The 60,948-nt window shown below is 35.4% G+C and overlaps 2 protein-coding genes across 8 annotated transcripts; one reads left to right on the top strand and one right to left on the bottom strand.

Moving 5' to 3' along the window:
- Window positions 1-26,301: 26,301 nt before the first annotated feature.
- On the top strand, window positions 26,302-33,250 carry LOC18430507 (Pectin lyase-like superfamily protein). 2 transcript variants are annotated; one of them, XM_088860279.1, is made up of 7 exons: window positions 26,302-27,046; window positions 29,640-29,771; window positions 29,923-30,087; window positions 30,221-30,274; window positions 30,980-31,187; window positions 31,654-31,844; window positions 32,558-33,250. In XM_088860279.1, the coding sequence occupies exons 1-7, from the start codon at window positions 26,591-26,593 to the stop codon at window positions 32,948-32,950; spliced, it is 1,599 nt and encodes a 532-aa protein (XP_088716405.1). In that variant the 5' UTR covers window positions 26,302-26,590; the 3' UTR covers window positions 32,951-33,250. The 2 variants fall into 2 exon arrangements, with proteins under 2 accessions (XP_088716405.1, XP_088716406.1); XM_088860280.1 differs by lacking the exons at window positions 31,654-31,844; window positions 32,558-33,250 and adding an exon at window positions 31,325-31,619 and having other exon boundaries at window positions 26,308-27,046.
- Window positions 30,841-57,454, bottom strand: PDF1B (peptide deformylase 1B). 6 transcript variants are annotated; one of them, XR_016050848.1, is made up of 9 exons: window positions 57,048-57,454; window positions 56,444-56,582; window positions 54,493-54,685; window positions 44,437-44,537; window positions 44,123-44,233; window positions 42,569-42,631; window positions 41,790-41,913; window positions 41,560-41,657; window positions 30,841-31,138 (listed from the first exon to the last, which is right to left on the bottom strand). XR_016050848.1 is itself a non-coding variant. In XM_006840659.4 (7 exons), exons 1-6 carry the CDS (start codon window positions 57,259-57,261, stop codon window positions 41,812-41,814), a joined length of 822 nt encoding a protein of 273 aa, XP_006840722.1. In that variant the 5' UTR covers window positions 57,262-57,454; the 3' UTR covers window positions 41,187-41,657; window positions 41,790-41,811. The 6 variants fall into 6 exon arrangements, 1 of the variants encoding a protein (XP_006840722.1); XR_016050849.1 differs by having other exon boundaries at window positions 42,569-43,034; XR_966545.3 differs by lacking the exon at window positions 44,437-44,537.
- Between the last annotated feature and the right edge of the window lie 3,494 nt (window positions 57,455-60,948).

Genomic DNA, 60,948 nt, shown 5'->3' on the forward strand with positions numbered 1-60,948 from the left:
GTTATGTGCAATTGGCGAGCCTTTGTAGTGGTCAAGAATGAGAACTATGATAACTGGCATTAGTTCTTGAGTTTGAATGAGTTGTTCCATGAGAATTCCAATATACTTGTACCGGCCATTATATCTGATCGACCGAAGGGTTGCAACAAGCAACCCAACAAAAGTCTCCCACTCGCAACCCCCTGTACTGGATACATCATTTAACAAAAAAATTTCAAGAAGCAAACTCATCAATGCTGACTTCTGAGAATGCTATTCTTTAAGGTTTCCCCTAAATTGACTATATCGGAGTTCGAAAGTAAAATGCTGAGATACAGACTGCTGACCTAGATTCATAAAAGCAAATTCTGCAACATCCCCACCAAATTATGGGCCAATGTCCATTTCCCAGGGGCTATAAACGAACATCTAACCTCAAACTTCATTGAGTTTTTTGAAAACTGAATATTACTTGCTCGGAACAACCCATCATTGCATTGTGTGAATACCTCACAGTAAAGCTGATGAGTAGATTCTCAAAAAGAATGTAAGAAGCAAGTAGGTGGAGTACAATCTTCACAAAAGTAGATAGATATGTGAAAGTAGAAGGCAAGGTTTCTACAGAATGTAATATTGGCAGTGGATAGGTATTATGAGATCCATTTTGCAGGCAAGAAATTCGATGTCGATATAGCTAGATGGCCATGCAATTGTAGGTTATGGTAAATTAGTGGGTTACTGCATAGTCACACCATCACTGCTATAAACCACATGTACCTTAAGGTCATAGTGTTCTGCAGTACTTACTTCCCATTGGATTTTTTCAAGAGTGTATACATAGTTTTCTTTGAGCCTATACCACCGGATGCCATGGAATTGTCTGTTATGTTTAATAGGGCAGTGTTGCTACCAAGGATGCAACACCCTGTTGGTCGGCCTAAGAAGAAACATAGATGGACGGAGGTCGAAGGCACCAAGATATGCATGTGCAAGCACCGCGGCAACAAGGAACATAATAGGAGGACCTGTAAGTTACTCATAGGCAGTCAAAGGACTGAGACATCTTCCAAGTTCGTGGACCATTCATAGCATCCAACAAATGTTGTTGCAACTATAAAATTTGACAAATGCATACCAATGGTCCATTGATATATTATCTTTATTGACATGAGAGCTTTCTCATCTTAGTATTTTCTCTACCTTTCTTTTAATTTATTTTTCGAATAGAAGTGTCCGGACCCACTGCCGTAGTACGGAATTTGAGAAGTAAGAAACTAACTGCTGCTTCGCGGTTAATTTATTCATCAAAACTGGTTACTCTCGATCCTTTTCTCAAATCACATAAATTGATCTTATTCAATATTCGTGAGTGACATTACAAGGATTGAGTTATCCAAATACAATCTAGTAACCTAATCCTTGTGGTTCTAGAAGTCTGCCTAAAAATCAAGGAAGAAAAATAGCAGAAACATAAAGAACATTGCGATGGCATGAGCTGATCAACACTCCAATTGAAATTTCATTGCTTTCAAGATCAATCTCCTTTAAAAGGTTTTTTTTTCCTAAAGCAAATAAAAGTTGTTTGCCTTAGCTGGATGTTTCTTATTAAATATGTTTTGTTGTGTTCATATCAAATTTTCAATCCATATATTAGTGCCTCTCTTAGAAAAAATTACACAAGAATACAATTTTTTTTTTTTTTTTTAGCGCAAATAAGAACTTCTATAGCCTATCAGTTGCCCTTGGACAAAAAAAAATTGGATTTTCAACATCCAAAAATATTTGAAATGTTGAATGTTGAAAATCTAAAATTGTTATTGTTCTCCCATTGGTCCTAGGGCACAGCAGTTGCCTTGGGACTAGAAAAAACTTCGGATTTTAAACATCTAGAAAATTTTGAATTTTTTTCAAATTTTGAAAAAATCTAAATTGTTACTATCTTCTCATTAGTTCTAAGGAGCAAGAGAAGTTTTGGATTTTCAACATCCAAAATTTTTAAAAAATTTGAATTTTTTAACTCCTAAAATATTATTTTCTCATTGGCCTATGATTTTCAACATGCAAGAGATTTCGGATGTTGAAAATCCAAAATAGTTATTGTTTTCACATTGGTTCAAGGCACAGCTCGGGACTCAAACAAAGTTATTTTTAGATTTCTTGGATTTTGAGAATCGAAATTAGTTATGCTTTTCATTTTGCCCTAAGATGCATCAGATCAGAAAAGGTTTCAGATTTTCAACATAAGAAAATTCTAAAATTTTGCTTTTTTTAAATTTTGGAATTTTTGGATTTTGGAATTTTTGGATTTTTAAAATATGAAATTATTTATGTTTTAGATTTGCACTAATTCTGATTTTAGATCTCCAAGTTATCAGATTTGCACTATTTTTTATATTAGATTCTATCTAAATTTCAGTCAAAGGCCATCCCATTTATTTAAGGAGCATAAGTATTGCCACGGTAACATTTTTCTAAATAATTCACAGAAACTTAGGATAGAAACCATCCATTTTGCTATAATTGAACAAATTCTATTTTGTAAAAGTAAAAGAAGTAATGCTCTGTTTAAATCCCTTGAAAAAATTGTTGCGAGAAACTATTTCCTATAAAATACTTTCTTGCAAACAATACTTTGCAATACTTCATGTAAAATGGGTTTTTCCTGTTTGTATAGCATCTTGATGCACCCGGGAAGATGTATTTCTAAGGGAAGAAATATGTGTTGTGGCAGGTCGTGTTGATGCCTCTAGGTTGCCGAGGTTTAAAAGAGGCGGTGGACACAGTGTCAGAATCCCATCGAACCGAGGTCTAGATCCTAGGATGCACACACGAAGCACCAGGAAAAGGTTTCAAAATGGTTTTGGCCTAGTGAACTATGGGTAGGCCAAGGTCTGGTTGGGGTTCCTAACTAATGAAAATGATGAGAAATAGGTTAGGATAAGATGTTTACCCACGTAAGCCATAAGCTGCCAATGAAAGGCACGGCGAGTGTCTTGTTATGGGTGGGTTGCTTTCGAGGCTAGGAAACTCGTGACTTGAACCCTGGAATTAGGGTTTTTAGAAAATCATTTGATTTTTTTAATTGATATGTGTGAGAACGATCAACTTGCGGACTTAGGATGCAAAAAAACAAATAATTTTATTATTTTCTATTTTTTTTTTACTTAGAAATTTTTAAAGAATAGAAAACTCATAAACCAGGAGGGCAAAGGCTATTGGAAAAAATTTCTAGTCGTCTCTTATGATGAGCGACACGGACCGAGTCATGCACAAACCCTAACGACAATGTTCAAGTCTTGCAAGACTCTAGCCTTTCGTTTATATCTGACCTCTTTTTTGTTGTTTTTGAAAAATCAAACGACAAAGATCTAGGGAACTTTTAAAAGATTGAATCGGTGTGAAATCTCGGCTCAATTTGCCTTATGGTGGGCACCAAACTATTTGCGCAACAAATCTGACAAGGCCTCCAATGAGATCTCCTCGATGTGCACAAATAGTTAATTTTTTTTAAGTCAATAGAGAAAGTGGGATCGGTCAAACTACAGGTCTAAAACAAGTTCAGATCTAGACAAATCTGGCATCTTTTAGAGCCATCGGCAATGCTGGCTGAGTCTTTACAGCATATTTGATCGTTAAAAGCTAGATCTGTGAACTAAACTAAGAAAACTTGAATTGGAAGCTTCGGGGATGTGGAAATTTGTTAGGAATATGATATGTTTTCTTAGATCTAAGATCTAGCATTTTTTAACGCCTAAGGGAAAATTAGGGTTTCAGATCTATGGAAAAATATGGGAATTAGGGTTTTTAAACCAGGCAGGTTTTGTCATAATATTTTCTTAGGTTTTGACTTTCGTAACTTCTAGGGTCCCTTTGGATAGGAGGAAATTACGAATCTTGGGTATTTGAAATCCAATAAAATCTATTGATTTTCAGCATCAAGGATTTTTGTTATGGATTCTTCAAATCTCTCGCTTGCATAAACTGTACAAAATTCATGGATTCCTCACCATCATTTCCAAGTCCATTGTTTGATAACAAAATTTGATGTAGATTCTCTCTCTAAAACTTTAATATACTTTCTCTCTCTAAAACTCAAAATTTGAGATAATTTATCTCTAAAAATTTTGAGATAGTTTCTCTCTCTAAAATTTTTTAAGACTTTCTCTCTCTAAAATTTAATATTATTACTATGTCTTACATTTTAAGATTATTTCTCAATGTAACAGTTAAAATTGGAGATAGTTTCTCTCCTCAAAAATTTGAGATAAAAACTATCTAAAATTTTTAGGTACTTTCTCTATCTAAAATTTGATATAGTTTCTCTCTAAAACATAAAATATGTGAGTTTCTATTTTGAGATAGTTCCTCTCTTTAAATAAATTTAGGTAGTTTCTCTCTCTAAAATTTGATATAATTTTTATCTCTAAAATTTGATGCAGATTCTCTCTTTGAAACTTTAACATACTTTCTCTCTCTAAAACTTAAAATTTTCAAGTACTTTCTCTCTCTACAAATTTTCAAGTATTTTCCCTCTAAAACCTAAAATTTGAAATATTTTTTCTCTCTAATAATTTTCAAGTATTTTCTCTCTCTAAAATTTGATACAGTTTTTCTCTCTTAAACTTAAAATTTGAGATAGTTTCTATCTCTAAATAATTTGAGATAGTTTATCTCTCTAAAAAACTTTAGGTACTTTTCTCTTTCTAAAAAACTTTAAGGTACATTCTCTCTCTAAAAATTAAAATTTGAGATTATTTCTCTCTAATTTTTTTTGAGAAAGTTTCTCTTTAATAATTTTTAGCTTTTTTCTCTTTTTAGAATTTCCATGCTTACCAAATATGTCCGATGTTTCGGGTCGAAAGGGCCAACGAGTGAAATCCATGAAGCTTGATCCACCACGTCATCCACTGGATCCGTCCAGGGGTGGATCCACCATGTCATCCACATGTTACCAAATGTGTCCTATTTCTCTTTTTCATATTTCACTACCATGTCATCCACTGGATCCTGATCTACCGATACATCCTTGTATTGAATGTCAAATAACCCGATTCCACTATTGCTGCATAGCCAATGTTTGGGCTTACAAATGCATATTGTTCAGAAAATCACTTACTTTGTAGTTTAAAAAAAAAAATTTGACGTAGCTCTATACGTATTTAATACTAACATAGTAATATATGTATTTTAAATATTAAAATAATATAAATACATACAAATAACCAAAATAATATTAATATATGGCTATGGATAGCTTACCATGCAGTCTCCGCCTCTAAGCTCTAAATCTCAATATATAATGAGGTTTATAGCCAATGCCCTTTTGCTCCCTCAACTTGATAATGTCCATCAATATGTCTATCATGTCGATGCCATAGTTATGGACCTTTTGATAGGTCACTCCGCAATACCAAGCCCCGTACTTCTCAAAAAGCAGCTATCTATCATGTGGTCGTACCGTTCTCGCCACTCCTCAATCCTCTCAGTGCTCACAACCCTCCAGTCTGGTTATTTCCCATATCTACTCTTCTTCCTTCCAAGTCGAATGGGATTCAGCGGTATGAACTGACTTTGTCCAAATTGCTGGCACATACAATCTGCATATACAACTTCGCAATATCGTTGAGTATGAGTTTCGTGGTGCATATCCGGATAGTGAATGTATATGTACATAACGTCGTCAAGGATATCACCAGACTTAAAATGGGTTCCAGATTCCTTATACAAAATTGGAATGCCACATAAATAACAAATAGAAATACAACAAATAGCTATAATAACAAGGAATTAAACACATATGTAAAGCACAAAACATTTAAACCAACCTCATGAAATGTGAGGTTATCAAAATCCTGCCTCAAAATAGGAACTAATTATGAGGGTTGCCTTTAGACTTTGGAAGGCCCATCTTAACTCCCCAGGCTACCATGGTTCAACACTCTGAGGAATGGGCTATGCATGCATAATGTGCTTGTAAGACCAACATTGCACAACAACATGCATATATTGAATAAGAAAACAATATGACTTGGTACGAGATAATGAAAATTTATAAGATAAAGCAGTACCCCTAGGCATACCTACTTGTCTATCCAAAATCCTCAAAGAATTGTAAATATGTCATCGGCAATGAATCACCAAAAACTATAATGCTGCTGAGGAAGAGGAAGTACGCATGTGTGTGCCTTACGATCTGCTGAGGGCTTGGTTGGCTGAATGCTTGCTTAAATAAGTGTGCTTGCCAGAGAACAAGTTGGACTCATTGGGAACTTCTCCCAATTGGGAACTTCTCCCAATTGGGAGAGTGTGTAGTTATAAGGCAATGGCATGTGATGGGTTTGCCATCCACCAATAATCCTAGGATCTCGTGAAGGTTGAACAATGTTGGGATCATCTCACCAATATCTTCATTATAGTCTATATTGCCCGGCTCGATATATGTGAGAGAACCCAATCCACAGTGGCGCGCTATATCCCTCTACCCCCAAGTTAGCTCCCGTGATCTCGATTAATGAGTTTTCACATCAATTTTGATACTTCTTCCTCTGATAGAATGATAAGAGAACATGTAAGAATAAAAGCAACACTTGTAAAAAAAAAGTATCATTTGTAAATTTGATTCAAAACAACAAGATCATATGGATATACCAATGTAACAAGAGAAAGAATGTATACATACCCATCAATTCCAAATCTAGAAGGAAGCATGCCGTGTTAGTAGATTGGGTTCCTCTGGACCACCAGGGTAGCCCCTTCCTTGCAATGGACCTACCATGATCATGAAACAAAAAAAATTTATCATTTGCACTTAAAAAAATCATATATAATGAATATATTAACCAAAACCATATTGAATATTTGTATCAAACGCAATAGATCTTACAACCCTAGGGATAAAGTATAAAAAATAAGTGAGTGAGAAAATTTTGAGGGACCCAAAATAATTTTGGGGACACACATGAGAATTTCTGAATTTTTCGATGAAAATACCACTTTTAAATACTCTAAGCACACTAACTTAGTGGTAAAACTATAAATAACAATAATTTACTAATGGGCTCATCTGTTCTAACTCTCCCGCACAAATGCTGAACCCAGATTTATGGGACACAAAATACATCAAAATAATACGCTGGTGTGTACGAGTGAAAAAACATGCAATAAAGCAAATAAAATAAAATAAATTATTAGCACCGAGATTTACATGATTCACCTTTGCATACGACGTCTACAGGAGAAAGAGATCAGTTCCACTATTAAAAATAATAGTTACAAAGTTTCTTCTAAGATGCAAGCTTTCTTAGACTCTCCGACTTCTTCTAAAGACGTTCTCTCTAGGTTTTTCTCTTCTCTGAGGTTCTCTTTCTCTCTCATAGGCTTTCTCTCTATCTGAAGTTTTATCTCTCTCCGAGGCTTTCTCTCTAGGTGGCACCCACAAAAAAACTAATTCTTTCTTTTTCTCTCCTCTCTCTTCTATCTATCACTTGCTCTCCCATATTTCCTTAAAATCACGTAGTTGTTATCCTATTTTATGTAGAAATAGATCAATATCCTCTTTCCCTCTCTAAAGAGCTAATAAAGAATATTTCATAACAACTAATTTACATGAGTAGTTATCCACTCATAACAACCAAATATAGGTTATTATAACTTAATATCCCCTTTAATGAGATATTATCACTGGTGCCCCTCCCTCATGGGACAAGGCACCTAATAATTTACCCCTCCAGCCCTAGGAGGGAGGTTTCCTTTCGCAGAACAACCAGGTGCTCATATGGCACCCATGTCAGCAATAATCACCGAATTTATGCGTGCACCACCGCCACCATCTGATGATTTGACTGATGAGCAAACTCAAGCCTACAAAAGATAGATTCAGGATGACTACATTTGTAAAGGTCATATCCTCAATGCTTTAGCGGATCCCATATACGATATGTATGCATCGGTGGCCGCGGTGAGAGAACTATGGATGCTTTTTGAAACCAAATACCTCACTGAAGAATCAGGTAACAAAAGGCTTCTAATTTCTAATTTTCTACACTTTAAATTCATAAAAAAACAAGCCATTTCTTTCTCAAGTATATGAGTTGCAACTTGTAATCAATGAATTTAAAGGTGTAGAATTTTATTAGATGAATATTTTCTAGTAGGCTCTATTATTCATAAACTACCCCCATATTGGAAAAAATATAAAAAAAAAATGAAACATAAGAAAATAGACATTGATTTGGTTCAATTTAAAATATCTCTTCAAATTGAAGAGAAGAATAGACTTTGGGAAAAGAAAGATGAAACTATCATTTCATACTAAGGCTAACCTTGTTGAGCAAAAATCAAGTGATTCATACAACAAATCTTTCTTTCTTAAGGTCCATAATGAAATTATAAGGACTAAAAATTTAATACCAAAAAAAATAAAAGAAAAGCATCATATTATGTATATGAAAAACTGAGACATTATTCAAGAGAATGTCGATATTGAAAAGGGCTCAAAAGGCCTAGAGACCAAGTAAACATGACCATTGATGAAAATTTTATAGTAAGGATCACATAAGTAAACATGAACGATAAAGATAATGAATGGTGGGTTGATACCATCACTACCATTCATGTGTCTAACAATCGATACATGTTTAAGACCATTGAACTAGTTGAGTGATAATAATCCAATTCAACTTGGAACCCAAGCTATGGAAAAAATGCTTGGAAAGGCAGCAGTGGAACTAAAGTTTAGTTTAGACAAGGTTCTTACTTTAAAAAATATGTATTATGTACCGGATATGAAAAGAAACCTTGTTTCGGGATGTATCTTGAACAAGAAAGACGTTAAAATGGTCATTGGGTATGATGAATTATTATGACAAAAAATGGTGTATCTGTTTGCAAGGGATACTCTTATGATGGGATGTTTAAATTTGATTTATTTAATAGAAGAAATAAATCTTTTACTTAGAGTGTGACTTCTTGTAATGTGTAGCATGGTAGATTAAGACATCTTAATTATGCTTCTATTAAAGCTTTGGTTAAATTGAGATTAATTTCTAGCTATGATGATTTATCTAAAGAAAAATGTGATGTGCACAATGGAAAATAACTAGAAATTAGGACTTATACATAATAATATATGTGATTTAAATAAGGAAAAATTTTATATAGAACCGAGGCTCTAAACAATCAAATTCGAGCCTACATCAAAAATTCCACTAAAAGAGGTTGTTTTGATACACAAATATCCTCAAATTGATCATCTCGACATCAAGATGCATGGACATGAGAAAAAAAAGGATTTCAAGTTTTGGAAATAGCTTATTTTGTAACGCATTTTTGGACCGCCAATTTTCAAGATTTTGAAGTTTTCATAGATCTCTCGATTTACACTATTTTTGAAGTTTTAAACTTTATAAATAAAGATGGAAATATATTTTAAGGCTATCAAAAAGATTTTTAATATTGAAACCACGTTTCTCGACGCTATTTGAAGGTAGGCTCTAATTTGATTGTTTAGAGCCTAGGCTCTATACAAACCGCACTCTTTAAATAATATTCTAACTAAAGGTGGTAAAAGAAATTTCATTACATTTATTAATGATTTTTCAAGATACACTTATATTTATTTACTTAGACATAAAGATGAGGCCTTTGAAAAATTTAAAGTTTCAAAGCTTTAGTGGAAAATCAATTTAGTAAGAAAATTAAAATTATAAGAAGTGATAGGGGTGCAGAGTATTTATAAGATAATTTTAATGAAAATTATTCATCAAGTCATTGCTTATTATACTCCTCAACAAAATGGACTAGCAGAAAGAAAAAATAGAACTTTAGTAGAACTGGTGAATACAATACTTATTTCATCTTCTTTACTATTTAATTTATGGTGTGAAGCTTTATTGTCAACATGTTCTATTTTGAATAGAATTCCACATAAAAAAAGTAATATGACCCATTATGAACTTTGGTTCAATAAAAAATCTTCTTTGAATTTTTTTAAAGTTTGGGGTTGGCTTGCATATGTTAGGCTTCCAAATCCTAAAAGAAACAAATTAGGTCATAGAGCCTCTAAATATATATTTGTGGGATATTCACAGCAAATCATGTAGATTTTTGGATCTAAATTCTAACACAATAAAAGAATCTAAAGATGCTGAATTTTTTGAAAATCTTACTTGTAAAAGTGAAGTGGATAAAACAACTTGCATTTCAAATGAAAATAATTATGAGAACGATCAAAATGTTGATGAAGAACATATAGAAAATAATGATAATGAGAAAATAAAACCAAGAAGAAATAAAAGAATAAGCAGTGATCCATTTTACAACTTTGAACCTGATTTTTACATTTATCTAGTTGAGGCTAATCAAAATCAGATATTAAATTCATTACCTGGTCTCAAATGTGGAGGAAGATCCAACTTTATTAGTGAAGCCTTGCCATTGTAAGATGTAATTTTTGGAGAGAAGCTATAAATAATGAAATGGATTCCATGATGGAAAGTAAAACTTGGAAATTAGTAGATTTTTCACCTAGTTCTAAACTTACAAGTTGTAAATAGACGTTTAAACAAAAAAAGAATTATGATAGTTCTATTAATAAATATAAAACAAGATTAGTTGCTAAAAAATTTAAACAAAAAGAATGTATTGATTATTTTGACACATATAATTAGATTGCTCTTAGCAATAGCTCTATCAACCATCTTGTCATATATTAAATGGATATAAAAACTGCTTTCTTAAATGGTTACTTAGACGAAGAAATATATATGGAATAACTTGAAAGTTTTTTTATTCTAGGTCATGAGAACAAAGTTTGTTAATTAGTTAAATCTCTTTGTGGGCTTAAACAAGCACCTAAACAATGGCATAAACAAATTTGACAATGGGTTAATATCATATGGTTTTAAAAGAAATGAGGCTGATAAATGTGTATATAATAAGAAATTAAATTTTTTGTGTCATAATTTGCCTATATGTAGATAACCTGTTTATCTTTGGCAATAATCTAGAAATTGTGGAGAAAACTAAAAGATTCTTCACATCTAACTTTACTGTAAAGGGCTTAGAAGAAGCTGATGTGATACTTGGTATTAAAATAGTGAGAGAAAAAGAGAATTAATTTTGACTCAATCTCACTACATTGAGAAAAGGCTTAAAAAGTTTGAGCATACTGATAGTAAGTGAGTCTCTACCCCTATAGGTCCTCATATTAAATTAAAGTAAAATAATGAGAGATGCATATCTCAAATTGACTATGTTAGGGTAATTCATAGTTTAATATATGCAATGGCCAACACGAGGCCTGACATTGCATATGCGGTGGGTAAACTTAACAGATATACAAGTTGTCCAAGTAAAGAGCATTGGGATGCGATATCTCGAGTAATAAGATACTTACAATGAACTATCAGTTATAGCATAAAATAGGTGGGTTATCTCGAAATGTTTAAAATGTATAGTGATGCTAATTAGAACAAAGAAATCTAAGATCCACTATCAACACTTGTGGGTGTTGCGATACTAACATATATGTCACGCTCTACTATGGAGTCCAAAATTATTGTTTTAGACTCTACCGATAAAGAGGGAGAATGGCAAAAGAAAATGTTATATAACATTCTCATATGGCCAAAACTAATACATACGATCACAATATATTGTGATAATCAAGCTATTATTGTGAGAGCTTGTAATGACGTGCATAATGAAAAATCTACACATATTGCGAGAAGCCATAACTCCATTAAAATATTAATTGGAGATAGAGTAATTAGTGTGGAACATATAAGATCAAAGGAAAATTTGGCTGATCCTTTAACAAAAAGCCTTATAAGGGATGACATTAGTAAGATGTCAAAATGAATGGGGGCTAGAGTCCATTATGTAATCATTTATAGTGGAAACGCAACCTATTCTTTTATAGCCTCAAAGTTCTAAGTTCAATGTAGTAAAAACAAACTGTATGTATGATTAATTTGGTCACTAGATGACAAAATTTTGTAAGCACCATATTCTCAAAAAATCCACACGGTGAATAAGTCTAGTGATGACCTGTATGTTAATAAGATGAGTTATGTTCTTAATGTTGTATACAGACTATATATCTAAGTCAAAGTGTTTTAAATACGAGAACACTCTTGATAGACGCACATATTTAAATGTGGAAGTGAGGCTACTTCCTATGAAATGGGACTCATCTCTAAAGCACTTATGAAATCAGGATATAAGCACAAGGCCTAAAATGTGCTCCCAACTAAAATAATATCATAGTTAAATATTGTTTGTGAGTTATACTATCGATCTGTTAGATAAGCAACGTGGTTTAAAGTTAGAAGCTACCATGGTACTTGAAGAACTTTGTAGTCTACACTCTAAGTGAAAGTTCAAATCGAATGATACTTTCATGGTATACAAATAATATATTTTCTATTTTTTTTGTTATTTTGAAATGGTGGAGGAAAATGTTAGTATTTTTTGTTTTGAAAATTACTTGTATGAATTTCAAAATAACATCATTGGTTTTTGTGTTTTTCCTAAGATGTATTTTGTAGAGAGAGAAAACTATGAGTTTTTTGAAGATGGGAGAGTTAATTGAGTAGTATTTAAAAGTAAGCATTCACATACCGTACACTTTTAGTATAAGGTGAGAGAGATGGTGCATGTGTGAAACACACAAAACGTGCGATAAGCATGTACACGTTTGTGTGCATGTGTGTGTGTCAGAGCGAGGGTGAGGGTGTAGGTATGGGCACAAGGGTGCTTGATGACACACTTTGCACTTCGTTTGTTGCTCTATAATATGGGGCCTCCTTCTCTTACGAGATTAAAACTTTAATAAGGCTTTTTGCAACTCTCTCTACATACCTTTCTCTGTATTTTCAGGGAGCATAATAATGGGCTAATCTCTCTCTACTTGTTTTTCTCTCTTTCTCTCTCTAAAACATCAAGACTCTGATGTCTAGTGTGTGGGTTCCAAGCTCATGTGCCTAGAGCCTTGGAACATCAAAAGAGACCTCTTTGTTTTTCTATATCCCGAGGACGAAATACCCTTCTTTTGCACATCAAATACTGTATAGAAGGAGGGCAAATATTGTCTTCAGATAGCACTCATGCGTGCTCGAAAACAAGAAGGAATCAAGCCTTTGTTTTTTCAAATTTGTACTACTTTTTTCTCCTATTTCACCCAACAATTTTCCAACACCTTTGTGGTCCCTTATTAAGTCCCAAAACTTGCATCATCTGAGTAACTTAAAGAAGTGGCATCAAATTTAGTTTTAAACAATCTTGAGGTAAGGAACCCATTTGGCCTTTCTCTTTTGTATAATTGTATTAATCTTAGCCACCTCACTGAAGTTAGTGATAATTGCTATCTTGAGATACCATTACGAATAATGTTAAGCAACCATTGCACTACAAGAGATGATATTAGGCTTCAGATCACCTTTTTCCATCATTACTCCTAAAGTTCTTCTATTTTTTCGTTCCATAGACCCCATATAACAACCACTATCAAAGATCTCCACATCACCTTACCAATCTTGGATATCTTAAGTGATAGCTGTATGGGTGGAAATGGGTCGGGCCTAGGTGGGGCCAACCTTGGTGCCCTTGTCTCTATAGGGCCAGCCCAGGCCCGGCCCTAGCCCGATTAGGGTCGGGTAAGGCCAGGCAAAAAACAAATGAAGAACATAAAAATGACTAAAAAAATAGGGTTGTCCCTGCACTGGCCCAAACCTAGCTCTTGGGAAAAAGTTTGTGGTCAGACCCTACTTTTTAAGGGCCAAGTTGACTGGCCCATTGCTAGCCCTAAGCCATTGTTGGGTTAGCTGCGACAAACCCACATAAAGATATATATATATATATATATATATATATATATATATATATATATAGAGAGAGAGAGAGAGAGAGAGAGAGAGAAAAGATTAGAATTTTTAAAGCCAAGGAAAAAAAGTCTTGACGATAATACTTTTTGTCAAATAAACAGACCTTATGGCCAAATTGCAATTTGGCTTGGGAATCCAACGAGGCTTTAAAATTTGTTACCTGAGATTAAGAAACTAACATCGGATCAAATTATATATTAATTGCCTAATTCAAATCAGTCAATTGCCTCATTAGGCTTAGGGAAAGGTTCAAGAAAATGTAGAAATATTGGGAATAATGGTTGCACCCTTTCTAGTTTTTAATGCAAAACCCTTTGTTTTTCGAGGAATCTAATGCCTTGATCATAAAAAGATTGAGCCCCTCCTAAAACCAAAGGTGGTTATTAAAATCTCATAAGAGGAGGAACCCTTAGAACAACAATTCTCAAATCTTGCAGTTGGCGCCCCTCCTTTGGCTGCTACCTCCTCAGTCCCCAAGCCGACCAAGGGACCTGAACTACGAACTTAGAGTGTCACTCCCTAGTCCATTGACTCTTTTAGGTTAGCCAATATTGTGGTAGTACCAAATAAAGATGGAAGAATAAGAGTATGCAGCGACTATAGGGATATCAATAAAGCCACTCCTAAGGACGATTTCCCTCTCCTGAATATAGATGTCGTAGTAAAAAACACTGTCGAGTAGCAGATGTTATCCTTCATGGATGGTTTTTCTGGATATAATCAGATCCTCATTGCAAAAAAAGACCAAAAGAAGACATCCCTCATCATGCAATAGGGAATTACTGCTATAGAGTCATGCCTTTTAGACTCAAAAATACTGGGGCAATGTAACAAAGGGCTATGACTGTTATATTCAATGATTTAATGTAGAAACCACACCTTATATATATTGATAGCATAACAATTTGTAAAGGTCTGGTTTCAATCCATATGATATCAATATTTTATCTCTTTACCATATAGTTATGATAGTACATACACAGATTGTATTTATAACATAATGCAGTATATTGAACGTGATTATAAAGGAGATTTCAGTATTTGTTTAAAAACCATTTCAAACAATTAATTGACACAGCACGAGAGAGGAGACAACATAAACAATGCTGCACCTTCAAATGAACCCCATTTCACAAAGGGTAGCATGAGCTCTATAGTGTCGAAATTTATTGACTTCTGCCAAACAAGACCCCTAGAGCCTCGAGTGCGGCCCCTGAAGTTCACTTTGCAGGAACTTGCTTACATCACTATTTCAAGATCTCTTCATGACTGTCCATCTCAGATCGAGCAGATTTAGGGCGTTTTTGAGAGCTCATAAACCATTTTCTAGCGTAAAAATTGATTTGTAGGTGAATTAGAGTGGTTTTAGACATAGTTACCTCCCGCTCCGGAATCTCGCTCCGGCATTCCTGAGCTGGGATCTCGCTCGGTGCCCATTCCCATGTTTTTGAGATCTCGCTTTAATTTTTAAGATTCTCGATCCTATTCACAACAGAGCTCACTCCCGATACTACACAGAACATGTTCCTTAAATTGTATAATCTCGTTCCTGAATAAATTAGTTCCCTGCTCCCAAAATTTTAGGAGCGCGATCCCTACATATCCGGAACTCCATCCCTATTTTCCCAAGACATCCTAAAAGAAACTTCTTAAATAAAATTAATTTTAAAAACAAAATAATTATATTTTAAGCCAAATTTTCATAAAAGTGGAGTTCTGCGATGGGAGCATGGACTAATCATGCACAGAATGCGATCCTTCCATGAATGGAGTTTGATCCTTTCCAAATAGGAATACGGTCATTCTTAGATGGGGGCGCGATCCTGTTGTTGATGGGAGCACAATCCTAATGAATATGGGAACACGATCCCATTTGACATGGAAAGTGTTCCCATTAAATAGGGATCTCGATCCCAATGTATTGGGAACGTGTGTCATGTTCATAAGGGATCTTGATCTGTTACTTTTACCCTCATCGGAACTTACTGCCTGAGCTCTGGAGCTTTAGGCAGACGCCGCTCCTGCTCTCGGTAACTATGGTTTTAGATCCTCAATCAAATATAAAATGCAATTTTGATGTGCAGCTAAAGTTATGTTTGCCTTGGTGAAGCATGGAATCACCAGAATCGCACCTTAATTCTTTAGCCATATGCAGTATTTAGAACATCATCTTGACCAAGGTACTCGAACTTTGGCCGAGGCAAGTTACTCAATCATATGTCACGGTTAAAAAAAAGGGGTTTTATATAAAATAGCATACCTTGTGAGTATTGAGTATCTAAGCTTGGGGCATCTTAAAATAAGGCTTATTATTTTTCTTAAAATAGACGTGACTCTGAGAGGATTATAAATGTAGTTGTTAGCAAGTGGCCCAACCTCAATTTTTCTAATTGCCCACTAGCTAATACTATAGTGTTAGCCAAATGGCTCAAACTGAATCAAGGTTGATACAATGATCATGATTGTATTTTGCATTTAAACTTTAAATTTTTTTTCTACAAATCCAAATCACTTGAAATTTTGAATGTTTATTCTTTGAAAGTGGAAAAAATTAATAAAAATATCAAAAAAATAATTTGTAAAAAACACATTGACCAAAATACCCTCAAGAGTAAAAAAGTCACTTAGATGTTGTATGAATAAAGTTGCGGATATAAATATGTATAAGAAATCATTACATTGTACTCGTACTCAACCTCTCCCATAGGCCTAGGCCAAGTAACTTAGCTCACCTCGGCCAAATCCAGAGACGGAGGATATGTGTTAGTTGAAATCGTGTAGCCCACCCCATTTGTGGCAGAAGCCCAAGAAAATATTGATTTAGCCCGATTCAAACCAATATAAGTAATAATAGTTGGTCTCTCTCTGGGTTAATTGTCACATTATTTCGTGCTACTATTGCTGCCTGCATCTATTAAATTATGACTGCTTCAATAGCACACGTGAACAGTCCTAAGAAAGTCCCTTATCCACTGTTTTTCTTTGCAAAGTCCAAGCTACTTCACAGGTGTAACTGCACAGGCTGGTGGCCCCGACCAGCTAAACTCGGGCCTGGGCCATCAAATGTGGTCTGCAAGGCCGGGATGTTCCTATTCGACTTAGACCACATGCATACAAAGGAAGAGCCCGCTCCTAGGCCAAACATAGGAACAAGCCCGGCCCAGCTCAATCTTATATGGGTGGCTTGGATGCAAAGACAAGAGTTGCTTAGGAAAAGTTTATATAGAGCCGAGGCTCTAAACAATCAAATTAGAGTCCACCTCAAAAATTTCACTAGAAGAGGTGTTTTGATGCACGAATATCTTCAAATTGATCATCTCGACATCAAGATGCATGGACATGAAAAAAATTTGGATTTTAAGTTTTGAAAATGTGCATCTTGTAACATATTTTTGGACCCCCAATTATCAAGATTTCCAAGTTTTTACAGATCCGCCCAATGTACACTATTTATAAAGCTTTAAATTTTATAATTAAAGATGAAATCACATTTTTAATATTTCAAGTTATCACAAAGATTTACAGTATTGAAATCACATTTTTCAACACTATTTAAAGGCATGCTTTATTTTGATTGTTTAGGGCCCCAGCTCTATACAAACCGCATCCTAGATTTAATCCTACTATATCCCAAATGGCTGAGGTGTATGTGACTCTAGCCCATGCCACGTGTGACAAGGATAGTATATTGGTGGCTAGGATTGTTAGCTTCAGGAAAAACATGTACACGAAATTTAGAGAGAGAAAAAGAGAGTAAGCCTTGTGTTGGCCTCTAGAGAGAGAGAGAGAGAGAGAGCAGGGGAAAGCAGTCTGGCCCATGAATTTTTCACCCCTAAAACAAACAAAAAGATTCAGAGACATTGGACATAAAGTCCCGCAACAGTAGATCACATGCAAAACTTGGACAGTATATCTCCTTGGCTGAAATGAAAAGACACAAAATTCCATGTGAATTCTGTTATATTCCTTGAAAGGGTTGCTAGAATGATCCATCCTTCACATTAATCTGCTTCTCCAAATAATTTAGCTGTGAGAATAACTAAAATTAAAGGTATTTTAAGTGCCCAAAATCCTAAATAATGAGCTTTAATGGAAATCGATCCAGGTAATTGGCTTATGTGAGTAAGGGTGGCAATGGGCTCGGCTTGGACCGGGCCAAGCCAGGCCGAAAACAAATGAAGCAGAACTAAACAAAAAAAAAAAAAAAAATCAATAAACAAGGAAAAAAATATGAAAAATACGGTGGAAAAAGAACTCAATTTCTTTTTGAAAAAAAAGGAACTCAGTTGTCTACATTTGTGTGCTTGTGCTCACTAGGCCCTCTTCTACTTCAGGGTCACGAGCGGCACGAAACCCCATCACTTTGTGATAGAAATAAGTATGATTATTTTTGGAAAGCAAACAAACAAACAAACAAATTAAATGAACAAGCAATGTTTGGTTCTTGGGTCCATTAGGAGCTTATTTGCTTTATTATGTGGTCCCAAGTCTATGGACTTTATGTTCTAAAACCCCCAATGCCAAACAATTTCAACCCCATGTTCTAAATTCTAAATTATCTCATATTTTGGGGTCATATAAATATGCTAAAAATATGATTTTTTAAATGTGTGGTTGCATTATACTGCTATACAACCGTTGCATGAAATCATTCATTTGTTCTAAATTATCTCATATTTTAAAATATTCAAGTACAAACAAATGTTTTTTAAAGTGTTTTTTATTTATTAAAGTTTCCAAATATTTTAGTGCTTCTCTTTAGCGTGTAAATTAAATGAAAGGAGCCTATCCCAATTTTTGGGGCTTTCCCTCACTCGAGATTTAATGAGCACATCCTTTTCGCCTAGCAGGAAAGATTGTGCAAAAATAAAATAAAATAAAAAGGGGTTTTTTTTTTTAAATAAATAAATAAATAAAGATGGTGTAAAATGGACGCTTTAGGGTTTGGGAGTTCTCAAATTTTTTAAATTGAAATTCAATTTGTGTATTGTTGTAGACTTTCAAATCTAATTGGATAAGCATTGTATATTTTACATTTTTGTTAGATAGATCTCTATAATCCGAGGATTGCAATCTCTTGTATCTTCTACCAATACCCTACGGGTAATACAATGCATTGAAAAATGGTTCGAGCATAAAGTGATCCAAAATTTTACATGATATCATAGCATGGTTGCCATTGATCTTGGAAGCTACAAATTCCTTCCTCTTTATGAATACTGCATCCTGTGAATCATGAGTTCTTCACATTCTGTTTTATTTTTTTTGGAAGAAAAAAACTGCATATTGTCATCAAGTATTGAGATTAACGGATTTGTTTAACCCCAAATTTTGTATATTATGTCATCATTAGCTGATGGACAATATATTCAAAAACAAAAGAAAAAAAATGTGTTCTAAAATGGCCAGATACTAGCCACATGTACCTATATTATCCAACTCCAAAAAAATGATTTTTATCCATGAACTTATTCATTGGGCTAAGAGGATTTATGTGAAATTTGCGATCAAACAAATCTCCTTGAGGCTTCCAACATGAGCGAGGGTATACCAATATAGCAATCTCGTCTAGGGTGGCAGCAGGTCGGAGTCACCCGACTCGATGAGGTCCAATGAGGACCCTGAGGTCCAATGAGGACCCTGACCTAGATGCAGATCAGGTCAGGTCCAGTCATTTGGACCCAAACCTGAGCTCCCCAATCTAACTCTTGGACCTAGACCAAGATCTAGACCCGGACGTAGTACGATGAGTCCCAGCCCGATTGCCACCCCTAATGTGGTTTTCCCATCTAAACATGTCAATATAGATTATCTTTCGCTTTGACGTATAATTGTAGTAGTTGGATACATGGTTATTTTCTAGGCGCAGCTAGAAATTTCATGAATCAGTGATTTAAAAAACGGATCAGTGAATTGGATCGGGCACCCCAAAAACTGGTCCAGATTGGTGGATCAGTCAGATTCAGCCTTAAAAAAATTCAAAAGCAATATTAAAAATCCTTAAAAATGTTGTTTTTCAGTATTGCAATAAGAAATGGGGATATACTATATTATTGACTTTCATTATTTTGCATCGATATGTGAATCTTGAGATGTTATTTTCCTATGTGAACTATTATTGACCATTAAATCTATGTCAGCATCATGGATGAAGTAAATAATCATACATGGACTATGATAAAGCATAAATTTTGTAAAATACGGCCGAAAATCAAAACGAAAGACGAGGTTGTTTTTCATATTGGTCACGTTGTCTTCACTCATTGAATTGGCGAGACAATTCATTGACTCAATTTGGAAACGAATCATCCATATTAGTGGCTAGCTGATAATGCCCAAATCCCTGAGTAAAAATTTCAATAATCTAGCAAATTTTTCTAATAATCAGTCTTTTAATATTTGTGGAAAAAGTTTGCTTTTTCAAAAACTGCAAAAACTCTAAAATTAAGCACATTTTTTACTGTGGAAAAATGTCGTTTTACTGAGCACCAATTTTACTTTAGAAAAACACCAGTTTACTGTAGCAAATCGCCAACTTTCTTTTAGACCTGAACGATTTTCTATATTTTGACAGAATCGGCACGGGATAACCGATTTCTAAGTTAGACCGAGCGATTCCGTGCCAACCCAGTGTTTTTAAATCACTGCTATGAATTATGTTATGCGATGTTATTTTGGTAACAGTCCCCTACTTTTTTTCAACCAAACTTACGTATTTGGCCACGAAATTCATGAAAATTCACTCTTGAATGTTGGAATGTCGTATGGTATGCAGTATGGACAAAAAATGCCCTTTTAACTTTGGCAAATAACCAAAAAAAATTTCCAAAGCTTTTATTGAAGGCTTTTTGGAAAAAAATTCAAAAATTTATACTCCAGAAAGAGGTGATATAAGCTGTTGTCTTTTTGCCTATACCTTTTGTGCTGCCCAAAACAGCTCCGAATTTGAATTATTTAGGGGAAAAAAAGGAGTGAGTGAGTGCGTGTTTGTTTTTGGATGGATAGTACCCAAACGAACAAGCCCGTGACCGTTGCATGTGAAGAGCAGTTATATCAATGCGCTTGACTTGCATTACATTTAGACCCCCCCCCCCCCCTTCACATGTATTTTTGGCTTTTGTGACTCATGCCAAAACAAAAAACTTTCAAACAAATAATATTCAAATCTGAGTTTACTTAATAAAGTAGTACAACATAAAAGTGAATGAAGCGAGTATAGCCTCTCTCTTCCTAGAATTACATAAACACACCCTACCTAGTCATGAGGTTAGTTTTACAATTATTGAAGGGATTGTATACCATGAAGTTATTTATTTTGGGCAAGCTTTCTTTACTTTTCTTAATGTATTAAACCTATATACTTCTCCCTATCCAACTGACCATTCTAAATGGACGGCTAAGATGGCCTCAATCTCAATGTCATGCCCCTACACTATTTTTATTTTTTATTTTTTTTACAAAATATCTTGACACTAAATTTTGGGCATCTACTCCTCTCGTAAACTCTCACTTGTAAAAATATAAAAATAATATTCTCAATAAAATAAAATGATCAAAATGTTTCTAAAAGTTTTAAAGGTATTTTGGTTATTTTTATTTATAAAATATATTTATTTACTATTTTTTTAAGTGCACCCCATTGATATGATGGCACATACCAAGTCTTATATTCATATAATTTGTAGTTAAAAATAAAATACTCTAAGGGATCGGATCTAGATCAAACTGCCAGCGACTCATTTGATCTAAATAAGATGGCTGGATAGGGGGGAAGTATGTATCTTCTATACAGTGGGGGAAGTATAAAAATATTTTTCATTTATTTTTGGTACAGGGAGGTCACAATCACTTTTAGCCATTGAATGTAAAATTAAATAGATGAAAGTGCATCACAATATTTGAAAATTTTTATTTTAGACTTTGTACCTAAATAACGACACATCCTTAACTACCCGATTTCAAATCTAAAGGTCAATTATGATTGTGACATCTTGTATCAAAAGTAAACGGTCTCATTACATATTTGTATTATTTAAAGGTAATAATTAAAAAGTAAATAGATAATTAATATAAAGGGGCGGTTTCTATGCAACCCTTAAACAATCCAATTAAGACACACCTCCAAATTTTGTCATAACAAGCACTTTTGGAGCAAACAATTCTTAAGATTATCTAAAAATCTATTTTTATATCTAATTATAAACTTTTAAACTCCAAAAATGGCTAAAATCAAGGAGATCTATAAATATATGAAAATCTTGAAAAATAGATAGTCTAGATAATATGTTGCAAGATGTACTATTTTTTAAACTCAAAATCTTATATGTTCATATGAGCTAGTGGGCTAATTCCAGCTTTATATATATATATATATATATATATATATATATATATATATATATATATATATATATATATATATATATGGAGGATAATACAAAACGGCTATAAGAAAAGATAAACAATGATTTCACCTACCCTCATCACTGTTCAAAGTTCATCCACGGTCATGATTGTTTGATAGTATTTCATTTTTTTAAAAAAAATCAGAATGACCTGAAATTTGGAGCGCATATTCATCAAAAATATATTAATCTATGAAAAATATCAAAAAAATATTTTACATGAAAAATATTGAGCAAAATACCCCCCAAATGTTTTAGGGGTATTTTAGTCAATTTTATTTCATGAATTATTTTTTTATATTTTAATTAGGTGCACCTCACTAAGATGTACACACGCTCCAAAGTTTTTAGATTTTAATTTATAGAAAAAACATGAAAAATAAAATACTATCGAACAATCGTGACCGTGCGTACGCGAAATCACTATTCATTTTTGCCTATAGGCGTTGGGAAGATTTTTCATATATATATATATATATATATATATATATATATATATATATATATATATAAGTAATGATCCTATGAGACCCTCCCACACCCATGTGTGTAGGACTTCAAAAGATCATCATTAAATTTGGCACAGATCCCTATAAAAGTTATCACATGGGTGTGGGACTTGACTTTTCTAGATATCTATATCAAATTTAATTGTAATCCTTTGGGGTCCTACACACATGGAGGTAGAAGGGTCTCATAGAATCATTACTATATATATATATATATATATATATATATATATATATATATATATATATATATATATATATATATAATTTCTTCACTAGGTAGGCAAAGGTTCTTGTGGGCTGCACCATTTGCTCAATATGGAGGAAATTTACAAGATGGAAGATATTTTGTGATATAATATTTACAAAGGTCCTCTTGACATGTATCTCTATTTTTTATTTAATTGTAGTTATGACATTAAAAACCCTGAAATTGATCATCTCAATCTCATCAATCTTGGATCCAAAAAAGAGAAATAAATTTTAAAATCTCAAAATAGTGTTTTTTTAACACATTATCTAGACTATTTATTTTCGAGTTTTACAATTTTGCCAGATTTACACCAATTTTATAATGCTTCCAATTTCATAATTAGAGGTAAAAATAAATTTCAAATCATCATAGGGATTTCTGTCACCAAAACTTAGTAAGCTACTAACCAATAGCATGTTGCCACCGTAATCAAACCGCCAACGTTCTTCCGGAGAATCTCCTAATTTATCTAGAGCAACTAGAAAGAGATCAGATGAGCAACTTTATTTTTTATCTAGAGCAACTAGAAAGAGATTCTTTAATGAGCAACTTTATTTTTTATCTAGAGCAACTAGAAAGAGATTCTTTAATGGGCAACTTTACTTTTTATCATAGAGCCTAGGACTTATACTAACAGTAACCCTAAGTAGAGGAACAAAAAACCCTCAATTCTTATAAAACTCAAACATATACCAAAAAAATGACTAAATTACCTCTCATGTTCGGGAATCAAGTACTTTTATCTATAATAGGAAATCTCATCTAAAATCCATATGTTCTTAATATTATTATTTGTTAGCTATTTGGTATGTATCTTGTATTTCCTATAATATTATTTAATTATTTAACTTCTTTGATGATTTTCAATGTTTTAACCTATTTTTGGCTAAAAATATGTGAATTCAACAAATTACTTTGAATAAATTAAAAATAGATTTTGAAAGAAAAACTTATATATAAAAAAAAAAAACACAGCTCTTGAAAGAAGTTACACTTATATGTAAAACTACTTATGGTTATCTCAAATAACTTTATGTTGGACAATGCCAAACAATAGATACTTTATTACTAAGATAATTTTAATATTTTAAATATTAAATTTATCAGTAATAACAAGTATCCCGTTGTACATCCCCATAAAAACAAAATCTATTGCCAAAAAGAATTACTATAGCATCAATAGTGGACACGAGGGTTGTACATGTTGTGTAAAAAAGTATAATTCCTCATTAAAAATTTGAAAAAAGGTCTTTAAAATGGTCCTTCAACCTTTTAGGGGTTCGCTTGTCATTTAGAGCTCAAAAGGATTTCCCTTCAGATGAGGGACATTTTCGACTTTTAGCAATTTCGTATGGTCATTATATCTGGCAAAGAAAACAACAGAAGAATCAAACATTAATTGACACATTTTGGAAAGCAACAGTTGCGGCTTTGTCTTCAGCAGATAAAGGGAAGATTTCTTAATTCGACAGGGGTTCATTTAATCTGAGCCGTCCATACTAATTTTCAGAAAAAGGGTAGCTTTTAGGCAGGTTTGCATGGGCCGAACAATAGCATTCATTAACTAGGGGAAGGTTTTCCTTTTGAGTTGCCAAAAGATAGTAAAGATTATATATTCATGCAGGACCATATCAACATTTTACTCCCTTGGGTAAAAGGTTTTTTTTGGGTATGTAAGGGTGGTAGGTCATGGGATTTGGGCGTCTACTCTTTTGGTGAGAATGAAGTCAAAGACCTCATCATGGAGCTCAGCAATACTACAGTACTACTATCGAAGCTTTGGGTCATTCTCAAAAGTGGCAAATCAGTGGGGATTTGGGCATCTACCTTTTGATGAGAACGAAAAAACCAATAGGGATTCGGGCCCATGAGAATGAAAAAAGCAGCAAGTTCTCTGCAATACTACTACCAATGTCGATAGATATTTTTGGAAGCCTTGATTTCATTGATGTAATCTCCTAAGCCTAATAAACAATACTGAAAAATAATGCTTCCTTCCCCTCAGTATCAAATTGACGATGTAAAACAAGGGAACTGAACAAAACCTAAAATGGATGGTGCAATAAATCACTTCTTAATTTTAAATTTTATTTTTTTCATATTCATGATCACTACGGTTTAGATCATGGATCCCTGAGAATTCAAATCCAACATCTATCTTGAAGATTGATTTTAGATGAGGGACGTGCATGGGCTAAGAAAAACCCCATCCTAAAAAAAAAGTTATAAAACCGAACAAAAAGCCCCCCGGTTTTGGACAGCCATATCTTTATTGACTCACAAATCCAGTGTGGTTTGTATAAGATTACAACCTTAAACAATCTAATTAAGGCACACCTTTAAATTTTGTAACATGTAATTTTAGTGAAAAAATTATTAGGAGCCAAAAATGGTTAAAATCAAGTAGATCTATATACATATGAAAACCTTAAAAATGGACGGTCTAGATAAATTGTTGCTAGATGCATTATTTATGGGACTCAAAATATTTTTTTTTTCATATTCATACATCTTTGTCAAGATTATCAATTAGAGGGTTTTTCAATATTAAAACAACTTTTTCTGATGGATTTTTGAGGTGCATCTTTAATCCTATATTTTAAAGTTGCAACTTTATATAAATTTTTTCTATTTTTAAAAAGTACTCATACAGTGAATTTAAATTGGATCCAAAAATCTCATATGATTCTTCTTGAGTGACTCTTTAAAATGAGAGATTAAATATACAATGTGATCCTACAGGAGCAAACATTTTACGTCGCTTTATAAACGACTAGCATGTTAATAAGTTAAGATTAGACATGATTAGTGATGTGCCCAACATGTCCTTGGTATGCAAGAGTCATTGTTGAGCTAATAAAACCGGGAATCTCGAAAGTTACATTCGTTATAAGAGTAGCAGAGTACCATAAGAAGAACACATGCCAATGTTTTCATTTGAGAGTGACCATTTTAGAGAGAGAAAGAGAGATGAAACCTCCCTGCAATGTGGTATCTCTCTACATGGTTCAGTCACATGCAAGCTAAAATCACGTACACAGGAGGAGCTACACTGATGACCACACTCTCTCTCTCTTCTTTCTCTCTCTATTCTTCTCTCTCTACACGAGTGTGCATACAAACAAAAGGGTGGGTGGAGCCACCCTAGTCCCTACCATCTTCTATCTCTCTCCTGCATCTACACACACAAAGGGGAGCTGACCAAACTGACATTCTCTCTCTCTCTCTCTCTCTACCCCATTTTCAACATTATTTGTTTGTAGAGAGGGAGAAGGAGAGGGAGAGAGAGAGGGAGAGAGAGAGAGTTAATGTTGTCATTCCATAAAACAAGTGTGCAGGTCTAAAAACGGTTGGCATTTCACAAGCCACCCCAAACTCCCAAAGAAACCCAAGAAACAGCTCAAAAGAAATAGAAGAAAGGAAATGGGAAAAAAGAAGAGAGAGAGAGATGGGCCCTCTCTCTCTCTCTCTCTCTCTATTTAAGCAAATCCAAAGCCCGCCCACTTTCACAACACCACCAATTACCAAAGCCAAAAGGAGGGAGAGAGGGAGAGAGCAGGCATGGCAGGAGGAGGCTTCCATTTCAAACTCAATTTGAAGGCCACCATTATTTTCTTTATCATAGTCCTATTTTTCCTCCTTTTCTGTTCTTCTACATCTGCTTCAAGAGGCCACAGCAAATGGCGCCACCACAAAAGAGCCTCTGCTACTGCTGCCTCATTGTACAAAAAGAAACTAAAACCGAGTGGTGGTGGAGGAAAGCATCACATTTATGCTCCTTCTCCTCCTCCGCCAACCAAAAAGAAAGTGAAGAGTGGTGGTGGTAATATGACACCGCAGCCGCCACCACCCACACCAACAGTTTACTCAAAGAAGAAGAAAGGGAAATTTGGAAATGTAATTGTGACAGCACCACCACCAGCTCCACTGCCGCCACCGGAGAAGGGGTATCCTCCCGACGTCTTTGACGTGTTGGATTTTGGAGCGAAGGGTGATGGAGTTACTGATGACACTAAGGTTGATATTACTCTCTACACTTCTCTCTCTCTCTCTCTCTCTCTCTCTCTCTCTCTCTCTCTCTCTCTCTCTCTGCAACCTTAACTATGACAAAGCCGATTATGCTCGTATTACTTCCTTAACTATGACAACAATGCTTGTATAGCAGAGCTAAATATACAACTATTGCTCACAGTTTTCAATTTTTTATTCTTATTTTATGAAAAATTATTAAAATACTCATGAGAGTTGTACTATGTACCATTTTACATATTTAAAACCATTCTAATTCATGATCGATGTGTGGTTTTATCGGTATTTTTAAATTAAATCAAACAATATAGGTAGAATGATAAATAGTATATTTTTCATGAGTATAATAAAATCCTTCTGTAAAGGAAGGAATACGGCTGGTGTCGCTGTGGTAGCATCCTCAGGCCCAATTACCACATCACACCTCAAATTAACAATTTCAAAATGTAACTCTTTAATCTATTGAAAAAATGAATAGGGACTATCTTTCTCACTGAATTACCCAAAAAACAAAACACAAAACACAAAATCTATCTTTAATCAGAAAATTCCAACAAAGCAAAAGGTATTTTTCATCACTTTCAAAATGTAACTCTCTAATCTATTGAAAAAACGGATAGGCAAAGGGTATTTTTCATCACTTTCAAATTGTAACTCTCTAATCTATTAAAAAAACGGGTAAGGAAAGACAAAGGTAGGGCATGTCTTCCCCACCAAATTACCCAAAAACAAAACACAAAATCCGCCTTTAATCAGAAAATTCCAACAAACAAAGAGTATTTTTCATCACTTTCAAAATATAACTCTCTAATCTATTGAAAAAACAGTTAGGGACCTGTCTTCTCCACTGAATTACCCAAAAAACAAATCACAAAATCCATCTTTAATCAGAAAATTCCAGCAAACAAGGGGTATTTTTCATCTTTAAGGAATAACAAGATGAAAACAATTTAAGAGGCCGGGTCTTGTTTTTCTTAATGAAAGAAACTCCGTGGCCCTTTCTTCTGGAGGTATCATACGTAGCGAATATGTGGGTCCCCCATAACTGTAGCTCACCAATTCGTTAAAATGACCAAAATTCCAAATTTGTACCAACAATCACTCCATTTCACCAAAGAAATCTAGTTTCGGCCCTTCCCTCCTGGAGCCCATCTTAACCTTTAATATCAATATCCAAAATGGATTTGGAGCCCCATAAATGCTCATCCACAATGCTATCTCAAGCTCTGTTTGGATCATTTTATTTATTTATTTTCTGAGGGATGGGATGGGGGCATTTGTTTTTCCTCTCCAATAGCTATATACTTCGAATGTTTTAGATGCGCTGCAATCTTTCAGATTTCACATCTAATGGATAAGAATAATTGTGCTCGATGATCTTGTTGTATACAGTCCCCTTATTAGATTATGCTCAACACTTCTTCCAAATGGCTAAAAATACTCGAAAAACATTATGTTATCAAGATTCCAACAACGACCATGTAGGCATTCATCTCTGCCAAATTGTCAAAATTGGTGCACCAAAACGCCCCTGATGATTCGAAATATAACTGGTCAGATGCCATAAAAAAACCCCTATCTACTAAACTGCCACTAAAGTATTTTTCATTTTGGTGAAGAATTAAACTGCCACTAAAGTTCCAGTTTTGCCCGAAAACTGGATATTCTTATTGTTATTATTTTTTCTTTTTTTCTATTTCTTTTCTTTTTGAAGTGACATAGTATCCCTATGCTTATGTATTCTCCGAGTCCATTTTGAAATGGCACATATACTAAAAAAACTATAATATTTCTTCAAAATGCAAAATGGGCACATTTCCAACAACAACCCCAACCCTTTTCCCACCACTAACACCTTCAAAAAGCTAACTCATAATCTACTTTAAAAAATGGGTAGACCCCTTTCCCACCACTAACACCTTCAAAAAGCTACCTCATAATCTTCTTGAAAAAATAGGTAGAGCCATATCTTCCCCATTGAATTACCCAAAATAAAAAACAATCATTGCAATATAACTGACATTATTGGCCGTCGTTTGCAGAAGCTTAGGAAATCTTTAAAAGAAAATGGAGCGCTAGGTTCGAGAGATATCACTAAATTACCACATTTATGGTCGTTTCAGCGTAGCCGAACAGGTGGGACGGCCCAGCTTGAGCTTGGACTCGAGCCTGAACCACCCATCTTGAGCTTGGCTTGATTGGGTGGAAGTGAGATTTTGAGATTGATTTTTCTAAGATTTGTCCACTTCACAAAGTCATTAATATCTAGACTATATGATAGGATGTCTCGAATTGAGTTTATATTAACAAGTAAATTTGATTTCGCTGGATTAGCAAATTCTTGCTCGCAAGCTCCGCTTGAGTTATTGTCGAGCCAAACAATTTCGCTAGGGCTGAGCCAAGCAACCTGGCTTGGCTTGTTGATACCCCAATTGGGAACATCTCTTATTTGCATATGTAAATATTGTTCCTGTAAACATGTTCCTCTCAAATTATTTCAGCAAACCAAACGACCCTAAATTTCAATCGATCTCTCTTTCAAAGATGATGTGTGAACTAACATTTAATGTGCGAAACTTAGGCATTTCAAGCGTCATGGTCAGCGGCGTGTAAGGTCGAAGGTTCAACCATCAATGTTCCAGCTGAGTTTGTGTTCCTAGTCGGGCCGATATCTTTCTCCGGCCCCTATTGCAAACCCAATATTGTTTTTAAGGTATCTCTCTCTCTCTCTCTCTCTCTCTCTCTCTCTCTCTCTCTCTCTCTCTCTCTCTCTCTCCTCTGTGCCCTTGCATGCCATTAAAATTTCGCAAAGAGGTGCTCCATATTTCATTCATTTACTCCTTTGATGAGCTTAAAATTTGCAGTTGGATGGAACTATAATAGCCCCAACAAGCGCTGGGGCCTGGAGTTCAGGTTTTTTGCAGTGGCTAGAATTCTCAAAGCTGCAAGGAATAACAATTTCTGGCCAAGGCACCATAGATGGTAGAGGAGCAGTTTGGTGGGAAAGCTTTCAACCATATTTTCCAGTTGTGAGCTCTCTCTCTCTCTCAAGTTGCAGCCTGGAAGGGCCAGAACTGCCTTGATGAGTAGCCTATAACCATGAATTTTCTGGAACTATTATTGATTTATAGCTTGTGTGTTTTGCCCATGTTGCGGATGCAGATAAGCAGTCTTCTATCCAAATCCAAATCAGGAATGCCAAGCATAAAGCCGACGGTTTGTCGACTGCACTTTCTTCAATTTTTCTTCTAAAGAAATACCACCCTTTATATGGCTTATAATTGGGGATGCTGCAAACTTTCCTTGTTTCGGCTATAATTTCACTTGCAAGAAAATTCTAGAAAAAAATTAACTTAAATTTCCCGTAAAATTAACCTAAACAAAAAAGATGGAATTCATTGACCGAGAAAAAATGGGGGCAAAAATCTTAATCATGATAAAACATAGAATAACAAAAAAAAATCATTTATTGAAAATCTCTCTCTCTCTCTCTCTCTCTCTCTCTCTCTCTCTCTCTCTCTCTCCGTATGTGTGTGTGCACGCACACATTTGTGCACCAGTGTGTGTGTGTGAGCATTCTTCCAGGGTTTCCTTGGGAACATAAGCTTCCATAGAGAAACTTGCCTCCATGCAAGCGACCTTAAAATATCACTACAAAAGCAGACACATGTTTCTTTTTTTTTTTTTTTTTTCCTCCAAACTCCAGAGAAAAGAAATCGAAACTCTTGCCATATCATGTGAAGGTGCAGTTTCTAAAGAATGGAAACCCTCACAGCGCAAACTGTACACTAAAATATAGCCATTTAAAAGTTTTTATCTTACAAAAGACTTAAATTTAATGTAATTGCCAAGCTCCAAGATTTTATCGGAGCTCGAGTTTGGCACTTCAATCTAATTTAATTTAGCTTAATTTTTTGACAGGCTCTAAGATTTTATGGGAGCTTTAATGTGACTGTTCGAGACATCAGAATTCAAAACAGTCCTCAATGTCACCTAAAGCTTGATAGCTGCACAGGCGTCGAAGTCTTGAACCTCACCATTTCATCACCTGGAAACAGCCTCAATACAGATGGAATACACCTGCAAAATTCAAGAGATGTGCTAATCCACCACTCCAATTTGGCATGTGGTAATACTAATATCTTCATAACCAGTTTCAGTTTAGCATTTTTAAAAATAAATTGAAAGAAGGAAAAGGATATATATGATCGACCACTTAAAACATTGGTAAAGCTATTTTATTCCTGGTTTACCAAATTTTCACAGATCAATCACGCTCTGCCACAATGAATGGAAATGATATAGACGCCTCAATTGTAAACATCAGTCAATTCCACAGAAATGACCAGTATGCCCTAATTACCTCGATAAAGAAAATCAATAATGCAAAGCACGAGTCAGAACTACATTTACCTAGTATCGCTATTCATATCCCCTAATCTTCTTTCGCCCCATCCCCATGGAGACAACACCCCTCCCTTTTATCTATTACAGTGTATTCCTAGGAAAACCTGAAACAAGGTATTTCTTCTCAGATTATTAGTGTTTCGTGTCTTTTAGAAGTTATAACATGGAGTTCACACTGCATAATGCAGGTGATGATTGTGTGTCTATACAAACTGGCAGCTCAAACATCTATGTTCATGACTTGAACTGCGGGCCCGGCCATGGCATCAGCATAGGCGGGCTTGGAAGAGACAACACCAAGGCATGTGTATCCAATATCACTGTGAGAAACATCAATATTCAGAACACAATGACTGGAGTCAGAATAAAGACATGGCAGGTAAACTAAAAACTACTATCATTACCTTAATTCTTAGGGAAATTTATCAGAATATACCTAATTTTTCAACAATTTAACAGTTTACGTTTTTCAACTGTTCCAACTCATGATGGATATTCTGAAATTAAATAAAAATATGTGGATCAAATGTTAAATAATTGATCTCTTATCTGTATTTTGATAAATTGCCATTAATTATTATTTAAAAGCAAATCTCTATCACTAAACAAGAATAGTTTCCACGGGGTCTACAAGGAAGAAGTGAGACTATCAAAGTGACATTTCAAAAGTTAAGTAGAATTGGAATAATTTTGGTACCTGTGTCTTGCCAGTGAACCTAATGCGTATGCTTCATTGCTAAGACGTGATTCTAAACCAAGATTTAATATGATCAAATATACTTGATTTCCTTCATTTACTTACAAGATAATCTAAGGCCTACCATGATTGTATCACCTTCCTCCAAGTGATCAACACTGCCTCCTGATGAAATGGACACATGCAATCCACACATGTACGTGCCCAGAAACGCCAATAATATATGGCCATTTTAGTAATTGATTTCATGTTTGAATATTTCTCATCTTCCTTCATTGACTTACAATTACAATTTTTATTTTCTGATATCATCCCCATTATCTTCTTATAATCTCATTTCCCTTTCCTTGATATTTACTCATCTTACTCAAAAAATCAAAATTTTCTCCTAACAGGGTGGTTCAGGCTCTGTCCAAGGCATATTGTTTTCCAACATCCAAGTCTCTGAGGTCCAATTCCCTATCGTGATTGACCAGTTTTACTGTGACAAAAGAACTTGCGAGAACCATACAACTGCGGTTGCCCTGTCAGGGATCACATATGAGAAGATCAAGGGAACCTATACAGTAAAGCCTGTACATTTTGCATGCAGTGACACTATCCCTTGCACTGACTTGACCTTAACAGACATACAGCTTGAACCTATACAAGAATCCTACCACTTGTATGAGCCCTTTTGTTGGCAAACGTTTGGGGAGTTGATGAGTCCCACAGTGCCACCCATCGCATGTTTGCAGATTGGAAAGCCAGCCAATAGCCGGATTCAGTCAGACCACGATTCTTGTTAGAGATTAATAAGGGCTCTTTGGCTAGAGTTGTTTCAGAATCAATTTATGTGTATGTGTGGTTGTGGTCAAATTCCAACCCCTTCACATCATCTCTCTAGAGAGGAGAGCGAGAGAGAGATACTTGGTTTCTTAAGATTGTTGTAGATTTCATGGGTAGATGTCATTACATTGGAAGCATCTATTTGTTGCTCCACGGTGAATTGATTTGTATGCACTATAGAATAGTTTTATACACAAGACCTTGGAGATATGATTTCAATAGATCAGGGGTGTATGACAATTGAGTTACATTTTTCATCACTATGCTATCATGTGTATGTAGTTATCTTAGTTTTGTTCTACTCCTTGAGAGTCTGAAAATTTGTTATTTGACTAATGCTATATAAAATATCAAATAATGATGAATAGCCAGATTTGGTGACAAGTTGCAGTACTCCCAAAGGAAACCCTATTTGAAGTTTCATGGAATTTGAAATTCTTACACCATCATGGCCATTGTCATTGTTTTCAAATATGGAGTTGAAAAGTAGGGAACTCAATAGTGCTTGGATCCTCTCCAATTTTCCAGAAAATTAAGTGAAAACAGTTGCATCTGATGATTACAATGTTCTGAAGAAAAGCTTAAACCATATAACATTTCACTCCCTTGAGAGAGAGAGAGAGAGAGAGAGAACACTTGGGTTCGGAGAGCCGAACAACCCGGAGTGGGAACCCACAGCTGTTTCACGGGAACAGCTTCTTCAGCTAGGCCATTAATGGGTTAGAGGGTACAATGTGTAACACATGGAGAATTGAGTTCTATGTTTGATAACTAACTGATTGAGGTCTAATTTTTGAGGTCCAATGCAATGCCTGCAGAAATCTACCATTGATTGACAAATCTTTTATGAAAAATTTCCCTCAAAGAAACCTAGTATTATATGTATTTTGCCACAAAAATTATTGGGCTTGAATTTTTTCAATGCAAACCTATGCTTGAACTTGCTTAAAAGGATAAGTTACAACAACATCTTGCCAAATTGATCCTTGCAATATTGGAGAAGCCGAAGTTTGTCGAAGAATTTCAGAGCTCCAGACTGAATCATAGATATGTTCAAATGGATATGTACACCAAATTAAGATTCGATTTATTTCAATTTTCAAGTGAGGATTTTGCACTAGGACATTTTTCGTTGGTCCCATGACACGAAGGGCTTCTAAAGACAATTTTCAGTGCAAGCTTCTAGAATGAAACAATTGCTGATTTTTTCTGATCAGACTGATTATAGAGATAGAGAGCCCCTTTACAGGTTGGTTGAGACTCAGGAGAAGCTTAGGAGCAACAAGTAATAATGATAAACTTGTTACAAGCTTTTACAAAATTGGACATTGAGATATTAGACCCATTAGTCTTCTTACGAGCTGTGATGACCAATAATAATAATAATATATATACATAATAATAATAATAATAATAAAATAAATAAATAAAAATTTATATACATGAATGACTTTAAATGATGGTCCATTGTGTTGTAACACACCATGGGACCATCATTCTAGTTTACACATTTTTGCATCAAAATATTTATAAGGTAAGGAAACCAATATGAGGTGCCTCAAGATGCCACGAGGTGGCAATCACCAGTATGAGGTGTCTCAAGATGCCACAAGGTGGCAATCACCAATATGAGGTGTCTCAAGATGGCACGAGGTGGCAATCGCCAATATGAGGTGTCTTGCTATGCCACAAGGTGGCAATCACCAGTATGAGGTGTCTCAAGATGGCACGAGGTAGCAATCGCTAGTATGAGATGTCTCGTGACAGCATGAGGTGGCCCTTAAAAATGACACATGGATGCCATGTGTCGAGTATAGGTTGAGTCCCACACTTATAAATATTCCATCAGCCCATAAACTAAGCCATCAATTGGTTCTCTCTCTCCTCGCAAATGGGAATTTCTCTCTCCACCAAAACACCTTTGATTCCAGTTCTACTCCGGCAACGATAATAGCATATTCATCTCAAAGTGACCATAGGTAAGTGGCTTCATTTTTCCTGTAAAATCATTATTTGAAGAAAACTGATATTTTTATAGTAGTTTCAGAAATAATTCTGCATGTAATCATAATATTTATGAAACAATAAGTTTTATGTACCTCCATATATAACTATAATATATGTAGCATAAATCTTAGATACTGAAAATGTTATATATATACAAATATTATACATGTTATATGCACGGGTTATGTACAAGTGTTATGTTCAAGTAATTACTTTGAATTATTTTATGGAAAAGCATTGATTGCCAAACATCTACTATATTGATATATAGCCCGCAATTGACATAATAAGGTCTTTTGAATTGATATGCATGATAGTATGACATAGTGATGCCCCCTCATGACTATATGTACAGCATAGAACTGTTGACGTTCCTTGTAATTACATATGAGACATGTTTCTAGTAAGATACGTGTGCATGACAACATGCTTGTAATAAGATATGTGTGCATGGCAACATGCTTCTGATAAGATACGTGTGCATAGCAGCATGCTTTTAATAAGATAGGTGTGCATGTTAACATGCTATCAATAAAATATGAGCGCATGGAGACATGCCTCTGTTATGATCTGATGAGATACTTATGCTGGCAGTCGTGATTTATCCTTACTCTCTATGCTAGGATGAGAGTTAGGATTGGATTATGTTTGGGAGGTCGCACCCCCAAAACATATTTGAGGCAATACTCATTGGGACCCCTTTGGTAGTGTAACACTCTCTCGCCAGAAAGGCACATGAGAGGGCCGTGTCTTGCTAGGCTAGTGCCTATCAAAAGCCCCAATGCGCGCTGAGGTTGTGTGTGTGTGTGAGGTACTACGCAATGGATTTACCCATCGGTGGTGCTTCATCCTGTGGGATAATAGAAGTCCTGACCTTGAAACCAAGGCCTGGAACCCGAGGTTGGTGCTTCTATTGCAGGACTTCTGTTGTTGTGAATACTTGTCTGACCATATCTGATACTTGATTGTAGTAATATGATCTTGATATGATCATGTGCATATGGTCGACGTATTATGCTTATTTTCTTTGTTTAATAAAGAATACAGGATATGTGTAAGAATTGAAGTGAATCTGTTTAATAACATATATTAGAATGCATGAAATCAATACGTCAAAATTCTGCTTAATATGTGTTCTTTTAGAAAATATTTACACTCTCTAAACATGATTTGTGAGGATAATGATGGTCACTTACAAAGTAGTTAAACTCATCAAACTATTCTGAAATGTTTTTCAAAGTAATCGCAGCTGCATGGTTCATATGTACAACAGAAGTAGTTGGAAGAAGGTTGTAGTCATGGATGAATTCCCTTTTGTACTTTTTGTTTTATTACAATTGTATATACACAGATCTTCATGCAAATTATAAGTGTGAAGTAAACGCTGTACAAATCAGAAAGTTAAGTGGAAATTTTGTTTTGATGTAATATTTAGTGAAAATTTCAAATTTGTTTTTATTCGTTAAGAATGGACTGTCACATCTCAGGAATTCTAGTAATATAAAACTTGGGGTGTGACACGAGCCTTTACAAAATCATAGCTAAGGTGCTCTTCGAAGGACTGAAGAAAGTCTTGCCACTAGTGTTATCTAGAGAACAATATGCTTTAATTCATGATAGGATGATCACTAATAACATCTTGATTGTGCAAGAAAATATACACTCCAGATATTTTACTAGAGTGATAGGTGCTATTATTAAGCTTGATATGGAGAAGGCTTTGACAGGGTAGACCGGCACGTTCTTTGAGAGATTATAAGGCGTATGGGTTTTGGAGATAAATAGAGGAATTGGATTATGGGATGTCTCTCCTCAGCGCACCTTTCCGTTTTGATTAATGGTAGCCCCAAAGGCTTCTTTAAGGCTACTAGGGGGATCAAACATCAGGACCCGCTATCTCCTTTTCTATTCACTTTGCTAGCAAAGGGCTTCAGTATGATGCTTAAGAATGTGGAAAGGAAAGAGAGATTCTCGGTCTTTCGGGTCTCTCCCAATAGCCCTATTATGTCTCACTTACAGTATGCCAATGATACACTGATCTTTTGTGATGCTGATATAGTACAGGTGAAGAATCTCAGTTTTTTTATCAGGTGTTGTGAGATAGCTCTTGGTTTGAAAGTTAATATGGTAGAGGTGGCTTGTAATAGGGATTTTTGAGATCCTTGGCTAACTTTAGGTAGCAAGATAGAACAATTTCTTTTAAGTATTTTGGCCTCTCAATTTCAGAATTAAGATTAAGTCACACAGTTTGAGATCCAGTGATTAAAACATTTCAGGTCAAGATGGATTTCTGAAAATCAAACTTTGTCTTTGAGAGGATGAATAGCACTTATGAAACCAGCACGGGCAAATTTACCTATTTACTTAATGTCATTGTCGCAGATGCCGAGTTCAGTGTATAAGCTTATTGAGCACTTGATGAGAAATTTTATCTGGGTTTCTGTTGATGATCAAAGGAAATTTCACCTGGTTAGTTGGAACAAAATTTATACTCCAAAAAGGGATGGAGGATTGTGTATGAGAAGGTTGAAGCTTATGAACATTCTAAATGGTGGTGTAGAACTATCCAATGACCTAATCAACTATAGAAAGATGTTTTGGCTGCTAAATATGGTTTTGATCAGATCTCTCATCTGATTAAGAGAGGTAAAGGAGGTGTACATTCTTCTCACATATGTCAGGGAATCTTTAGCTGCAGATCTATCGTTGTTGGCAACGCTAGATGGTTGGTTGATAAGGATGAAGATACATTGTTTTGGTTTAATAAATGGTTAGGTGATAGGCCTTTGATGATTTTCTACCTGAGTTATTTGCTAGGGTCCCTTCACCAGCTACTAAGATTTCTGATTTGGTTGGTTAGGCAAGTTCAGGAAGGGTGTGGACCATTTCCTGCAATTACAATAGGGCTCCTGATGCTGTAATTATTCCAACTGCAAAGTCTTCTGACGGATCTAGAATTTGTCCATATTTATCCAAATGCAATTGACGTTGTATGGGAAAGGGAGAGCAATGGAGGTTCTCTGTAAAGTCCGCCTACCGACTGTTCTATGATTGAGCAAGATGGAGCGGTGAGGTGTTGAATAAGGTGTGGAAGTGGCCTGTTCCTCTCAAGATACAAGCCTTCTTATGGATTGCAGTGCAAGGAAAGTGCCTTACTATGGACAATCTGCAAAAGAGAAGTGAAGTTTTGCCTAATGTTTACTTGACGAGTAAGAGGGTGAGGACAATGACAACCATCTCTTCTTGCATGATCCTTTTGTCAATCACATTCAGTGATGGGCATTCAGGCAATTGGGTTGTTCTCTGATGCTTCCTGGAAATCTAGTGGTTGTCATTGATCACTTGAACTTGCCGGGGCCGCCATCTAAGGGGAGAACCATATGGAAAATCCTCAAAGGAGCGGTTCTTTGGGAGCTCTGAAGGGAGAGAAATAGGACAATTTTTTGCGGCTCAGTTTTGGGTGCAGATAGCATCAAAGGCAATGTCCTAGAGTCTCTTTGGAGTTGGTACTCTATCACTAAAGAATGTAAAGGAGTTTCGCGTATTGATATCTTCTTAAATCTGGAGATCTTGTTAATAGTTTGGTGCCCAAAATCCGGCCTCGTGGAGTTTGGAAGCCTTCGCCTAATGGTTACTTTAAAGTGATTTTTGATGGAAATTCTTTTGGGAACCAGGTGTGGCAGGTGTGGGCAGAGTTCTGAGAGATTCGGGATGGAATATCATCTTCTTTTATAATGATCGTTGTGGGATTGCAATAGAAAATCAGTCCGAACTTTGCTCTCTTGTGCATGGTCTGATGATTATACAGAATAAGCAGATCGCTGATGCAATATTGGTAGAGGGACACCCCCTTAATGTTATCAAGTGGTGCACTAGGGAGAAAAGGTCCATGGCCCTACGATCTTCTTGGTTGAACATTTTAGATATTCGTATTGTTTTGAATGTTTCATTTTCTCATGTGTACTGAGAGGCAAATGAGGTGGTGTGTACTGAGAGGCAAATGAGGTGGTTGACTGCCTTCCCAAACTTGGAAGCTCTTTACCGGACCTCTGCCTTGAACTTGTAATTGTTGTTTCTTGCATTTTGATAATAAAATTATTAATCTTGTAAAAAACAATTTGTTGTACGAAGTCTGATTAGAATGTTGGCATTTGAGGAGTCAAAGGCAGTGTCAAAACCAGCCCATATTTTGTGTCTGCGCAACGGCAGGTGCACTATAGATGCCCTAGTAGAACAGAATGTGGAAAACATGTATGTGCGTGCAAGAGATAATGTTTTCTAGATAGATGATCCATTCAGTTTTCTTTTCTTTGATAGGTGACATTTTATTTGAACATTTAGAAAGAGGTACAAGATGTGGAGGAAGAAGAACACTAAAGAAGATGTCATCCCCTCCCCCCCCCCCCCCCCCTTCCAACAAAACCCAGAGTCATGTTGCTCTTCACCAAAGCATCTGTTTTGGTATCAGCTTGCCCAAGTACAAGAAAATACATCTCGCCCACATGGACTAAAGATTTCTTCAAAAATATTCAACAACAGCCAGGTTATCATAACCTCCCTATGCGCCCATTTAATACCGTACTCCTCCACTCCGTTTCTAACACGTTTGATACCATACACCTGATTATGGATTGTGAAACTCCTAATACTGCACAGATTGTTTCTGACAACCTGTTCAGTTCGACAATTGATCACAAAGTCACCTATTTAGATAATAAGTTAAGTATTTGTAAGGATATAAATACGTCTGATCATGCATATTATTTTAAGTTTAAGAAAAAAAGGCCTGCCACAACAGATCATGCCAGAGTGATGAAAGTTGTCCTAAACAAGGCCTAATACTTCTATGAAATGGATTAAGAACCAAACATTCATCATAACGTTGATTCAAGAAAAATGTGTTGCATTCCTTTCCTTCGTCCCTAACACATGGAATAGGAATATTTTGCACATAAAAGGCCTACTCTTAGAGAGGACAAAATGGAAGATGATTGAGGAGGCAAGGAACCCTCCAACGCTTAGAGAGAAATATTTATTAGAGTGAACAGGGTCACCAAACCTTTTAATAAATTGATTGCACAGTGAAATGCAACTCAAATACCGTTAGGCAGCTACGAGAAGACAGAGATGACCTCACACACATAACATAACTGTATAATAAATAATGTACATGACAAACGATACTTATGCACGCATATAGGAAATGAGAATGATGAAGGTCAAATCCCTGTTGAACCCTTCCTGGTACCCATGAATTCCTAGAGAGAATATTCACCTATTACTAGGTATGCCATAGACAAACAAAGGTACCTGCTGTCTCCTGTTTAGTACAAGGCAATTTATTCCCTACAGTTTCCACTAAATTCTTTATACCAACACCAGGTAACAATGTGATAAGCTGTACCTCAATAGGTTCCACCAACATTATGAAAAAAGCTGCTTTTTCTTATATCAAAGCTGCTTCCTTTAAAACAAATATAAACTGATTTTGTCAAGTTCCAAATGAAGATAAGTTTCCATATGCAGATGCGGAAAGAAAGACCATTGTGGTGCGACAAACAATAATGTTTTTAAATAATTATTAGAAAAACAACTATAAAGAGAAAATATACCCAATAAACTATTCAGTTTTTTCTACATATTAAATTGATATGCAAAGAACAAGAGTATCACCCACCATATAGCAATACCCTACACTAAAACAACTGTAAATCCAATAACCATGCTGCATGCTGCAAAAGGACTAATTTTTGTTGAGAGTACATCATCATCGTCCAAGCCTTGTCCCAACTATTTGGGCCGGCTACACAACATGTTCCTCCATCCACTCTATTAAGCGTCATACCCTCAGTCAAACGATAAGTCACAATATCTATTCTCACTACTTCCATCTATGTCCTTTTGAGCCTTCTCCCCTTTTAGAACCTTTCTCTTGAACCAAATTTCCCTTCCTTACCAGTGTAGCTCTAGGTCGATGATGCACATTGCCAGCCCACCTAAGTCTACTTTCCCAGTCAATGATGCACATTGTCGCCTATTGGATTTTGTTGAGAGTATATAATAAAGGAAAGTTTTCATTGTAGCAACAAAACAGTATAATCTAGTTATCCAATGCCCATGTTTAATTAATATTAAGTTGCATAAAATTCCATGTATGCACCGGACACCATAAAAAATGAGGGGTTTGTATAAACTATTAAAATGCCTCAATGTTTCATTAGAGAACCAAACAAACATCCAAAACCGTCAATAGTTTTGTCCATTTAACATCTTGGACATGAAATACATTCTACAGTTTCTCCCACATGTTCAGTTGCCATTCCTCTCACAGATGAGAAGTTGAGATGTCTTAAGAAATTATCAAGATGCTGAAAGGTTTAAATAGATTATCAAAGAGGGCATTTTTTTGAACCAGTCTGAAGCATGGGCACTTTCAATATAATTGGGTCACTGTTTTTTAACATACAAAAATTGCACTATAGCAAACTCAATGTTGATTCCTCATGTCAGCAGCAGTAATATTATGCAGAATATACAAAAACCTTCAGCAACTGCAACTTACTCATCTTTTGTCTCTTTTGATAGTTGAATCACATAAACCTCTTAAATATGAGAATGCATATTCGCCCACTTCAGTTCTCCCACAAATAGTGCCTGTAGCTGTTTATTTAATAAATGTTAACACAATTGCATTGAAGAAATTAAACACATTGCAGAATAGTTCTCAAACGCAAAACTAAGAAAACTGTAACGGGTAGCCAACGGGCAAGTAGAAACTGCTCGTAAAATTACCAAGAATGCTAGTAAAGTCTCTTCATGGAGCTCCAAAACCAGCTATCGCCTTTATTCCTTGACGTTTAGTGATGCTTTCTGGACTCGGCAATCCAGTCAGAGTTTCATACTTCTTTTCCAAGGCCTATTAAACAAATAAGCAAAATCTAATAATTAATACATCAGAAAGGATGTCAGGTCTCCATTTTTTCTTCCTTCCAGAAATGGGTATGGCACATCTGCATAACAAACATCTCCTTTTCATAGATAGTAATACTTTAAATAGCAAGAATTACAAGTCACATTTCCACGAGGCCCTTCACCTTAGAAAAAACGAAATGTGAAAAATAAAACTTGAGTGAGAAGAGAAACTTGTGTTGGTGCACTACGGCTCTCTACCTGGACACACATCATCTGGGAAGAGATATTTTCCTGGGAAGTTTTTGATTTCCAATCTCTCCTTAGTTAAGAAAAGATGACCCATTTCCTTATTCCATGATATGATCATCTTTTTCCATAATCACTCTAAAACTCAGGTTTTCATGATAACAAAATTTACACCAATAAACAATTTAAAATTTTACAATCATCAACATAAATCTTAAATGGCTAATTTATCAGTTTTTTAATATTTTTAAGGCTAATTCTTAACATTATACCCTGAATAAATATAAGGTATGCTTTTGGGAACATGAGACTATTCTCCCAATGTGTTCGCATACCATGCAGTAAAAGTTAGAACATCAAGGAAAGAGAATGAAACAGCAACTATGTTGAAAGACAAAGATAAGGCCCAAGACCTGTAAACCTGGACGAATACTCTCTAGAACTTCTTCTGTCATTCTCTCAAAGAAAAGAATTCCCTGCAAATAGAATGGGCCGAAATTAGGTCCTGCGCTTCACACCAAGAAAACACATTAAGCAATTATCATTGCAAGTAACACATCTAAAATGTCAAGGCTCTGGTACAGGTATTAAAGTAGCAATAGGCTATTTAAAGGCTAGTGACTACTTGGTGCTAAATGAGTTTAAAAGGAAGGTGAAAAATCATATGTAGATAAACATTGGTACTCCAAAGCACAATGCCCCATGTGCTACGTTGTAGTCGTGCCCAATCTGGAACAATTTGATAACCAGAAACCGTGAGGAAACCACGATTTGTTGAAATGTTAGATCTTCTGGTCCAAGAGTGTTGACTGTTGTTTGCCAATATTTACAATAAACTTCCAGATCATTGTTACAGATCTGGGTCAGTCTCCATAATTTCTGTTCCAGATTGACACAAATTGCCTGTCAAAATTTTTAAATATCGAACAGTAGTTTTACCTAGCTATTAAAATCTAGACATCCAATAAAATATGATAAACTAACCTACGTTTCTTTTAGAAACTCAACTTCTCATTATCAGTTGGAAGCATGGAAATCAGTGAGAAACAGAATTAGTGAAAACTCCACTTCCACAAAGAGCCAAAAACAACCCCTACCTCGCACCTTAAAGATCAAACTAGAAGTTCCCTAGTTGGCCGGCACTTTTTATTTATTATTACTTGACCTAGTTAGCTAGCTATACCACATTCCTGTCCATTTCCAGATGGAAGTGATGATCACAATAAGCACTGATCAAATGAAACAAACCTAAAAAATCCTCAACAGTGTGTGTGCTCCATTGAGGATAGAAATAATGATGGGTGTATCCCCTTCCATGACAAATGGGAGAAAGTCAATTAGCACATATTCTCCAGCCATGCAGGAAGTGCACTCAACATTATAGAGACAGCTCTTTCCATGATGTCTACAAGGCAATTACCCAGTTTCCTATAGATAGAAGCATTCAGTGGCTGCTATTTACATTGTAACTCAACTTTCCTCATCAACCACTTTTTAATCATATCCATGCTAGTTGTCTTCTTCTACCATGGATTCTTACGAGTTGACTCCACTGAATGCCTATATCCATGCACCTATTGATTTGGCACCACAATTGCAAGGTTATATCACTTGAACCAGCCACTTCTAGCCCAACAGGCAAGTTTAGAAGTCCAAAATGGTTCAGTTCAAGTTTGAGTCAAACTTGCATCATCAACCAGAGATTGAAGTTGGCTAGAAAAGCTAACAAATGCAGCAACCCCCAGTTTGGATCAATTCCACTCAGTGGAAAAACAGGACAATGACTTAGAGAGTGGTATCGTAAGTAATCCAGGTGCAATTTTCATGGTAATGACTTAGAGGCATCCATAAAAACAACTCATATGGATTGGGTATACATCTGAACTAGTATATTTCAAGCCCGTCCTCAAAGGTGCACATGATACAAGAAATGGGAATAAAAACTCTTCCAAGTCCGAACAGACAACCTGCAAGTGGTCAAACTCATGCTGGAAAACCCGTGCAGGAAGACCTTTTAAATGGACCGAAAACTTTGCCCCAGTAATGTCTCGAGCATCAATCTTTACCGAAGTAGGTCTCTGCAAGGGCAATAATTAATGATCCAATTAACTCAATAGACAACAATAACCATCAAGATTTAAATTTCTCAAAGTTAAGAACTGAAAAGGAGATACCTATCACAGAAATATATCAGGATAAGTCACAATCACAATTTAAATAAGCGCAAAATGCTATCAAATAGAGCGCATTTATAAAGGTTGCAGAATAGTAAATTGATTACCGCCACATCATAGCTGACCAGGAAACAAATTACTGATATAAAGGTAAGTCCATTCATATGAAATATTCTTAGAAAGTACATCAGAAGAATAACATATGCACCTGAAAAAAGACAACGTTTCCAGTAAAATTTCAACCCAAAAGAGCAGCAAATTACATTTTATTTATGATTTGAGAGAAACAAGCTAAAATCCTATCATGGAATATCTGAAGGGCACATGTTCAATCCACACTCGCTGCATTAAAAATTAGTGGTTTAACGTGAGAAGAAATTTGTTTAATCTATAAAAAATGAAAAGAATGCCTTAGGATTAAGTTAACTGATCTTCCTTAGGATAGTGCCAACACTCCAACATGAGCTTCGTGTTGCATGCCAACACATTTCCATACTCTGACCATGTCGACACAGAGACCCACTTGTGTTAAAATAATTGAAGAGGCCCACCAAGATTTGAACTTGGGATCTCAAGGAGTAGCAAAGCCACCACTCCACCACTGCAGCTTAATTGCAGTAGGTAAAGAAATTATATTATATAGAGAAAGCATTATAACGAGCTAAATGGAATAAATTATGTTATATAAGGAAAAAGTGTTATGCAGAGTACATTTAAGTGTTTGAACCTCGAACAATGCATGGAAGTGCCTCAACTACCATTTAGCCACTGTGTTTTATGTGAACTAATAAAATAAATTATATAAATACACAAATATTTCATCATTTTATTCAATATAATTCTTTTATTTTGTTGTACTAGCTTTTATGTATAAGTACTCAATTCTTTAGAGACATAACAGACACAACATTTATGCTGGTATCATGGAACATTGGAACTAGGTTGAAGGCCCCTGTACCTTATGAGCTCAAGAAGCCCTTACTTGAGAAGTTGTGAAGCTCACAAACAAGTATTTCAAGACCTATAAGAGTGCAAGGGGAAAGTATGGGGTTAGAATACCGAAAGAGTACATGGACTAATAGGAGGGGGAAAAGCATCATGAATTTGGGGAATTCTCCAATGGTGATGATGTTTTTGAAGTCAATTGATGCATATGAGCTCATAACTCAGAGTTCATATTTAGCATGGTAGACCAACATATGAAGGAGGTGGTGGTGAGCAGTACAGATATGGCTGCAGACCTGCCAAGCTATTATTTGAGAAGAGACCATGCATTTTGGACACCCAACACAGTACACTGCATCGAGCTCATTCTTACAGAGATGAGTAAGTTGAAAGACAATGGAGAAAGCAAGAAAATCATTGTTTTTATAAACAACCACACCCAAGTCTGGCCATGATGAGGAAGTTCACATAGAATAACAAGTTGGTGAGGCCAGGGATAACTCAGTGCCGTATTTGTCTCTGAACAACAGACCAAGAGCAAGTCGTGCAAGAAGGGAAAGAGAGTGTCGAATATTGTTTGTGACCTCAACTTTGGAAAGGGTGGTTGGTCCAAGCATTTGATCCATGGGTAAAGGTCTTGCGCATGGTGGAAAGTGAGAAGGAATGAATTATGGATCCGATTTACAAGGTAATGAAGGTTGCTAAGGAAGATATTCCAAAGAAATTTGACTATATGGGAGACAGTATTATTTGTAGATGATAAGTGAACAGCGAGCTACATAAGGCCTTGCATGCAACAGGGTATTTTCTCAGCCCTGCTGATTTATATACTTATTATGATATTGATTCTAAGGGTTGGATCATGAACGATGTCAATTTGTGCAACATGAAACTCAACCCCAAAGTCCAAGACCATGTGACAATGGAGATGAAAATCTATAAGTTCTCAATAGAGTCACTTGGAACAGATCTACCAATAAGGCAGAGGAGTAAAACCCATCCATGTAATCTTTATACTTACTCTTTTATTGTGAATTTATGATCTGAGTACGACCTTTTATTATTCATCTACAAATATCTAAATTTTGATCCCTAATACCCCATAGATAGTTTGATCCCTAAATTCTGGGACGTTTTTTGTCCCGACTATCTCACTTTCATCTCAGAATTCTATGAGAGGGGCATTATCCATAAGGGCATGAATGGCACTTTCATAGCCCTCATACCCAAGATTAAAGGAGCCTTGGAACTTGAGGATTTCAGGCCCATAAGCCTGATCAATAGCTCCTTCAAGATCTTGGCCAAGGTCCTCAGAGCCTGCCTGAAACACGTTTTAAGCTCCATCATCTCCCCCACTGCTAGATATCCTTATTCCTATGGTTAGGGATCTCAACCCCAACCTTAAGGACCAAGATTGCATCCAAACTCATGATTTTCTTCATTTAAAGCCAACTAGCAACACAAGTATACGTATAACATAGTTGCATTGCTTGCTAGCTATAAATAGAGAGCTCAATGCTTTCACAGATATATATAGTCCTAGACTATACATACGCTCTAAAGTTGAGAGCAAGATCCCCAAAGGTTGGGATCGAGATCCCAAAAAATTAGGATCAAAATCCCCAAAAGGTTGGGATCTAGATCCCTAACATTTGGGATCTAGATCTCTCACATATGCATTATATGGACTATCGTCAATGCTCCCAACCATAGGGATATATTAGCATTACATGATCCCCCATTCCCAATCCCAATCCCGATCCCGATCCCGATCCTGGTCCTACTACGATCCCAACAACTATGGCAAGAACCGGCCAAGTGAAGGCTGGGACCTGTGGTGGGATCGGGTTGAGCCATGCTTACGATTGAATTTGTGTAGTGGATTTGGGATTGGAGTTAAGAGCAAGGTAAAAAGGGCAAACTGAGAAGTTGCCTAAGTGTGTTAAGGGCCCATATGATTTGACCTGTCCATTTCCTTCAATGAATAAGGAGTTACGCTCAGGGAGCATGGAGGAGAACTACTGAGTTTCTAAGTCGTTCAGTGCCCTTCTAAAGGTGGGGCTCCACACTATACGTGCTTGGTTAACCTCTATATAATGGGCAATAGTAGCTCTTGGGTTTTTGACAGCTGCAAATAAGTTCGTTTAGCAAAGAGTCTTTAAGAGGTTGGTGGTCAATCTAGAGGTCATTCAAACAAAGAATGTTTAGACCGTTATTTGCCTTGAATCTTGACCAAAAATAGATCCCTATCCAAAAGCTGATCAAGGCTATGATAAAAGTTCTTTCGGGGAACCATTCTGGCCCATGCATCCCAAACTTAAATTGTATCAGCTCGCACCAAAGGAGGCTTTGCTGCATGAGAAAGTGCCACCACCATTTTCTAGTAGGGTCAAGTTCATATTTCTTAGAACATGAACGCGCATGTGTATGGGGAACACAGTGCAAATCGTACGGTGCATAAGTGCACAACGCTCGTCATACAAGCGGGAAGCATTGCTACACTTTGCGCATGAATAGTGCACATTGAGTGGTTTGTGTTGTGCACGTTGCGCAGTACACAAGACTGAGTACTAAGTGCATTTAAGAGGTTGGTGGTCAATCTAGAGGTCATTCAAACAAAGAATGTTTCGACCGTTATTCGCCTTGAATCTTGACAAAAAATAGATCCCTTTCCAAAAGCTGAACAAGACTATGATAAAAGTTTCTTTTGGGGAACCATTCTGGCCCGGGCATCCCAAACTTAAATTGTATCATCTCACACCAAAGAAGGCTTTGCTGCATAGTAAAGTGCCACCACCATTTTCTAGTATGGCCAAGTTCGTATTTCTTAGATTGTGAATGCAGCCCCATATTTTTTGGGTAAGCAAACCTTGTTCCAACTTACAAAGTGAATTTTCTTGTGGAAGTCATCCCACAAGAAACTAAATCACCCTTCATCTGGTCAAATTTAATTTCCTACTCCACCCTAAATTCTTTACAGCAAAATAAAATGACACGGTTTTCCTTAAAACTCTACAATACTAAATGACCTGAATCCATAAAATCTAATTGAAATTTTAAACTATTTCTTAAGAAATAAGCCATGACCACATAAAAGAAAAAAGGCAAACCCTAACTTCATCCTTCTCTCGGGGTTTGGAGAAGCCCGTTCTCAAGCTAAAGAAATTCAAGATTTCTCCTTCATTGACTATTCCACTTTGTTCCAACTACAAATTTTTACCCCGTTCACATTTAACTTTCGATTCTTGAACTTATTCCGAAGAAGAAGTGAGATGCCAATGAAGCCATGTAATCCTAGGAGGTTGACTACAATGCCATTACCTCTTGTGCCCTCCAGCACTCGTATTTCATGCAATGTTCAAAAAGGCATAGACCAGGAACAGAGACAAGTGGATTATTAATTGAGATGAAAGTTATATTATAATTATTATTTATTAATGAATAGATTTGGTTTTGGATATCAAATATTCATAAAATATTAATTTCATTCAACGTTTAAGACTATTGACAAAAGCCCAATTTCATCTTCCAAATGAGGAAAAATTCAATAAATCACAAAAAAAAATCAATTTTCAACTAAAAACATGTAAATATATCGTAAAAGAAAAAAAAAGTAAAGGAATAAAAATGATTCACAACATAATACATTATAGCAAAATCAAATCAAAACACTTATTCAAATATGCTAATACTTTTAAAATGTCAAAATTAAATCGATGTTGCTGCAAACCTTGTCAATTGGGTCGCCAAAATTCCTCAAAGTCGACTACTAGAAGCTCCAAAAACACCCACGGACTATTGTCTTTGTTTTGAGAAGATATCGAAAATTTATCAATCTTTCGATAAATCACAAAAGAGTGGTGTTTGGGGAGTTTATCTCTAAAAGGCACGGTTTTGATTTTGGGGGTTTAGAATATCCCCCAAAAACCCTTTTAAAAGGGGGGAAAAATGACAAATTTTGACAAATTTGTCAAGGCTTTCATCCAAGTCTTTTGAACTCTCTCAATATTTCATCCATGTAGTCCAAAAATGGATCAACAGATGTTTTTGATGGTATTGGTCTAATAATGGTGAGGACCTTAAACTTTCCCTTAGCCCGTCCCAAGCCTGGGTACGGAGTTGGGTTCCGTTAGGTGGGCAGCCAGCATGAAACTTAACCACATCGTATCATGAATCCGGGACCTTAGCCAACCGTAAATAATTAGGATAAGGCTTGGATGATGATGATGATGAGATGTTGTTTATAGTGTAATGCGGTACAGATCTCAAGACTCGTACCATTTGATGTAGGGAAGAGGGAGAGAGATATAAACTAAACCAAAAAAAATAAGAATAAAGTAACAAATGTAAGAGAATATACCCTCTCTTTGGGTTCGTAAGGGAGTCAACTCAAAAGGATTTTCTCAAGACCAAACTCAATTCTCCTTCTCTCCTTTTTTTCTATAGAACACTTACATATTAGTATAAATTTTAGAAAGTTACTTGCACCATAAGAAACCCTAATCTTCATTAAATCCTCACTCTTCATCCTCTAAAAATTCATTTCCAATTCCACCCCTCAATTCTCTACAACAAAATAAAACAACACCATTGCCCTTAATATATCTAGAATAGTAAATGACCCAAATATTGTTAAAATCTTTACAAAATCTAAAGACCAAACTCCATTGTTTCTTCCTAAAAAACCCTAACTACGTAAAAGAAAATAAAAACGAAAACCTAAACCACATCAATATCCAACCCATCCACTGTCCCAAAAGAAATACTCCGCAGCATCTCAATACACGGTGCCTACCTAGGGGGCACCATTGATCACCATGATGACACGTCTATATACATGGTCACCATTATGACACGTCTATAGACATGGTCACCATTATGACACGTCTATAGACATGGTCACTATGATGACATGTGGTCACCATGATAACAAATGTCTATACACACGTGGTCACCAAGGTCCCGTACGCTTATACACGTGGCATTTACTTAGGCTTGAAGGACACTACGATGATGAAGTAGGAAACTAGGACCTAAGTAATCTTGAGGAAGCTAGGATATACGGCGGTTAGGGCTCGTAGGAAAGTTAGGGTGTTCTCTTACAAGATTTTATGGTTGATTCCCCATATCCAACTAATTGGGTTCGGGATTGGCCTTCAGCATACACACTCATCTTCAACCTTAAGATGAAGATGGTAACATGCTTCATACCTTATGAGGAAGATGGTAGCATGTCTAATCCTAAAGAAATTGATAGTGGTATCAGCGGGTATATGAAATGTTGCACAGGATGTTTATCCACCACATATTCCACATTACATGGTTCTTCAAGGTAAGGGAAAATAACTTCATAAAAGATAAGTTGCAGATTCTTGTCTAGTCCTAAAAATGAGCAAAGCCCTATCTAAAAGTAGCCTCCAAGAGCATATTTCTCCAACAAAAACTAAGGTTTTGAGTCTTTTGACAACACTGTTACCCCAAAAATGGTTGGGAAAATAACCAAATGGATGCGTTCTTCTTTGAAGGGCTATTTATAAAATTTACAGCTTGTCTCCTATTGATATACACATATATCTATGATATAAAATTAAAATATCTCATGATAATGAAGAATAAAGAACAACAATAAAAAGTCAAAACATGACAATATTGTAAACCTAACAACTAAATGGTATCCACTTTCCAATTGGGACATGAACTAGTAGTTGTGCTCTATGTCACACTTTTAACCCCATCTTGATGTATTTGGTAACTACAGCAATATCACTTGGTATTGTGGTAGTAGAAGATCCTTTGAAACCTGATTGAATCGAAAATGAATCTTAAAATATTCCTCACATGGGTCCCCTCGAGGATTTTAGATGACTACTCAAGCCTAATACGAAGGAACACATGGAGACACAAGTCGGTCTCATTACGAGGCACACATTTCTTGCATGTATGCATTAAGCATACAGGTGGATATTTTAAACATCAATATGAATACTTCAAGGACTGACATACACATGTTTATATGTTTGTATCCGAAAACACACCAGAAACCATAGTTGCTAGAAATGGTTGAGATTTGAAATCAAATTAGGAATGGAAGAGTAGAATCACTGGCGGCTAGAAGACTCCTATTGTTGGAATCGCAGTCCATACAATATGCATTGCAAGAATCGAGATTCTTGGGGTCGTGGTGGTAGCATCCCCACACTCAGTCACCACATCATGGTATCCATTCCTACCATTGAAAACCCCAATTAACACCTTCAAAATGTAACTCCCTAATCTATTGAAAAATCGGGTAGGGGCCTGTCTTCCCCACTGAATTAAAGATTCCTAATTTTCCGGAATTACGCTCCAACCCAAATGGAATTGAGCTTCACACCTCTTCAGAATCGGACACCAACCCAATCGGAATTGATATTCATGAATTTTTGGAATCGAGTTTCTACCCAATTGGAATCAAGATCCCTACTTTCATGGAATCACACACCTAACTACTTGGAATTGCGACAAAGAACAATAGGAACCGCGTTTCATAAGGCCAAAGGTTCTAGGTTCTAGAGTATTCTTAATCAAGAATCCCATAGTATTGGAATTGATGTATTCAGTACACTTCGCCAGGTTTCCCTAGTATTGGATTCAAGATCCTCCATGGTCATAAATAACTGAATAAGGGCTCCCCTAGTATTGAAATCAATGTATTGAATGACCTTCTGAGGTAAAAATATTTGATTTGTCAATAATGAAGTTTAAAAAAACAAGATATTTATTTTGAGTTCTCAAAATTTAGGAATGATATTAAGTATAGGTCACAACACCCATAGATTCTAGACATTGATCATCATCGTCATCATCGTCGTCATCATTATCTGAGCCTTATCCTAATTATTTGGGGTTGATTACAGGAATCATGTCCACCATTCTACACTTTCAAGGTCGATACCCCTCAGCCAAGCTGTAAGTCACCATATCTCTTCTCACCGCTTCCATCCATGCCCTTTGGGCCTTCCCCTTACCCTTTCAGAACCTTCCACTTGAACCAAATCACCCTTCCTAACTGGTATTGTATTAGATCTACGCTGCACATGGCTAGCCCACCTGTCTATTTTCCCTCATCTTATCACCTATTGGAACCACCCCTAAGTTCCCTCGTATGTATTTCGAATTTTATCCTTGTTTGTCTTGCTACTCACCCATCTTCCCAGTTACACTAATCCAATGAATATATTGTTTCTTGACGGCCCAACATTCCGCCCATAAAGCATGGCTCTTCTTACAACCGTCCTATAAAACTTCCCTTTTAGTTTCATTAAGTATGCAGCAAATCACATAAAACTTCTGATGCAGATCTCCACTTCGCTCACCCAACTCTAATTCTATGCATGGCATCTTTCTCGACCTCTCCATTCTCCTGGACTATCGACTCAATATATCAAAAATAATCTCCTTTAGGTATTTCTTGGCCGTCAATCTTAACTACTTCCTCGTTTAAACTCCTATTATTATCAAACTTGCATTCAATATATTACGTCTTAATCCGGCTAAATTTTAAAACATTTAGATGTCATTGCAGCGTGTCGCTTCCAGGAAACGCGTTAGCTAACCTTTCTTATTTCTTACTACACCAAGTTCCGATACAGCGCATTGCTTACAGAAAACGCCTAGCATGAACATATAACATAGGTTCAGGATTCATGAAAAGATGTGGTAAAGTTTTACACTAGCTTCCCTAGGCATGACCAGCTTGGAATTGAACATGATGGAGTTGTCTTAAACATCGATCATATGTTAAATAATAATAATTTTGGAAATAGCAATATGTTTCATTAGTCCAATAGGGAAGTCATGTTCATGTTAACAAAAAAATACAACTATTATCATGTTTCTACTTGAAAATGAGAATTTGTTTTTGATATATATACTTGAAAATGAGATTTCATTTGTGTCTTTTTGATGCTCTATGTTTAATCTTTGGGAATTGAACTGAACCCAATACACTTTCCGAATTCTCTTTTAGAATTAGTTAGGAAGTTCTTACACTTGTAGAAAAGCAAGTTTTGTAAGAATCCCCAAATTTATTTCACAATATACTACTTATTTGATTTGATGTCTACTTTGTATCTGATTTCATAAAAATTGGATCGAGATTATAAAAAGGCAAAAGCAAGATTCCATCTTGATCGAATCACGGTTCCGTGCACCTATAAATTTGATGCTATGAAAATCTAGATTCTAAAAAAATCGAAACGAGATTCAGTAAATGTGGAATCAAGATTCCTAACTTAATGGAAATGGGTTTTATGAATATTCCTAGATGGAAGTGCCGAATCAGGATTATGAAGCATAACTGCCACCTAGGGTGAGAAATTTCAGTAACTATGCCAGAAACAATAGGTGTAAAACTTTTACCAAAAATTCATAAAGAAAATATAGTAATTTTGTAAATCCGTCCCAATAAAAAGGATCATGAAATTTACCACATTCTATCTACAGATATTTTTAAGTACTCATTAGGTTCCTCGAAAATAACTAATATATTACCCTTATGATTATTCTAGTAGCCAAGTGTCAAGCAAACACATTCTAGGGACACTTTCTGGAGAATGCATAGTTTATAAAAATGTAGGCCTGAGGATATATACCATGTGTTTCTATACTCCATGTACAACCTGAAACTGGAAAGTTTCAGACTCTCAATTTGACCTCCTTATGTTCTGAGAGAGCATGTAACAACATGTAGAATCCTACATCACTAACAAAGACATTTGATGTAGTAAAAAATAAACTTGAAATTCTTAGTATACCACCCCTAGTATCTTGTTGCATGACAATTACCTCAAATATCCTATTATGAGCTCATCAAAAGAGAGAATAAACAAGTCCCACTTCTGAGTATGTATTAGAAAGCTCAGCAGAACAACAGGTGCAAGAGTATATTTTGTGGAAACAGGAACTCCCATATCATTCGGCATCATAGAAGTGCAATTTTTTTTTATAATGAGAAGATGTGTAATTTTAAGATACAATCACAATAAGGTCACCAAAATTCAATTGTATTTCATGTACTGAAAAAAAAGTATATCAAGAACACTGTGACAAAAAGTGGCCCTGCAAAGAATATAAATTGAAACAAGTGACACATACACAGAATGGCCACAATTAAGCCACAACATATATTGCAAAATTGCAGCTTCATCTAGTACAGGGTTTTGCATCTTAACCATCACCTCTACATCTGCATAAATCCCAGGAAATGATAAGCATCCCTCATCAAACAGGACCAACTTTTTTGAATATTTGTAAACTTTCGGGTTAATAAGGACCAGCTCCTCTCCTTCTCCACGTTCTCCAGCAGGATTGAAAACCATTAATTGAACATTGATTCCCACTTGGGGTGCTGATAGCCCAATGCCATCAGTTCTGCACAATAAACAATGCTTGCAACCAATTAACAACTTCACAAAAAAAAACAATGTTTACGAATAATTGTTTTTTATTGCTACTCAGATTTTCTTTTGTTTTAAGTAAATGTTACACAGAAACTTGTTCTTCCAAATGATAAAATAGAAACTTAGATATCAACAGGATGTAAGTTAGACAATGCCGCTTGACCTTCCAATTGTCCCAAGTGCTCTAGAGCAAATCAAATCACTACGGTCAACAAAAACATTTATAGCACCACCGTAAGGGGAAATTGTTTCCTTAACAAAAAAGAGTAATTATATTGCTTTATAATAACCAATCTGCTTGTATATTGAACAACACCGGTTTATAGTCCAATGTCAACTAGTTTATTTCTGGACCAGTTCAATGCTTAAAGACAATAAGGTTTAACCTTATAGGTATCCAAGCTAAAGGATGGTAGAGGAACTCCATTGCTTCAAAAATTATTTCACCTAGAGTTCTCTTATAATAATACAAATTATGTAGACCTAAAAAAATAATTAGGAGAGCTTACTTCACTTTTGAGTTTGGAATGATTTCAAGACCAAGAATGTGAACAAAAAGAAAATCAACCTAGACAGAAGCAAGCAGCATAAACTTGACAGGTGCCACAAATTGAAATAAGTTAAAAATACAGTCACATTTGGAAACATCAGCAACATTTGCATACAGTCCATAAACAAGCCAAATAACACCAAAAGGAGGGAAATAATGTTCTTTCCCCTTACTTCTGATAACACCGCACATGGATTTTCTCAGAGTGATTCAAATAAGTGGTAACCATTTGACTGAAGTCAGTTGGGTACTGAATAAGCTATTTATTCATGTAAATCAAGCATTCAATAGATCTTGTAATGTGTTTAGATAGATAACTAAGAAGTAGGACAACAAAAAGAAGAATGTTCAAAAGGTTTTGAGTTTAATTGTTTTCAAGCATGAAAAGGTAAGAAAAACAACCTCAGGTTAAAAACCACAGGTATAAATCAATTTTAAGACCTAGCTGGACTGGCTGGTCCAACCACGTGCACCAGGAACCAGTCTGATCACTGAACTGTGGGGGTCAACCAATTCGACCAGTTGCGCCGACTGATTCATAGTGGTTTTAACAAGTTTCTGATTTTCTTTTTCTAATATATTTTCCAGACCAATCTATTTGATCAACAGGCGAGTCTGACCAGTTTGAACTGGCCACTGCCTACACAGGGTGAGAAGTCAAGTTAGATTAACATTGCTATCAATTCTGATTAACACATAAAATTTAACACATAAAATTGAAAATATAAAAGTTAATTTGCTAAATATAGAGCATTTTAGGATTTTATATTTTTATGTGCATTTTCTGTCTAGTAAAAAATGTATTGTGCGTGTGGTTGGGACTTTTATTCCATCTTCTTCTTGTTTGTGTGAGTATGTGGCCAAAGAATTTTTTTAATAACCCATCGCAAAAGAAAAGAGAAATTGTTCAATAACCCCCTCGATCTTGCAAACTTTCTATTCATGGAAAAGTATTCACTAAACTTAGACATAACCCCATGGCTCTAGTCCCCCCCCATAACCTGTACCATATTCATATGCCCATATAGAGGTTCAACTAATGTAATGGACTACGGAAATCGATTATAACATTGCAATTTGCACATAAGTACAAGAAACAAACTGTGCCTGGCAAATCTTCCTAGTGATCAGCCAGCAAAAATCAAGATAAATACTTATAAATGGTAATGGAAAACTCACTTGTACATAACATCAAACATCTCAGCAACTAATTCCTTGAGATTCTCATCGAATACACTGACACGCTTGTTTCTTACTCTGAGTCTTGGATCAGGATACTCAACAATTTTCAAGGGAGCCTCATAACTCAAATCAGCAGCTAAGAAAATAAAAAATTGATCAGTTTACATGATAATTCCCAATCTTACAGAGTATCTTTCACCTGATAGGTAGTCAAAGAAACATCTGGGCACGGGAAAGCATGATAACAAAAAGGAACTTAAATGAAACAAAATTAAGAGAACCTGAAATTAACTTGTAGATTTTGGTAAGAATTAATGATTTGTTAAGAGCATCATATTACTACTTCATCAACAAGCATAGTTCAACAATTAAAAATGCAATTAATCGTTTCCACTAAAATTATGTCGTATAAACACTAGTCAATAGAATAGTTAGCTGATAATTAAATGGTGCAGCCTTTAAGTATAACTAAATTTCAATCCAAAGTTCGAATATAAAAGAGAAATATTAGTGGCTAGAGGATTCAAAACCAAAATTCAAGAAAGTAACACAGGATTTATTAAAGAGTAGTAAACAAATAGAGATTGGAAATTAAACTAACGTGTAGCGATTCCGTCCTCTTCCAAACAAAATTCTCTTCTGGCCTGCATTACAGGAGTCATGGGAGTTGCAAAGGTGGAACGAGTGCGCAACAAGAGAGAGAAATTAGGGTTCCGGTTAAGGCGATAACATGTATGGGGTTTTGGTGTTGGACATAGGAATGAGAGCAGGGTTCGCAGGAAGGGTGACGCCTGGAGCCGCAACGCACAGGCCATTGGTGACCCTCACACCCTCACGCGCGCGCTCTCTCTCTCTATCTAAACTTGTATTCAGAGCAGGGCAAATGAGCAATGCTCCCGCCAGGAACTTACGCTGTAAAACTGCACCCTCGAGCAAAAGAACATTTAAAAAGGCAAATGGTTTGACAGGGCTGCGGTCCTATCAAAGTAAGTAAGCTCATAACGCATCCTAATTTTAACATTGGAAAACCTTTATATTGATGAACTCGGCTTGAATAATATAATCGTAAAAAATTAAGATTTCAAGTGTTAAAAATATTATATATGGTAACAAATTATCTAGACCATCCATTTAGAACAAAAAATAAATAAAAGGCCGTTTGGGTATCTGAAAATCTATTACGTGACAATAGATTGTAAAGAAATATGGCATTTCTTCTGTTTGCGTACACTTAATCGTAAAGATATAGAAATAGATTACATCAAATTTCCCCAAAAATCAAAAAATCCATTACGACGCGATAATAGATAAAAAATCTATTACTCTCGCATAGGTAATTCCTCCCTTTTTAAACTCGTCCCCTTATCTTAAGAGATCAGTTATCATATAAAAATAATAAAAATAAAAATCAGTAATCAATGATAAATTACACAACACAATCATAATAAAAAATTTCACACAACATAATTCTCATAAAGACATTAATAACATATCTCTTTAGCCTCCTCCAATACCTCCAAATTTTATACTGCAATTACCAAACCTTCGGGTTTATTTATCAAACTTGTTCCCTTGTACCATAGAGATTTTGAATTTAGTATCATAAATTTATTGTTTATTTGAAATTATATAAAGAGATATTTGAAAGACTTCTATAAAAAATAAATAAAAATAAGGCTTATCATAATAAAATCAAGTTATTCCAATCATATTGTTCCAATGATTTCTCATGTTGAAACCAATGTCATGGTAGAAGACATGTGCTTCTATGTAAGTGCCAAAGGCATGTAAAATAAGTAGGAAATAGTATCATGATGATTGTAAAATGGTACATGTTATTATTAGAAAATCTTTTTGAAATGGTGATGATGTTATTATTATAAATCTTTTTGGAATGGTGTGATGATGATTTTAATTTCATATTTTAGTGAAATTTTGTGACAAAAAAGAAAGAAATGATAATTCTGCATTTTAGCAGAATTTTGTGACAAAAAAAAAAAGAAATGATAATTCTGCATTTTAGTGGAATTTTGTGACAAAAAAGAAAGAAATGATAGTTTATAGGCACATGCTGGTAAAATGTTGGTAATGCATTTCCTATATTTCTTCTAGACATAGCCTAACAATAACAATCTATTTACAAGTAATGTATTACACAGTAATATATTTCACAAACAATATATTTTCGGGTATCCAAACGGCCCTTAAGTGTTCACTGTGCATTTTTTTAGTTAAAAAAATTACTATCAATGTTGGAAATTAATTTTAAAGCCATCTTGGAGATTTCTATTACCGAAAATTCTTTTTAGATGGGTATTTGAAGTAAGGCTTTATTTTGTTTTCATAAAACTTAAAAACTTTATCCTTTAATGAATAGTAGATAGAGACGAGAGAGTAGATGTACAATCTACTCCCCGTAGGAGCACATATATGTGCTCATAAATGATAGAGGAAATAAGGATTTTGCCATGAACCGTGTTTAACATGCTCTTATGGGGAAAGGCTGGATCTAGTACAAAGAGGATATATGCCTCAAGGTTAGAGGGAAAATCAGAGCAAGGGTCAGCGAGCAAGATTTGATAAAATTGAAGTTAGGGGTGTGGAGGTAATTGAACTGGCTAGCATTGAAAGAAGTTTTATTAATCATTTCAAGGGAGCTTTTACAAGGAAAAAGAAACCATTTTAGTTACGAGAATGTCTATTTTAATAGGCTACCTTTAAGAAGAGATTTTTTTTTGGTAGGAAAGACTTTTGGAAATGGATGAGATAAAAGGTGTTTTTTTTTGAAAAAATTACAAAAAGAATCCCACAAATATACTTCATATGCAACTTGCCCTCAACCAAACTTTTTTTTCCCATTTTTTATCCAAAAATATACTTTCTTACTAGAAACCCCCTAGTAAAAAATTGTACATTTTTTTATGAAAATACCCTTTTTATACATAAAAATTTAATTTTGGCTGGACATCCACATGGGCTTATTGAAAGTTAGCCTTATATGATCTTTTGTCAGGGAATACAATTTTTTTTTAATGATAATAATCATCCATTTTGTATTTTGGCAAAAGGATCACTTACAGATGATCTTTTTACAATAAAAAAATATTTCAAAATAAAGTAGGACAACAATAAAAATAAAACTCAACTACTAGATGTCATTTTTACAACTTAATACTATGCCTGAGAATATAAAATAAAAGAAAAAGAAAGTAAAAGAGAAGATGTCAGAGATTACCTCAACCGGGCTTATTACACCCCACACCGAGTCACCACATCCAATGGCACAGGATCAGCGGTTTAGCTTCAATCTTGCACCGAGAAAGTTAATTTTGGCCAAACTAGGGAACCATCCTTAAATCTCTACAAAACCATCACTCCAAAATAATTAAGCTCGAACCCTAATTTTCTCAACCCTTAAAACTTTAGGTCAAAAGAGAGAGAAAATGAGACCAAGCGAGAGAGAAAATGAGACCTATGGTTGGGGCATGCCCTTATGGGTCTTAGGAAAGAGAGAGAGTTAGAGGGAGAAAGCCTGAGAGGAGAGAGAGGGGTGTGGCCCTTAGGGAGGAGAGAGAGAGAGTATATGGGAGAGAGAGAGAGGTGTCTTTAGATGGGGGAGAGCACTCATATTTATAGTGCAAAGTTAGGTTCAGGGTTTCTTAAGGTTTCCTATAGTTTGTCTTTTTCTTGATATTGAATATAGACCGTTGATCAATGTGACTTGTGGGATGAGAAATCTAAGTCATCCATTTTATAAATGGGTCATCAACATTATGGAAGGTGCATGGACTATTATTCCCCCTTCCTTAAACCATTTTCCCATCAATATTAAATCTAATAAAATATTGTTCATTCCGTAAAGTAGCATGTTCCATCTCATATATTCCATAAGAATATGTCAAATATTATCAAGTTAATATATGCTACCATATTTAAATAAGATAAGGTCAGTGTTTACTATATACTCAAATTGACCATATCCCTTAAAACATATTTTCCATAATATTTGAAACTTCAACACAAAGTAATCAAAAAAGTATCCAAGGGGTGGGGTGTGCCACCCATATGTGGCACATGTAGGCCCCACCCACATACCTGGTGGGGCCATGTGAATTATGAGCCCCCATGTAATTTTTTATAAAAATTAAAAAAAAAACAATAAAACATTATTTGAATTTCTATAACCTTTAAAATTAATTACTTCATTTTTATAAGTCCAAAAAATATAAATAAAATATTAAAAGATTCATAAAAATTCAAATAAGAAATCTAAAACAATTTCTATAATAAAATGAACACAATTAAATTAATATGATGGGAAATGGATCCATATGGTTTAGGAATTCAATATGTAATAATGAGGAACTCTACCTTCAATTGTGGACTACAAACCAAACTTGCTTTATCGAACCGACCCAGTGTTTCCCATGACCCACAGTCCAAGCAGGGGCTCATTAACGAGTCACCAAAATCTAGCTGATGAGCCAAGGGGTCGCAATCCC

The sequence above is a fragment of the Amborella trichopoda genome, chromosome 3, assembly GCF_054954075.1.
Source record: "Amborella trichopoda isolate Santa Cruz 75 chromosome 3, AtrichopodaSantaCruz75HAP2 v2.0, whole genome shotgun sequence".
Taxonomy (NCBI): Eukaryota; Viridiplantae; Streptophyta; class Magnoliopsida; order Amborellales; family Amborellaceae; genus Amborella; species Amborella trichopoda.

Bases quoted from the DNA above. Each gene is read 5' to 3' on its own strand.
- LOC18430507 (XM_088860279.1), top strand. From the start codon at position 26,591: ATGGCAGGAGGAGGCTTCCATTTCAAACTCAATTTGAAGGCCACCATT. The intron at 27,047-29,639 runs GTTGATATTACT...TGCGAAACTTAG, and splicing joins GAGTTACTGATGACACTAAG to GCATTTCAAGCGTCATGGTC. The intron at 30,088-30,220 runs GTGAGCTCTCTC...TTGCGGATGCAG, and splicing joins TTCAACCATATTTTCCAGTT to ATAAGCAGTCTTCTATCCAA.
- PDF1B (XM_006840659.4), bottom strand. From the start codon at position 57,261: ATGGCCTGTGCGTTGCGGCTCCAGGCGTCACCCTTCCTGCGAACCCTG. The intron at 56,583-57,047 runs GTTAGTTTAATT...TTATTTTCTTAG, and splicing joins AGAGGACGGAATCGCTACAC to CTGCTGATTTGAGTTATGAG. The intron at 42,632-44,122 runs GTTGTCTGTTCG...TTCTATTTGCAG, and splicing joins ATGAGTTTGACCACTTGCAG to GGAATTCTTTTCTTTGAGAG.